Source organism: Podarcis pityusensis, assembly GCF_964106645.2.
Source record: "Podarcis pityusensis genome assembly, chromosome: 11".
NCBI lineage: Eukaryota > Metazoa > Chordata > Lepidosauria > Squamata > Lacertidae > Podarcis > Podarcis pityusensis.
The window spans coordinates 54,335,801-54,407,889 of NC_138036.1; the positions used below are offsets into that span (position 1 = coordinate 54,335,801).

Below are 72,089 nucleotides of genomic sequence, written 5' to 3' on the forward strand. Positions count from 1 at the left end.
TATAGTTAATAAATGTACTGTGTTGTACTGTTTCATTTATTCCAAGACATCAATAATTGGAAATAAACCCAGGAATGTTCCGCGAACCATAGGTTAAATGCCTACAGCAGCTCATTTTCAAAGTTAACATTTTCTTTCTGGGATTTGTGCCTTAATGGCTATCCTGGACCATTGGTGCTTCTGTTTCCCATCAGTGCACATGTATAATTTCCATTACTGTTAAAAGAATTTAGCATACCTTTAAATTATCAGGTAACATCTTTCAAAAATGCTTTTCTCAGCACTTTGTCACTCTTTGCTGCTTATCCGCTTACCATCTCTGACAGCACTAAAAATGATGTAAGGCAGAATGGAAAGAAAAATATTGGATTATCAGAAAGGAATTAATTACTGTGATGAAGACCAGAGCGTTTAAAATGGAAAGCTGAGTGATTTTATTGTGCCCATGTACAGATTGATTCTCAGAGCTCTATATAATTCACAGTACAATTCACTCTGTGATGCATGGGGTACATTTACAGTGGTACCTCGAGTTACAAACACTTCGGGTTACAAACTTCGCTAACCCAGAAGTAGTACCTCAGGTTGCGAACTTTGCCCCAGGATGAGAACGGAAATCACGTGCCAGCGGCATGGCGGCAGTGGGAGGCCCCATTAGCGAAAGCGTGCCTCAGGTTAAGAACGGTTTCAGGTTAAGAACGAACCTCCGGAATGATTTAGGTTCATAACCCGAGGTTACCACTGTATAGAACTTGCTTCAGTTTATGAGTTTAGCACAGCACCTTCTGTTGACTTGCTGTCTCTGCTTCCCATTGCCACAGAACCTTAAGAACAAAAGAATAGTCCTGCTGGTTCAGACCAGTAACCCATCTTGTCCAACATCCTGTTCTCAGAGTGCCCAGCTAGATCCCAATGAGAAGCCTGCAAGTGGGACTTGAGAGCAAAAGCACTCTTCCCTCCTCCTATGGTTACCAGTAATACGTAAAGTGGTACCTCGGGTTAAGAACTTAATTCGTTCTGGAGGTCCGTTTTTAACACGAAACTGTTCTTAACCTGAAGCACCACTTTAGCTAATGGGGCCTCCTGCTGCCGCCGTGCCACCGGAGCACAATTTCTGTTCTCATCCTGAAGCAAAGTTCTTAACCCAAGGTACTATTTCTGGGTTAGCTGAGTCTGTAACCTGAAGCATCTGTAACCTGAAGCGTATGTAACCCGAGGTACCACTGTATTCAGAAGTGGGAGAAGAACACAGCCATTGGACTTAGTAGCCACTGATGAACTTATTCTCCATGAATTTGTCTTAAATCTATTCAAGTTGGTGGCCATCATTGCCTCTTCTGAGAGCAAATTCCAGTTTAAGTGTGCACTTTGTGAAGTACTTTCTTTTATCTCTCCTGAATTTTCCAGCCTTGAGCTTCATTGGATGTCCACTAATTCTATGACAGGCTATAAAAATAACTTCATGCCGTGCATAATTTTGATACACGTCTTCTATGTTGCCTATTACGCACAAAACCCACTTCATGGAAAAGATTCTCCATGACCTTGATCATTTTCCTTAATCTTTTCTGCATTTTTCTGATCCCCCCCCCCCCAACTCCACAATATTGCTTTTCAGGTGAGACAACCAAAACTGTACACAGTATTCCAAATATGGTTGCACACTATATTTTTGTAGTATCATTATGGATGTTGCCAGTTTTGTTTCCAATTCCTTTTCCAACGATCCCTAGCATGGAATCTGCTTGTTCACAACTGCCACACCAGTGTCTCGCTCCTGGCCAAGACATGGCCAGTTCAGATCCCATATCATGAAATCAATATTCTTATGCCCCTGCGTGCATCATTTTACACTTGTTTACACTGAATTGTCCTGTAAATTTTGGTAGAGCATCTGCTTTGGTTACAGAAGCTTCCAGATTCAATCCCTGGCATCTCCTGGTAGGACTGGGAATGTCCCTTGTCTAAAACCCTGGGCAACTGCCGCCTATCAGTGTAGACGACACTGGTCTAGATGGACCGAGGCTCAGACTCTGTACAAGACAACTTCATATGTTGCCTATTGTTGTGGAAATCAGACCATGAGATAATCATTTAAATGAAAGCCAGTAGCTTCCCTTTATTTCCAGTGTGTGTACTGCCTCTACGATCACGAAATACAGCGCTTGCTACCTCATACTCTGAGATCTTGTTCTCTGGAGGCCTTATGTATCACAACACTCTACGGAACATGTGCCAAATATCTAAAGGATCTACTACTCCCCTCCCATCGAAGAGCTTTCCCTTCTGCAGTGACCAAAGGCAAATTCACACAAACTCCATATCAATCCGGTTTGTGTGCCTGTGACCAAGGAATACCTGATTCAATGGACCACATTCTCTTAGATGGATTGCTCTTTACACAGCAGACCTGACCAACTGATGCTGAGCAAAATTTGGACCTCCGGATTATAACTCCAAGAAGAAGCCAAACGAGGTTTCTCCTGGCAGATCGGGACAAAGATATCACTGCTCCAGTAGCTTCCTTTTTAGCCACAATTTTACCCAAAAGGGTTCCTAACAAACTATCCCTTCAGGGAAGAGACAGGGCAAAGCAGAATATATAAGTGCACATGATCACAGTTTGACCTTATGACCTTCAACAGCTTCACCCTTGTCCTTTTAATTATCCCAGGGATTTTAAATGTTTTATACTTTGATGCCAATGAAGGTACAGTGGAACCTCGGGTTGCGAACATGATCTGTGTGGGAGGCAAGTTTGCAACCCGCAGTGCCGCGTCTGCACATGCGCAGGTCACGTTTCGGAGCTTCTGCGCATGCGCGAGTGCCAAAACATGGAAGTAACCGTTCCGGAACTTCCTGGTTTGGCGCAGTGTGCAACCCGAAAACGCGCAACCTGAAGCGTCTGTAACCCAAGGTACCACTGTATTTGATATTTGATTTACTGGGAGACAAACCCTGAACACTTTAATGCTAAGGAGTTCTCTGAACATGGTACAAAATATTTATACAGTACTTCCTCAAATATAGTGGGAAATTGCAAAAGTTTACATAATGAATTTGGCCTTTTACTAAAATAATTGTTTGTCCTTTTAAATCAGCTTGTTTAGCGTCATACCACAGTTTGTGGTTACACATGTTAGAACATTTTTGTACAGCTTGGTTCTTGTGGTTTGAGCAGAGTATGAATCAGGCAAATGCCACCCTCACCCCTGTCCTTTGTCACACACTCAGTTCAGTGGTTGACTAGAGCAAAGTTTGTTTGTCAGTTATCCAGAAATCTCAGCTGTATTGATTTGTCAATCACTATATACTTGATCCATTCACTAGATTCGTTTGTCATCTGCCATTGTGGCATTGTTATTTAACTGCAGTCTCTCACACAGCCAATCCAGTAACGTTTTGTTGTTCTTTAGAAAGGGCATAAGACCATATCTGTGCATGCACAAGAAATGCTCAGCGGTGGAAAAATGAGAAAGGAAACAATTTTTATAATGGGTTGGATCCATGGAAGCAGGAGCAGGACTCTGCTCACCCAATGAGGCATTCCGGGCTTCTTCTCCCCACAGGAACCCTACGCACGACCAGTCAAAAGCGACAACAGAGGATTGAAGGAACTTGCAGAATGGTGTGGGATGGGCTACAGCGGGTTGCAGGAGGATAGGGAATCATCATAATTCAGAGGAGCTGCTTTGTTCAAGTGACAACACTTTCTGCTGCTGCAAGACTCCCTTTCAGCTCAGCCAATACCTTTTCTTCCCATTTTAAATCATTGCTTGAGCTCACCCATAGATTCTGGCCTGATTTGCAGCCGTTTCCATAGCGCAGATTAGGCAGCCTAGTTAGAAAAAGCTTTAGCATGTTACTGTGATCATTTTTTACCTCAAAGGACTGACCTTTGGCAGTTCCCATTTTTTAACAAAATCACTACTATTCAGACAAAGTGCAGGAGGGTTAAGTTTGGGAACAGTTGGTAGGAGCATGGCAGGGTTTTTTTAAATTTAAATATTTAATAATCATTAAGATTTTATTAGACTAAGGAAAACGTAAATCAAAAGTGTACTATTCCTTCAGATAAAACTTATGTTTTATCTTAACATAATTCATTTTAAGCTAGGGTTCTTTAGGGCACAGAGTACCTGTTCATTAAATGTTATTTTATCATTAATCAGTCATGGACCTTGTTATATTGAAATGTTCCCAGTGTAGTCTGATGCTACTGCAGACCCTCAGATATTTACAATTAATTTTTAAAATAGAATTTAATGTATGTTTGTTATTGACATGTTTATATATCATGACCAGGAAATCACTGAGCGGCACAGAATAGGGAACTAGGAAATGGAGTAAGATGGCATGAAGCCAAGAACTGTATTATAAAAGTGACCACAAATGTTGCTTAGATCAGTCTTTGCCTATCAGGCCTAGTCCCTAAAGTTACATTAAACTACAACTCCCATCAGCTCCTGTCAGTACAGTTGATGGGAGTTTGCAGCCCTAAACATCTGCAAGGTACCAGGTTGACAGAGGCTGGCTTAATTTATCACTGCAACAATGCAGGCAACCAGTAACCTCTTCAAGGTAAGAGATGTGCAGAAAATATCACTCTCATGGTTCAGTGGGCTGTGGAAACTTTCACTATGTTTCAGAAGCTGCTGGCACCACACTGATGTAAGCCACCATTTTTCTGCTCCTAGAGAAACAACAATGAAAGTGTATTGGTGCTGATGAGTGAAATTCAGAGTAAAATAATAAGCATAATTACAGTCACCTAATCAAGTAGCACAAGGGATGCGGGTGGCACTGTGGGTTAAACCACAGAGCCTAGGTCTTGCCGATCAGAAGGTCGGAGGTTTGAATCCCCGTGACAGGGTGAGCTCCCATTGCTCGGTCCCAGCTCCTGCCAACCTAGCAGTTCGAAAGCACATCAAAGGGCAAGTAGATAAATAGGTACCGCTCCTGTGGGAAGGTAAACGGTGTTTCCGTGCGCTGCTCTGGTTCTCCAGAAGCGGCTTAGTCATGCTGGCCACATGACCCAGAAGCTGTACGCTGGCTCCCTCGGCCAATGAAGTGAGATGAGCGCCGCAACCCCAGAGTCGGTCACGACTGGACCTAATGGTCAGGGGTCCCTTTACCTTTTAATCAAGTAGCACAATCTTCTGGCCTCCCGAAGCAGAGGCATCCCCAGGTTTGAGAAGGCCTTGGGCATATTGCTCTCTGGTGGGGACCCTCCAACAGCAGTGTTTACCCCTCCTATACCCAGTGGGCTTGCTGACAGTGGCTCTCCATTGACTGTTGCTGAGGGGCCACCACTATAATTTTGCATAATGCCCTGGAGTGATATTGGAAGCAATATAGAAAATCAAAATGGCAGTTGTAGACATGGGCAGACAATAATAATAATAATAATAATAATAATAATAATAATAATAATTTATACCCCACCCATCTGGCTGGGTTTCCCCAGCCACTCTGGGCAGCTCCCAACAGAATATTAATATTAATACATCAAACATTAAAAACTTCCTGATACAGGTCTGCCTTCAGATGTCTTCTAAAAGTCAGATAGTTGTTTATTTCCTTGCATCTGATGGGAAGGCATTCCACAGGGTGGGCGCCACTATCGAGAAGGCCTTCTGCCTGGCTCCCTGTAACCTGACTTTTTGCAGTGAAGGAACCGCCAGAAGGCCTTCGGAGCTGGACCTCAGTGTCTGGGCTGAACGATGGGGGTGGAGATGTTTCTTCAGGTAGTGACACAAACATGCTACCCAGTGACACCAGGCCCAAGTAGACAGCAGGTGTGTTTGTGTAAGGCCATGTGTTACACTTTGCATCTGTATTGCGAAATCATATTTGAAGTGGTCCCAAGGCAGCATCATGTTTCTCCTCTATGACTTGTGGGGTTTCTTGGTCTACAAATTTATCATTAATTCCTACCTCTATAGGTTTGGGTACAGTGGCATTAGCACAGCTGTACCTTCAGCATGATTGCTTCACCAAAAGCAAGCCAGCAGAGACATGTGAATCACATACCCCCTTTTCGATTAGATTCCTGTACAAAAGAAAGGACATAAATGTACACACCCATCACCTGATGGAGTAATTTGGCCCAATCTGGAAATAATGCACTGCAGCAGGTTGTAATGTATAGACAGGATCATTTCCTTCTGTCCTGTGTCATGACTGAAGTGATGAGGGATGCTCTCAAAGGATCACTAAGAGCAGTGGTGGCCAAACTTGGCCCTCCAGCTCTTTTGGGACTACAATTCCCATCATCCCCGGCCATCATCCTGTTAGCTAGGATGATGGGAGTTGTAGTCCAAAAACAGCTGGAGGGCCAAGTTTGGCCACCACTGACTAATAGAAACCAAGCTAAAATGCAAAGGACACCACTACCACTAAGTAGAACTGGCAAAAAGGCAAAGCTGATCAGTGGATGATCTAATTATCCAATTGATTACGGAAGGAAACGAGGAAGGAAGCAGCAAGTTGATCTGCCCTGATTGAATGCCTGCCTCTTTCTCCCCCAGATATGTTTACAATGCTTTCTTTATGACTTTGATCTTTCCTCCGGAATGTATCTAGGTAAAAATCATAATAGGATTTGGGAGAGTATAGAAGAACTTTTAAGACGTAAGATTTGCAGAGCTTCCCAATCTTTAAGGCTTAATGAATCAGGTGAACTGAAATTGTCCCATCTGTCCTGGTGACAGTATCTAATACTGGTTTGAAGCAGTGCTGAGAAATGCACTTTAAGCAATGCTTTCACATTTGCAGATAGTCTGTTACATTGAAACAAGCAAACCTAAGACTGCAACACTCAAATCTTTTCCTCTGAAGTTGTCCCATTAACTTCAATGGATCCATCTTGGAGGAAGTGGCTTGTGGCCTGCATCTCCTGCTATCATTTTCTTACTTCTCTGCTGGAAACTGCTCAGAATACACCTAGGATAAATATTCCGAAGTTAAAATGCTGACCTAGCATCTTATCAACCTGCTGTGTGTGTTGAACTAGGAATGCTTAACTGGCACTTCAGTCCAAGGGGAATAAAACCTGTGGCTTTATTATTTTGAAATCTATAACCAGGAAGGATTTTAGAAGAGGTCTAATTTTTAAGGGGAGAATGAAAAACTAAAGCAAACGAGAAAGGGATTTCTCTGTGCTATGAATTTAATGCAAAAACACTATGGCATAAAAGTTAGCTAACTGGAAATGCCAGCTTCCCTAAACAACAGTGAAATAATGTTGTGGTATAATGATTAGAATTCAACATGTCAACTCATCAAGGATTCCAATATGGAGGCATCCCTATACTTTGTGTGGCAGATAGGTGTCCTATGTGTGTACACTGTCGTTACACCATTTCCCCCCACAGTGAACACACAGATGTGTGCACAGAACTATGAACCTGTCTAATGTGTTTGGGGGTTGTGACTTAGATAGAATACCCAGATGAATGTAGAACCTTCAGTGCTGTCTTCCTGAGTATATGTTTGCTGACACTTTACACAGGTGCTGTACTACCAGTTTACATACTCCTTAATTCAACTATGCCACCATTTTTGGAGCTCTAGAGAGACTGTGAAGAAGAGTATCCCAAGAGCCTCTCTCTGTTGGAGAGTTCATATATTCTTCCAGAGCATTTGACCAGAAAATAGAGATTAGAGAAGTTGTTCCTGCTGGTTTGTCTTGCTGGGTATTGTATTATTTGTTGTATCGTTCCTTAAGACTCTTCATTTAGAATGGCTTTATTTTCCCCTATCTAATTGCATTATATCACAATTTGAATTCTGTGGAATTACAGTGGCTACAAAAGGCAGGAAAAAATAATTGCGTGCTGAGGTCCCCCAAAACACCCTTATCCCAAATAACTCACACTTCACACATAATTTTTGTTTAAGGTTTTTGGCATAATTTTTTGGCCACAACTTTATTATCATACAAAATTGTGAGTGGTTGCTTAGGCATTGGTTAAGACTAGCTGTCCCCCCGCCATGGGGACAGCACTGACTTCCGGATTCCAGCGAAAGCCAGTGTGGAGGAACAAGATCAGGGGATAACTGGAGCTGCGACACAGACCCTCAGCTTCTCCCCACATGCTCCTAGGGGCTTACACGGCCCAAACCCGATTCCAGGGGTTTGGACGAAAGGATGGTAAGCCCCTGAATTCCTTTAACGGAATTCCCGTGCAGCAGCATCACCTGAGGGGCAGGCACAGCCAATCCATACCCCTCCACCAACCAATTTAAACCAATGCCTAACCGCCAACCTTACAAGTTGTGACGATTTGCTACGCGGTAGGCAAAAACCAGATGGCACACACTAATCAGCCAAATGGCAAAATTCCTACCAGGCCCTCGCACCAATGCAAACGACCCCATGACAGGCATAGCAAGGTCAAGCGGAAGCCCAACAAGGGAGGGCGGGCGGGTGATCCGATGCCCACAGCGAAAGAGAAAGCAACTCTCTGTGGGCCTTCCTTAAATATCCTCTGATCTCCACCCCCAAAGTGGCAACATACAAATTGCCCCAGCAACACCATCACCAATCCTTGCCAGGCCCTTTCCTTCAATTTTGCCTGGCAACTACAGGGTGCTTTGCCTGGCCCCAGCCGCAACACGTGCTCTCCTTTAATGAGAACACGCTTTGCGTGCTGAGGTCCCCCAAAACACCCTTATCCCAAATAACTCACACTTCACACATAATTTTTGTTTAAGGTTTTTGGCATAATTTTTTGGCCACAACTTTATTATCATACAAAATTGTGAGTGGTTGCTTAGGCATTGGTTAAGACTAGCTGTCCCCCCGCCATGGGGACAGCACTGACTTCCGGATTCCAGCGAAAGCCAGTGTGGAGGAACAAGATCAGGGGATAACTGGAGCTGCGACACAGACCCTCAGCTTCTCCCCACATGCTCCTAGGGGCTTACACGGCCCAAACCCGATTCCAGGGGTTTGGACGAAAGGATGGTAAGCCCCTGAATTCCTTTAACGGAATTCCCGTGCAGCAGCATCACCTGAGGGGCAGGCACAGCCAATCCATACCCCTCCACCAACCAATTTAAACCAATGCCTAACCGCCACCTGAGCCCTTACGCTCACCGCCAACCACTCACAAACCTAAACACACTCTCAACTTAGCCACCACTGACCTCAACCATACATCATTCCCAACAGAGGTAAGATGAACCCCATCAAACCTGTAGCAATCAGTGGCTTTAACATTAATATCTGGGTGGGGAATCACAAGCCCACCCAGATCAGACACCAGCTTGCTCGCAGCTGAATTAATACGCTTTCGCACCCTTTCGGTGGCCGCAGGGCAGGGACTACCCCTCCAGATGCAACGCTGAAGCAACTGTGACCAAATTAGCTTAGTAGCGGGCACCAAGGCCGCCAGGTCCCTCAAATCCTGCAAAATAACAGCACGTAAAACATAACAGGAAAAGAAACCATATCATTTTCCCCAAGCTGCACCACAATCGCCGTAGGGGGGCCCTCCAGAAGAACACGCCTCTGCATTAGCGGTAAGAACTCCTTCCACCGCATCCCCCTTCTGGAGATCCAGGACACTCGCACGTGCTGCGGAAGGCCGAGGCCAACTCCCAGTTCAGATTGCCGAGCTCTGCAAGCGGCCCAATGCACAATACTGTGCCCCACTATCCAAACCCGGACAGTGGGTAGACCTAGGGTAAAACAAAAGATGTGAGTACACGAGATCAACATCATTTCCGCACATAACCCTTATATGCGTCCGACTTCCAGCGACCCAGGTCTTTAATCCTCCTTGCCGACAAGCCCCAATGGGCGGCTGTTGTTGCAGCCCCAATCCTGAAGGAATGCGGAGCAAACTCAGAGGCTGCATGGCCACAAGCAGCAACGACCTTGCGCAAAACACCAGTGAATTGATGGCGTGCCAATGGACGCCCATCTTCATGAATGAACAGGGCCCCTCCCCCAGGAGGCTGCAACGCCATATATTTCTGGAGATCCTTGACTGGGCAAGGGCCCCCTAGCCCAGTTGCTGGGAGCCGAATAACTGCCCCTCTACCCAGTTGATCAGTTTTGGAACTCCTGACAAGGATCTGCAATTCTGACTGAGACAAGCTCACGTCCTGCAGCAACAAACCTCTCGAACCTCCATCCTGCTTAGGTTCACACACCACCTCCCCAACCCTCAGGGCTCCAAAAAAGGCTAACGAATAGGCTGCGGAAAATAACCGCGCCTCAAACCTGGACCAACAGATGCCCTTTAGTTTACTTCGCATCCTGGTCAACAATCCAAACGTTATAGGCCTCCTTGTAGCTGGTCTGGAGGGGCAAAGCCTCCCCCACCCCTCCAAAGCCTTGCGCACCACGAACTTCCCACATGGATCATTATTATAATAAACTTTGCTAAAGAAGGAAATTGCAGCCGCATGCAATCTCAGCGTCCTGGCTGCCCTCCGCATCTGAAATAGATGCGCCAAATATTGGAGCACCTGTGCAGTAGAATGAGGTGTGCATGTTCCCCCTACCACGGATTGCCCAGTGAAATGCAAAAAATCGGTCCAAGCCTTCTTATAGGACCTCAATGTGGAGGGGGCAATAGATGCAGCTACTCCCTGTAAAACTAAGTGCTGCCAAGGTTCCAGAGATGATCCGGGAAAAATTCCGGACGGTCTCGAGCCACTGGCGCCAGGGACCTGAACCGCTGCATCTGAAAACGGGACAGAGCATCAGCAATCTCGTTAGACACTCCAGGAACAAAACGAGCAGAAAATACAATGTTAAAACGTAAGCAATGCAAAACAAAGACCCTCAGCAGGGCTGATACCCTAGGTGATCGTGAAGACTGCTTGGCTAGCACGTTCACCACCGCCAGGTTATCTGTCCAAAAACATACACGACGGTCCCTGAAATGCTCGACCCATAAATGGACTGCCACTACAATGGGAAAAAACTCAAGAAAAGTTAAGTCCCGAGTTATAGCTTCCCCACGCCAAGCTGAAGGCCAACGCTCGGCACACCACCTGCCATCCCAATACAAACCAAAACCCAACGACCCCGCAGCATCAGAGTGCACCTGAAAATCGGTATAAAGGTTCAAGGTGTCCTGCCAAAGAGACACCCCATTGAATTCCTCCAGGAATTCCAACCAAATACGAAGGTCAGCACGCACCTGAGCTGACAGGCGCACCCTATGCCTCGGGGACCTCAAACCTGACATAAGCCTGGCCAAGCGGGAACAGAAAGGTCGCCCTGGGGCGATCACCCTGCAAGCAAAGTTTAGGTGGCCCAGCAAGGACTGCAGCTGCCGCAGAGTAACTTTTTTCCTGGGAATGAGTTCAGCGATGACGCCCTTCAGCGTGAGTATCTTATCCGCCGGCAAACTGGAAGTTTGCGCCACCGTATCCAACGAAATACCCAGGTAAGTCAGCTGCGTAGAAGGACCTTCAGTTTTCTCCGCAGCTAACGGCACGCCCAGTTCCTCCGTTAAGGCAGCAAAGGCCTGCAGCAACACCACGCAATTCCCCGTATCGCTAGCTGAGGCCAATAAAACATCATCCAAATAATGAGTGACTCCGCCCAAACCAGTTCTTTTGCGCAGAGCCCAGTCCAGAAATGAACTAAAACACTCGAAGGCCGCACAGGCTACCGAGCAGCCCATGGGCATGGCCTTATCAAAGTAAAATTCCCCGTCGAACTGAAATCCCAGCAACCAGAAGTCATCAGGATGAATTGGAAGCAGCCGAAATGCAGACTCAATGTCACATTTGGCTAGCAGGGCACCCTGTCCAAATTTTCTTATCATTTTGATCGCTTGATCAAGCGAGGCATACTTCACCGAACAAAGCTCCGGGGGAATAACATCATTTACTGATGTGCCCCTAGGGTGTGAAAGGTTGTGTATCAGGCGAAATTCCCCCGGAACTTTTTTAGGAACCATACCTAAGGGTGAAATATGCAGATTAGGAAAGGGTGGAACGGCAAAAGGGCCTGCCATACGGCGTAGAGCCAGTTCTTTCCCAATTTTCTTACGCGCCACGTCAGGCATATCCTTCACAGACTTCTGGTTTGAAGGGTTTCTAGCTACAGGATTTGCCGCCACTGGGATTCGAAAACCCAGGGAAAAACCGTCACGCAAATAAGATGCTGCCTCCTGAAGAGGGTATAACTGTAACAATGACAACAACGGCTGTAGCCTAACCGGGGTATGAGCTAAGGAGGAAAGTACACTATTTTCCTGCACCGGCGGCTGCAGCCTGGGGCGCGGCTTTCGGGGGCTGCTGTGAGCCCCACCCCTTCCGAAAGGGCCGTCGAACCCCTGCACAGGCAGAAGCTGGATGGTTCCCTGAACACTTCTCACAACTATGAGAATATCTGCAGAATTGGCGCTGACAGGTTCCTTTGTTAAAATCCCAACAAAAGAACTTGCGACCCGTCTTAGCTGGCACAATCCTAGTTTTTTGCGATTCAGGGATCTTATTGTCAATACGTGGAGCCACATAAGTGGTCCATACATCTAAATCCTTTCGGTCCCAGCGGGCAGTGGGGATCTTGGCAGCCCTGCGTCTGAAATTCTCATCATAAGAAATCGCAGCAGACGCTCCAGCCATCGTAAATGCTGAGCGAACTATGGACAAATAAACCCATAAATGCATGGACCTCTGTGGGTAGGCCGCTGCCACCACTCCAGCGAACACCTGGAAACTATCCAGCCATCGCTCGAAGGTCCTTTCAACCTTTGGCAAAACCACCCTCTTTTTCGTGGCTGCCAAACCTCTATCCTGGGAGTCCTGACACTCCTGAGGGGGTGCCAAGCTAAATATATCAATGTAACGGCCATCCAGAATCCTAGATCGCAGCTTTGTAGTCAAGTGGGCACCTGGTATAATATCCCTAGCTGAGTTGGTGGAAACTTTCACATCAGGCATGAGGACCCCTTCCAGACAGTCCTGCACCGCCCCATACTTTGCCCTGTGAGAGTTTGCCCTCCGCTCCCAAGCCCATTTTGGAAGTCCCGATGTCTCCCCAAAGCCCCAGTATAGCGAAAGCGAAGCTTCCTCATCACTACTGGAGGTTTGAGACGAAGTACCTGCGGAAGAGGATGAGGTATCTCTCCGTCTCCTCTTAGCACGCTTCTTGGAACTCTTTTTCCGGCGACGAAGCCCACCAGAAGACGACTTTGGAGGGAGAGGAAGGCTGTCCTCCACCGAAGACTCAGATGCGTCGCCTTGCAGCACAACGCCTGGAACTGACTGAGAAGAGACTACAGGTGAATGACCAGGAACAGACCTCACCACTGATGAGGACTGTACAACTGAACCCCGTGCCGCCCGAATCCGGGCGGATGACCTCCGCCTGGTCGGACCCCTGGGGCCGCCCCGTACCCTTGGCGCTGCAGCCTGGGAGACAGGTGAGACCGACGACTGGGACAATTGATTAGTACGCGAAAGACCCCCAGCTAACAAATCCTCCCCCTCATCTTCAGCCGAAGATGACACCGAAGGAGGTGCGTCAACAGGCGGAGCTGGACTAGCAGAAGAAGTCGTCGGAGTCGAGCAGCGTTGAATCAAACCATCCATTTCAGCCTCAACACGTGCTAACACCACTGGGTCACTGGCCAAGCCAGTGACCATGGACTGAAGGCGTCTCAAAGATCGCTGTGGCACTGGAGAACGCAAAGCTTGGGACGGGCCTTTTATGGGCCGCTTCGCTGAGGAAGCGAGATCAAGCCTCCGTGACACCTTCTTCTTTGGAGCCATACCTGCTACTAGTAAAAAAGACAAATAATAGAATTAATGCAAGGCTACACCAGTGCTCTTTGTTATAATGAATAGTCAATCAGCCTGAAAAACAATCAATCCCGATAGGTGCAACTATATGGCTCACCAGCAGGTGGCGCAGCCAGTAATCAAGGCCAATGGTATAGCTGCGTTTCAATAAACGGCCTCTAGAGGCCAGCACGCAATGAGGAGGCAGTAGAAAATGGCGCTCCCGCCAAAATTCCCCAAAATGGAGGCCTCCCAACTGACTTCAGGCAGAAGGCCTCCCCCAATGCCCAAAGCAGGCCGCAAGCAGGCCTCCAACCACCAAAGCCGCTGTGCGCGCTAAGCGCCACCGGCTAAAGCTGGAACGTCCGAGGAGGGCCCCCCCGCAGCCTAAAACGGCCCAACTCCGCAGGCCGCAGGCGCCGAAGCGCGGCAAAAGCCGCTACCGCTCGGAGCCGGGTGGGGGGGGTGCCCAAATAGGCCCCGAGCCCAAGGCACGTCCCACGGCCTCCCCCAGCTCCCCCAGGCACTCCCCGCTATACCCGGGCCAAGAGGGGAAAGGCTTGACTAAGCCTCCCCAAGCCCGGCCCGAACAGGGCCGAATAAGCAAGCGCCGAGCGCCGCGTGCGAATCGGCGGCTCCAACGGCGCCTGCGCAGAGCCTCCGCGCCAGCCGGCCCGCCCCGGCTAGTAAGAGCGCGCCGAAGCGCGCGAAAAGGGGGCCGCCGCCGTGAGAGGCCAGGGGAGGACTACGGTAAGCACCCGCTTTTTTCTCTAGTAACCCTACGAAGTGGGGGGGGGGAATGGTAAAGCTCCGAGGGCCCGAAGGTCAACCAGCCCCGTCCCCGGCGCCTCGGCTACGAACCGGGCCGAAAGGCCTAGGGTCCGCCCCCCCCTCCCGGCCACCCCCAGCAGCCCCACGGGACCAAAAGCCCACGAGGAAAGTTGGGGGGGGAAGGCTAGTAAAATGGAAACAAGAGTCAGAACAAAAAACAAATAAAAATTGAAAACTAAAGACAAAGAACCTGGAAAATAAATTAAAGAAGGGGGGGGTAGACTTTGGGGAGATAAACACAAAAGGCCAAGATCAAATAAATAAATAAAATAAAATAGGAGAAAATGAGGAATGAGATATAGATTTATACAACCGGTCTTTAGCTGTGTTCGATCCGATGCCCACAGCGAAAGAGAAAGCAACTCTCTGTGGGCCTTCCTTAAATATCCTCTGATCTCCACCCCCAAAGTGGCAACATACAAATTGCCCCAGCAACACCATCACCAATCCTTGCCAGGCCCTTTCCTTCAATTTTGCCTGGCAACTACAGGGTGCTTTGCCTGGCCCCAGCCGCAACACGTGCTCTCCTTTAATGAGAACACGCTTTACGTGATATGTCAAGACACTCAGCAATTTTCAACTGTTCTGTAATGGAAAACATTTGGGAACCAATGTGTTAGTTATTGTGTGAATGTGCAAAAGGGGTGACTGCTCTTCATGAGTTGCTAAAACTGTGTAGACCTTTTAGACCATAGCTCAGAGAAAAGAGAGATTTCTGTCTGCAGCCCAGGCCAATCAGAGTAGACAATACTGAGTTAGCTGGACCAATGGTCCAATTCAATAAAAGGCTGCTTCCTCTGTTCTTATTTCATATAAGTCATTTTAAATGTGCGTTTGATTTGATTTGATTTGATTTCTATGACACTTTTCATTCAAATGAATCCCAATGCGGCTTACAAACAATAAATAACAACAACATGATAGAGCATAACAGAACATCACAAACACAGCATAAACTATAGAGAATAATTAACAAACCATCAGTAAAACAACTGTAATATATAAAACACTGTTAAGGAAAGATCTTGATGAATTCATTTGATAGACCTTCAACAACTACCAACTATCCCGTGTTAAAACACCAGCAACGTTTTCTGTAATGTCGCTTAAGGCAACAGTTTTTAAGGAAGAATCTAATAGATCGTGAATGTACCATTACGCTCGAGTGATTCCCTCCTAAAATGAAAGATAATGCAGCTTTTCTAATGGATTTGTTATGAAAGCAAAAACTTAATAATTGCATAGATATCCTCATTTATTCCTCTCTCCTCCAAAAGCCTCAAGGATGAATGGCCTCATGATTGTATAACAGATTGTATCAGCCTTGAAAATAGACATTATCTGCAAAACTAACAGAACCCAGAGGCCATCCAAATGTCCTGCGATGGTATATTAAAAGCCATGACATCAAAGAGAAAGAAATGTAGTCAAGGCATTAGTTACTCATACAAAGCCGGGAACGGGATATGTACGGGCATCTAAAGTGCAGTGGAACTATTCCACCAAACAAAAACAAAGGAGAATAAGAGAATCAAAGGGAACAAACAAAGGAAAGCTAAAAACAGGTCATGGTTACTTTTGAGACTAACTAATAGCATGACTGATAGCATCCACAGGACCCTAACAAGCAGAAAATCTCTTTCAAATCAATGACTAGTTTGAGAGCATGTCGAGGAAAGGCACAAAAGACATAAAGGCAGCAAATAGAGACTTCAATAATGCCAATAAAAAATGTTTAAAAGACCCAACTTCTTATTGGGATAGGCGTGGAAAAACCAAATCTTTAATAGGAATCAAGCTATGCTTTCCAGCTGTCAACAAATTTATTTGGGATTAAAGCCTTTCAAGGGATATTGCCCTTTATTGTATTGAATAACAACTTCAGTAGCCCTGCTCTGTTACAGTATTGAATTTCTTTCTACTTTGTCCCTTTCTCAGATCAATAGTGGTTTGGCTCTTGCTATCTGGCATGTACCCTGGCGATTTGGCATGTACTGCAGAGAGAGAATAGATCCTGTTCCTTTTATAGCTCTTTTTAAAACTTTGTTTGAAACTCTTCAAAAAAAATCATTTAGAAAAGAGACTCCTGTTATCACCTGCCACCTTGATCGAGTCTGCCAAAACAACAGACCTGCGATGATGCCTCTGTCCTTTCTCTTTCCTGTTCTCTCTCTCTCTTTCCCTTTACAGCTAACCAGTTTTATGAGTAGAGGAGAATCGCTACTTTTGCTGTTATTTATCTAGAAGGAAAGTGCGATTATTAGCTAACAATCATGCACTTGAAATATAATTCACATAGAGGATTGAAAGGCAAACTAATGGGAAAATCTGCAAAATGCATATGCATAACCATGCAATGTGCTTTTAGTAATCAGTCACAGATGAATGGGAAATAGGATATTAAACAACCTAGTCATTGTTAGTGATGTGCAATAATTTGTAAAACCATGAATAAAACAGCTTATGCAAAATAGCCTTCAATGTAATGAAAATAATTGAGGCTGCAATTATTGCAATATTGCAAATTTTTGTTCTGTGGGAAAGCTTTTTAATGAGATCAGCATTACAACTGCTCAGAGGGAGTCCAGACTTTCGTAGTATTGAATGACCCTTAAGCTTTCTTTCAAAACAGGGTTCTGATCATGACTGACTAATATTGGTTGTTGAATAACTATTTCTTAAGAGCTGAAGCATATAAAACTGATGCCCCAGATAAAACATGCATGTGTGTTGGAAGAAGAAGGGTATAATCATCACATGAAGTTTGTGTTGCTATTTTGGAATGCGGACAGAAATGCAGTCATTTGCCCCTGCCATTGTTAGGTAACTGGTAGAATTAAGTTTCCATGCAGTTAAGATGCAGGGTCTAGGAGCAATAAACAACTCAGAGGCTTGGCCACAATAAGAGAATTTTGCCCATGGTATAACTATTTTCCACCTTCCCATTTCAATTCTCTGGCTCCCTAGCTGCATAACCTGCTTTTACTCCCACAAGATTGAATGTATTGCCTTCGGCTATATTTGAGGTATACCTGAAGGAATGTCTCCACCCCCATTGTTCTGCCCGGACACTGAGGTCCAGCGCCGAGGGCCTTCTGGCGGTTCCCTCACTGCGATAAGTGAGGTTACAGGGAACCAGGCAGAGGGCCTTTTCGGTAGTGGTGCCCACCCTGTGGAACACCCTCCTATCAGATGTCAAAGAGATAAACAACCACGTGAAATTTAGTAGACATCTGAAGGCAGCCCTGTTTAGGGAAGTGTTTAATGTGTGATATTTTAATGTATTTTTAATCTTTGTTGGAAGCCGCCCAGAGTGGCTGGGGAAACCCAGCCAGATGGGCGGGGTAAAAATTATAAATTATTATTATAAATTATTATTATTGAGGGATGATTTCAACAGATTCCAGGCACAAAATGCTTATGTCCCTGTGGAGATGGCAGTACCGAATCAGTGGCACATGCCCTCCTGGCTTGCACTCTTTATAAAGACTTGAGGAATGAGATTATTGCCCCTCTTTTATTGTCCATTCCGGGTCACCCAATCACTGCCACAGTGTCCTTTCTCTTGGCAGACCAAGATGAGCAGGTGACAGCAAAGCTTGCAAGGTTTTTAGCTGGGACAATCGGAATAAGATCCACTATTTGACTATTGATTCAAAAGCCTAAAATATATTTTATATAATGGACTCTTTATTTCTGTTCTTTGTATGTCGTATTGTTGTTTTATTGCTATGGCCGATGGCTGATGCAAATAAAGATTCATTCATTCATTCAACTCAGAGGCTTGTGTGAGTTTAGCAAAAAGCCACAACTTTGTTTCATTAGAAAGCACTCAGTCTGGTGTGGCATAGGGTAAGGGTCCCATCAACAAACAGACTGTCTGCTGGCCAATATCCCCATCCTAGCTGAGTTGCTGGACCCTCCAATGAGAAGTTTTTTCATCTTAAGTTTTGTGCCCACCTTAGCATGAATCAATCTAGAGCAGGCATAGGCAAACTCGGCCCTCCAGATGTTTTAAGACTACAATTCCCATCATCCCTGACCACTGGTCCTGTTAGCTAGGGATGATGGGAGTTGTAGTCCCAAAACATCTAGAGGGCTGAGTTTGCCTATGCCTGGTCTAGAGAATCCCCTCCCACAGCCAGGAGGTGCTATGACTTCTCAGCACCCCAAGACCCAGTGAGAGGCAGGATACCCACCCAGCTATGGATCCTACACGATGCGTCTCAGAAATAGCTCCCAATAAATTACTTTTAAAAAGCACACACAGGATTGCAATCTGAGCCTTATAGCATTTACACCTGTTTGAGCAATCAAGTGCAAAGTTTATCAGTTTGGGCTTAGCTTAAGATACCTCATAATTCAACAATTGACCAATGGGACAAACTTCACAGCAGAATAAGACACGGTCCGTTTCATGTGAGGTACAAATATTAATTCCCTTACATACCCTATATGTTGTGGTTTTGCCAGCCACTCTCTTAGACTCTATGTTGACACTTTCACAGTTTTTAGAACTTAAAAAGTATTTTTTATTGCAGTTGTAAATGCCTTTTGTGAGCTTCCATTGCAGTATACAAAATAACTTTATGATGTAGAAAGAACTGATTTTACAGCTCTTGCACTGACCATCATGTTGTAAATACCATCAGAAAGAACTGCTAGCTGGCTTATGGTTTTTAGTACTTATAATTTTTGTGGGTGGTCTTCTCAGCAGATTGTAAAACAGAGGAAAGCAAGTTTCTAACGTCTGCAGAGCATCATTATATATTAGCTGCTGCTTCATCGGTTCCTTTCAAAAAAACAACCCTTGAACCTACCTATTTTTTCTTCACATTTAAACCTTGACTCAAAGAACCAAAAGTTTATATCAGCTCTATGGGAGAAAGCTGAAAATAGAGGACTACTCAAAATAATTAAAAAATGCTCATAGCAAATGGCTAAAATGATGCAACTGAAGTCTTATTCAAATCAATAAGGCTTAGGTTGTGTAAGCGCAGCCAGTTCTGTTCAAAACTGTAGCCTCCACGATGTGTGTATGCATATATGTTATTATTCAAATATAATTGTGTGTGCATGCTTTCACATATATGTAAAGGTAAAGGTAAAGGGACCCCTGACCATTAAGTCCAGTCGTGACCGACTCTGGGGTTGCGGTGCTCATCTCACTTTATTGGCCAAGGGAGCTGGCATACAGCTTCCGGGTCATGTGGCCAGCATGACTAAGCTGCTTCTGGCGAACCAGAGCAGCGCACGGAAACGCTGTTTACCTTCCCGCCAGAGCGGTACCTATTTATCTACTTGCACTTTGATGTGCTTTCGAACTGCTAGGTTGGCAGGAGCAGGGACTGAGCAACGGGAGCTCACCCCGTTGTGGGGATTCGAACCGCCGACCTTCTGATCGGCAAGTCCTAGGCTCTGTGGTTTAACCCACAGCGCCACCCGTGTCCTACATATATAATTTCTTCTTGCAATCACTGGGTATAAGTTTTTCCCCCAGTTGCAACTAGATGCCCTCCACTACCTGATAGATCCCTACACCCAGCTTCTGCTTCTTTTAAAGAAAGCTGAAACCATACTTCCCACCACACAAGATAACTCTGTAGTATTTAGACCCAGTCCAGCCTAGCCTGATGTAGCGAGCACAGCTGATAATGGAATAAAATAGTTTCACAGTGCAACCTTATGCATGTTTACTCAGAAGGAAGTCCTCCTGTGTTCAATGGAGCCTACTTCTCGGAAAATACGCATTGCACTGGCGTCTTTGCTAGGCAGACTTGTATCATCTAGAGATAAATAACTTTGCTGTGCAGTGATGTGCTTACAATTTATATGTCCGGATCGGCCTCTAGCTGTGCTGGGGACAATAAACAGCCAGCTCAAACAAAGGCACTGCAAACAGAGTTAGGTCCCATTACAGAAAAATAAAGATTTTGTTATGGCATACACCACAATGTGGAATTCATAATCTCTGGATCTCAGTTTCTATTCCCCATTTTCCCCCTCTTTTTTATTTTCCAGGTGCTGCTTGTTCACTAAGAACATTTCCCCATTTTAAATCACAGGTTTTAATATTGTATTTCAATGGTATTCATTGTACAGTTTGGTTTGGCTGTTGTTGTTTACAGAGCTGATGCCAGAATTCCTTGTGGACTTTGCCTGGAATCTCATTCGCTTGTTGGTTTGTTTTATGTAAAGAATCCAAGCACCACAGAAATAAAATTAGTTTTGATCACTATGATCATAAAGTGGCGAAAGGTTGCTTAAATACACGGGCGTAGCCAGGATTTTTTGGGGGAGGGGTTTTCAGGCTTTATTTTAGGTGGGCAGAACCAAGTTATCTGTGACACAATTGGTCAGTTAGTTAGTTTTCATTCAGTTAATTGATTTGGGGGAAGCTGCCCCCCTCCCCCAGCTATGACCATGCTTAAATATATTTAAAAGCTCACTGGTCCTTCCTCATAGCAAGGCCAGCTAAACCAGGTGAGGGCAGCTGATGGATCCCAAACCCTCAGTGAGATAGGAACTTCCACCTCATGTAAAGATATGATCTAAGTGCATGGGTAGGCAAACTAAGGCCTGTGGGCCGGATGCGGCCCAATCACCTACTAAATCTGGCCCACGGACGGTCCAGGAATCAGTGTTTTTTTACATGAGTAGAATGTGTCCTTTTATTTGAAATGCATCTCTGGGTTATTTGTGGGCCATAGGAATTCGTTCATTCCCCCCCCCCAAAAAAAATATAGTCCGGCCCCCTGCTGAAAAAGTTTGCTGACCCCTGAACTAGTGGATTGAGCAGATTAGACCAATAGTGGCTTCAATTATCAAGAAGGTGCTTACTGCACATGCTGTAGAGGGAAGTGAGTGTCATGATCTGGGTTATGGGCAGTCAGAGTCCCGGCTTGGTATGTTGGGACTGGGGTAGAGGGTCGGGAAGCAGGAATCTGCAGTACAGGGGTCAGGAAGCCAAGAGTCCATGAATCAGGAAACCAGGAGTCAGGAAGCCAAGAGTCCAAGGGTCAGGAAACCAGGAGTCAGGAAGCCGAAGCACAGCTAGGTGGGTAGTGTGTTGCTGTGGCAAAGAGCCAGAGGGAAATGCTGGCCTTATATACCCCTCCCAGCCCTTGCCACCAGATGCTCCGAGTCTTCTGTTAAGCTTCACCTGTGCGGCCGTTCCTTGCCCTTCCAGACCAAACTCAGGAAGGCCCCAGTCCTGCGAGGTCCTACCAGTCACAGGGCATGGATCCTGGCATCCAGTGCAGTCGAGCCCAGGATCTGTAGAAAACAGAATGCTGGGCTTGCTCAGACTAAGAAACTCTATAGAACTTTATAGGTTCCTTTGGAAATAGTAGCAATGAGTATTCACTTGCGGTGGTACTATAGCCTAGATTAGTCCGTAAAGATTGCTGTGTAAACAAAGCGTTGGTAGTATTGAAGATAAGCTGGCAGAGCATGACAGCTGGGAGTCACAGTTTGAAATGCATATCCCTTACCCAGCACCTTACAGAAGGAATATTTGTCCTTATGCATTACTATTTATGGAACAGCTTAACATTTCTGACACGCAGTTGAAACAGGCTCTATTTGTTCTTTTGCTTCCCGTAGTTATAGTATTTCTGAAACTCCCCAATTTTTAAAAAATATTTTAATACTAATGAGCTTTCTCCTCTTTATAATCATACTTAATAATGTCTCACTCTTTCCTCTCACAACTCTCACAACGCAACTCCATTAGATAGGGTTGCCATATTTCTAGAAGTAAAATTGAGGACACAAACGTTGATGAGCTTTCTTGTTTTAAGAAACCAAAAGTTGTTTGCTGGATTTTCCAAAATTCCCCCTGACTCTATTTTCACCTGCTAAATCCTGGACATGTCCAGACGTATGATAAGGCCTCTCCTCCTTCTGGAGGGGAGGTGTTGTGAGCGGGAGACGATTCTGCCCCCTGCCCCATCCTCATGGCTGGCGTGCCACGCCCCCCGGTTGGGCACCCAATCGGGAGGCGCAGAGGGGGCATGGTTTGCCGCTCAAATGCGGCCGCGCCAGCCATTTCACACCATTGCGCTCACATTTTCTTGGGCTCGGGTGGCAGTTAGGCATTGGAATGTGATGTTGGTGTGTGGAAGGGCAAGGTGTGGCCATCGCCTACCCCTTCAATTTTGGAAATTCCGTTAAAGGAATCCCGGGTTGTGAATCCTGTCCGATGCCTGTGTGGCAGGGGGCCATGGCACGACCCTCGGTGACATCAGGGGAGAGCTTATAGTTGTATTAGCATCAACAGGCTCCCCCAACTGGTGGTTAACCCCTCTTCACTCACCCCTCTCCGAGTGGGTGGAGTCTTTGTCCGTGGTCCAAAGCCTAAGCCAATACTTTCTCACATGCTGTAATCAATAAAGTTGTGGCCTTTTCTTGCCCATTAACCTAATATACCGTGTCCACGTGTCTTTATTCCCCAAGCGGGGATCGGGTCCTCGAATCACAACCTTACATTAGAAGACATTTGCCTCACTTTCTTGGACAAATTTAAGCTGATTGAAAAACTTATCTTGGCCAACAAACAGAAGGGAGGAAGTCTTTTAAGCCTTTGTAATATTGTTCTTCTTAATATCTTACTGCATTGATGCGCCTGTCAGTGATAGTGTTAGCTACCTGCTCCCCATTTGACTGCTAACTAAAAATCTATTACATTGCAGAGACATAATTGCAGGCCAATGTATTTGCAATGCTTCATGTAAATAAGCCATAGACAAAGAGGAACAGTGTTTCAGAAGCATAAATTGTGCTAACAGTATACCACTGTTTACTGGAAAGTAAAACCTGTGAGATCAATTGTAGTAATTAATTCTGTGATACAATTTTAGTTAGCCATTCTTCTTAGATGAGCAACAAACCTATTAATGACAATAAATATGTCATACTGTTGTAATTGATGAGCACTGCAAGCTAAACCTGCAACTCGCTCCTCAAAAGATACCTATGCTTCCTCTGACCAATTTTCAGATCAGTTTGCTATTGTGCCATTGACAACCCTGAAATTATGAAATATTTGTCATTTGTAGTGATTATGGGCAGTGAGAAGAACGAAAGGGCAGGTGTGTTTACTGGCCACTTCAGAGATAAGCTGGAACTTCCTTCCTCCATAGGTCCAACAGAGTGCTTGAACACAACAGATTGTTCTGATGGTGTGACATAGGTCAGTCCTTCAGAAGCAAAATCTCAAAAAGAAAACACACAAGCAATATTCAATAAAAACAATGCTTGTAATATGTTAGCAATTTTTCATACCGGCCAAAAATACCTTGTGTCATTATGTAAGCAGAGCAAATCAGCCATTTTGCAAAACCAGTGTAAGGCTATAAAGGTAAAGGTAAAGGGACACCTGACCGTTAGGTCCAGTCGTGGCCGACTCTGGGGTTGCGGCACTCATCTCACGTTACTGGCCGAGGGAGCCGGCGTACTGCTTCCGGGTCATGTGGCCAGCATAACTAAGCCACTTCTGGCAAACCAGAGCAGCGCATGGAAATGCCGTGTACCTTCCCGCCAGAGCGGTACCTATTTATCTACTTGCACTTTGATGTGATTTTGAACTGCTAGGTTGGCAGGAGCTGGGACCGAGCAACGGGAGCTCACCCCATCACGGGGATTTGAACCGCCGACCTTCCGATTGGCAAGTCCTAGGCTCTGTGGTCTAGACCACAGCACCACCCACGTCCCTAGTGTAAGACTATAGCTTTAATTAATTAAACGTCCCTCATACATGGACCAGATCACTATGATCATCTGGAGAAGCTCTTCGGACAGTCATCTCATATTTGCTTCTTTTCAGTGTGAACCAAGGCTTCTAGTGTAGTGAGACTAGCGCTGCTACTATGGAAATTGGACAGGTGTCTTACAATCCTGATATTTCATTGCCTTTTGAAAATGTATTTGTTTCACTAAGCAATTTCGGAGAATTAATTTGTGTTTGTCACTTGGCTGCATTTCATAATTTCTATTTTTATGACTTTATCATGTTATGATGTTTTCATGATTTTTATTGTGATTTTTTATGAGTTGGAAGTTTATATATATTTATAAAATATTAGTATCAATGAGAAATAAAATAAATGCTGTTAATCAGTTCTCCTAAGTCAAATAATACCCACACACACACCACACACTGCCAGTTAGGGAGGGATCCCGTTTCCCTTTGAATCTAACATTTGAGAATAAGTGGATGAACTCACAAAGACTTGGAAGGCTTTGCAAGACCTCCAGTACAGAACTCCCTGCCCCCAAGATCATGCAGCCCCTTTGCAGAGTGTGTAATGCATGGGTAGGTAAACTAAGGCCCAGGGGCTGGATCTGGCCCAATCACCTTCTAAATCTGGCCCGCGGGTGGTCTGGGAATCAGTGTGTTTTTACATGAATAGAATGTGTGCTTTTATTGAAAATGCATCTCTGGGTTATTTGTGGGGCATAGGAATTCGTTCATTATTTTTTTCAAAATATAGTCCGGCCCCTCATAAGGTCTGAGGGACAGTGGACCGGCCCCCTGCTGAAAAAAATTGCTGACCCCTGGTGTAATGTCTCGTGGAATATGCTGATTTGCTCTGCTACATAATGACTCAAGGTACTTTGGGCCAGTATGAAAAACTGTATTGATTGCAGCTCCTTGAAAGCAAACCCTTCCACCTTCTGTAGGTGTGTTTGTGCACGTCACATTATCTGGGGACATGATCCCTCTTATCGAGACAGCCATCTGAACTGTGTGACTTACGGATTGGAAGCATGCCTGCAATTCTGAAATGCAGTACTGAGAAGGCAAACAGAAGCAGCTGCGTGATAGTCACTTTTCTTAGAAGTGTCAGGTGGCTGAATTAAGCTTTCTTCTTCTTCTCCTTCCAGCTTAAGCCACACACAAAGCACAAGCTCTTCCAGATGGTCTCTGTTCATTTAACTGAGAACGGTTGCTTTCAGCAGCTTACCTTCCCTTGATAGTTCATTCTGAATACTTCCTCCACCCGCATTTGATTATTTTAAAACAGCGTCGTCGTAACTGGGTAAGTATGATCGGAATACAGTTTGGCCTGAAAGTGCAGCTCGTCAGGCACATGGAGAATAGTACAGTTTGTTTGAGGGGGGTGGGAACAGAAGGAAAAGAAAAGAAAGAGCAACTAAGGTGTTTGGGAGGGAGTATGGACAACACATATGTTTAAAGGAGCAATTATTTTCCTTGCAGATATACTGTATTTTCCTGAGTATAAGATGATTTTTTATTATTATAAATAAATGTTAAAATTTGGGGGCCATCTTATATGGGGATAGTTCAGAAGGAGGGTGGGTGATTTTTGTCAGCTGCGAGCAGGAGATTGTCAGCGGCGATTGGGCGGGTGATCGGTGGCTGCGGCAAGGCCTGATGTCGATTGGCTGCTGCTGCGTGAATTGGGTGGTTGATTGGTGGCAATCCCCCCCCCAAAAAAAACAAAAGCTCAACAACTCTATGCAATCCCCCTAAAAAAAACTCAACAACTCTGGACAATCTCCCCACATTTCCTTAATTTGGAGTCCCCTAAGATAGGGGTCACTAGGGATGCGGGTGGCACTGTGGGTTAAACCACAGAGCCTAGGACTTGCTCATCAGAAGGTCGGCGGTTCGAATCCCCGCAACGGGGTGAGCTCCCATTGCTTGGTCCCTGCTCCTGCCAACCTAGCAGTTCAAAAGCACGTCAAAGTGCAAGTAGATAAATAGGTACTGCTCCGGCGGGAAGGTAAAGGGCGTTTTCGTGTGCTGCTCTGGTTCGCCAGAAGCAGCTTAGTCATGCTGGCCACATGACCCGGAAGCTGTACGCCGGCTCCCTCGGCCAATAAAGCGAGATGAGCTCCGCAACCCCAGAGTCGGCCACTGACCCCTAATGGTCAGGGGTCCCTTTACCTTTAAAATAGAGGTCATCTTATACACTGGGGGGTGTTATACATGGAAAAATATAGTAACATGACAACATGATTCAAGGAATACCGTATTGGCCAGAATATAAGACACACCTGCAAATAAGCTGCACCTTTACCATTCAAAATCCTGGCACTACTGTCTCTCAGCACTACCTCCCCAAACCGGCGCTGGCGGAGGCTTGGGAGTAGCAGGCAGGCTGCATGCCGTTGCCCCACACTCCCAGGTTGCTTTGTCGTAGTCTCCTCCCCTTTCTTACGGCAGCTTGGGGGAGGCTTGGAAGCAGCGGGTGGGCTGCACGCCACTGCCCTGTGCTCCCGGATTGCTCTCGGGGGGTGTGGGGAGCAACGCCACTTTGCCAGCAGTGTAAGGTCGCGAATATAAGCCACACTTTAATCTGTCCCACCATGCTGTCCACGACTGAACATGGGTACTGAAACTTTGGTTGAATAGTCTAGAGGAAGCCCAGGCTTCAATCCTTGTCTTATTCAGAAACATAGAAAGTTTGAGAAATGTCTATTGTACATTGGATCTATCATTTACGATAAGCATTGCTCTCATACACACACCAGGCAGTGCAATAAGATTAGAGGCTATGCTTTGTCGTGAGTTTTATTACATTAAGACTCGAGAAATCTAATTTCAGGTGTCATGTCGTCCTAGAAGGGCTCGAACATTAAGAAAATTGCCAGAAAAATACAGGGTGAAGAAAGTAAGAAACAAATAACCTTTGCGTTGCTTCTTTATAAAAGTCAAAAAAATAAGGCTTATTGGCCATTAGCTGGGTAACAAGATACCGGTTGATTGTTTCAGGCTGCCCTTTTCTTGGACATGTATTGATGCCGTGCCTATAAATGGAAGGGACATTCTCTAAGCAAAGAGAAAACTTTGCTCCAGTAAGAAAGAAATCAAAAGAAATCAAAAGCCTGCAGGATTCTGCATTGCCTCACTTACATATTCATGTTGCAATTTGGATTCTGTAACCAAGTTTTTCTCTGTGTTTATTCAGGACAGATATGCTATTTTCACTAATACGTGTGATATTTTAAATGCACACTTTTACCTAATATATACGGTACATTTTTGTACACTTTACGTGGCTGGAGAACTGCACTACAAAATTCAGAGGTGGGCGAATTTAAGAGAAAGGCTGTGTTTGCTTCACATATTGTTTCAGAATGTGTGAATACACTCTGTTCACTGTAAAAGGTGGATTTAACTCAATCTAGTGGGGGAACTCAGCAGAGAGGTGCACACATTGAAAAGTGGTCTGGAGGGGGAAGCGAAGCACATCTCCCACCATTAATGCTTCTCTATACCCAACTGCACTCTCCCAAAATTGTATGTTTGACGTGCAGTTGCATAAAAATGTGTGCTTTGTTGTTTACGAGAAGCTTTTGGTGGTTCTTATTTGGGGTGCTCTCATATTTAAGGGACCACCTCTCCTGGTATGCCCCACAGAGGACCTTAAGGTCCATGAATAATCATAGTTTAGAGGTCCTGGTCCCTAAGTGTCAGGGAACTGCCATCTGTGTCCGAGGGAGAGAGCAAGCTCCAAAGGGATCCCAGCGAGCGTCCCGGGAGTGGGAGAGGCAGCCCGTCTTCTGGGGAGGAGAATCAACGTAGCTCCAGTGGTGAAGGGGGGCAGATGGGGGAATCGGCGAGGCGGTCCCATGACTCCTTGCCGGGGACCAGTGGGGAGAGGAAGGGTCCTCCGCTGCCTACACCCTCCTTGCGCCGAAGGCTTCCGTGCAGGGAGAGTAGGAGGAGACTTGGCATCAAGGAGCTTCTTTGCTGGAAGAAGTTTAAGAAACGCCCACTGACGGATTCTGCCAGCGATTGAGACAGTCACGGGCGAGTGGCTGCCCGGACAGGAAAGGTTCACTCAGGCAACCCAGCCAGAGGTTGGGACAAGCTTACGCACGAGCAACCCCTAGAACCATTACACTAAGGAAGTCAGATTATCCTCCACCAGGGCCAGGGCCTTCTAAGTGATGGCTCCGACCTGGTGGAATGCTCTGTCCCATGAGACCAGGGCCCTGCAGGATTTAACTTCCTTCCGCAGGGCCTGTAAGATAGAGCTATTCCACCTGGCTTTCAATTTGAACTTAGCCTGATCTTTTATTCCCCTTCCTTCCCTCTCCCTCCCTTTTTTATGAAGATTAGTGGTTAATGGTGGTAGTCTCGTAATCTGGGGAACCAGGTTCGCATCTCCGCTCCTCCACATGCAGCTGCTGGGTGACCTTGGGCCAGTCACACTTCTCTGAAGTCTCTCAGCCTCACTCATCTCACAGAGTGTTTGTTGTGGGGGAGGAAGGGAAAGGAGATTGTTAGCCACTTTCAGACTCCTTTGGATAGTGATAAAGTGGGATATCAAATCCAAACTCTTCTCTCTGGGATCCCACAGCTAATTCTCCCTGGTCTCCTCGCTGGCCCAAATAGAACTAATTTAGCCAGCTAGCCCTGGTGATCATCTAATGTTTATTGGATGGATTTCCCCCTAAATTGATTTTTGAATTCTGAATTTATTGTTATTCACATTTTATACTGCATTTTATGCTGTTTTTTGTTGCATCAATTAAGCGCTTTAAATATGTTGTTAGCCGCCCTGAGCCCGGTTTTCTGAATCAGGAAGGCCGGGGTATAAATAAAAAATTATCATTATTATTTATTATTGTCTCTTCTCCCCAACTTTACCATGCAGATACATCTTGGACTTCCTAGCATGCTATAAAGCAGAGGTGGGAAACTTTAGCCTTTGTGCCAATCTTGGCTGGCCAGGCCATTTCTGCCAAACCATGCAAACTTGTCAATCAAGGTGAAAATCAAGATCTGTCCTCCCTGAGCTCGCTTTAGGATACCTGCAGATCACTTGCAGCCAGAAGCGAGAGCCCCTGGGGGCTCTGCCCCCCCCCCCCGCCTCACCGGATAAGTGAAGAAATCATCAGAGTAGTGGTATGTTTCACCGGCGACCCGGACAGGCCTCCCACCTAGATAGATAGATAATTTATTACGGTCGGAGACCAGCTTATAAAACACACTTTGGGGTACAATCCCAGAAGGAAAGCAACCATTTAAAACAATGTACAACAATAAATTTAAAATTTATAAATGCAATAAGTGTATAGACCCTTAAAACTTTAAGATGAGCTGCCGCAGAGAGATGACCCAGAGTCACCCATGGAACCGAGTTTGGGGATTTTCTTAACAAACTAGTTTGGGTCGGGGGATGGTCTATGCCTACAGATCTGTACACAGAATCTGGCAACCATCCGGGTCGTCTTATGATCTTTGCCTAACAGGAAAAGGTCAATTTTTTGCTTTTCCAATAGGTCGGCGAGCCTCACCAGTAGGGGATCAATGGTTTTACTACGTGCCACTTCATAAAAGGGACATCTAAAGAACAAGTGCTCTGGGCTTCCTATCTCCCCCAATGAACAGGCAAAAAGTCTCTGAGCATATGTGACTTTTTAAAAGGATCCTTCCAGGACCGATGAGGGCAAAGCCGAGCTTCTGACGAGTGTAAAAGCCCTTCTTGCCTTTTTCGATACGAGAAAGAAGAGATATGCTGCCGGTGCGGCTATATCTCTCTCGGTTTTTCCAATTTTATAGTCTGGGCACCTTGAGCAGTCCTGTTGTCTCTCGGTGTCTATGATTCTTTGCCTGACCGTAGCTTTTGCCTGTTCCAACCCCGGACTTAGAAGGGCTTGCGGGGTAAAACCCAGTTTCTGAAGAGTGTTCAGGACTGCTGTCTGCCAGCCTGACTGGAACTGGTCGCAGAGGATCATTGAGGCCTCCCACTTATTCTACACCTCTTATGTCTCTTCACAGGGCCAAACTCGGGGACAGCGTCAGGTGGGGAGTTTGGCTGGCGCGGTACACCTGTCAAACCGCAACACAGGTGTCCTAAGGCGAGCTCAAAGAGGACAGAAACCTCCCGCGGAGCAGAAGGGCAAAAGCTCACTTGATCTTGATTTTCAGTACGAATACAGACCATGAAAGCGGGGCCTCATGCTCCTTCTGGCTTTTTGGGTTTTAAGCAGGAGGTGTCAGAAAAGTTGTCAATCAAGGGGCATCTTTCGGTGTCACCTGCTTAAGCGATTGTTTGTGTTTTGCTGCAGCAAAGCTTGATGTTGATTATCCCCTCTGTGGCTAAAGAATGGGTTTAATAGCTCAGCCAGGCACTTCTCATTTTCCCTCCACAACTCCCCACCACGGTCGATTACTCCTCCCTCCCTCAAGAGCATCCATAGTTAAGGGCTTAATGGTGTTACTTCGGACACCCTGGGTGTACTAAAGCATCATTGACAGCTCTTTACTCATTTCCCCCTCCATTCTCTGAAGAAGCATGATTTGAAATGGGCTTAATTGGACAGCTATTACTGTTAATTTGGCAAGGACCCTTATTCACTCATATTTTGAAACAGTGACCTTTGCATTTCTCTGTGTATGCATAAATATTTGTTTCTTTACAGTGGCAATGGATAATTTGTTGGAGGTCTTATTCAAATCTCTCCCCACCCACCCCCACCCCCCATTTCATATATGTGATTTCTGCATGTGTGATTTCTGCATTGGAAAATGCGGGTAACTTTGATTTGTATTTAATGCACCATCCTTTGGACTCACCCACTTGACCCACAGTGGATTAAGCAGATAAGAATTGGGCACTCAGGCAAAAACGGTTTCTCACTCCTCTGTGAAGCTTGAGCTGAAGATGGGATTTATCCAGCCACGTAATGTTCAGAAAAATGCATATACTAGGGTAAAAATGAGCATAAGTCAACAAGGCTTCTCAGTTGGATGAACAGGTCTTTGTCATGGGTGTTCATTTTGTATTTTTCAAAACATATCCTGGTTTTTTGGGTGTTGTTTTAACTGGTTTTTTTAAAGTTGCTTTTATTATATTTCACCCATTCCCTTGCGATCTATCTATAGATTGATAATAATAATCTAATAAAAATTAATTGCATATATCAGTGAAAACAACATACAAAAATGCTTTATATTAGGGGACGGTTGTTTTGCAAAAGTGTGTATATTAGGAGACATTGCAGAGAAACATGCTTGTTAGAAGAAAATTCACATTAAAATGCTGTTGAATTTCCATGCAGATTTGTTTCTTTCAAAATCACAAATGCATGTCGAAATGTGAAGAAATGAACTCAGCATTGGAAAGATGAGAAGCTGAAAGAAAATAAAATTGACAAACCTGTCTATCCTTACATACTGCTAATTTTAGTCCCTCCCCAAAGTCTGTATGTGGCCCTCAACTGATTGCCTTTGAGGCAATGCGGTTCTCAAAAACGCAGCACAGGTTGCCTATCCTTGTCCAATGTGATAAATTATCAAATCGTATGTGATATATATGTTTGTGATGGCAGTCGATAAAGATGTATTTTATTGTTATTGTTCAGATCATGAGCATTCAGAATGACCTTTTCCAGGCAGATGTGAAAATTATTTGATACTTGTCCAGAATTGCAAAGCAGCTCATACATTTTAAACAGCACTCCATAATCAATTAATAACTAGCTGTGAGGGGCTTTCGCAATAGGCTTATTATTCTGCCATTAGATTTGCTTGAAACATGATTAATAGCCTCCTGAACTCTGGTGCAGGGTGTGTACTAATAACTTTAAGAGTTAAGTAAACAGCAATTACGGTAGAAACAAAGAATGATTTACTAATTAGAGAAGTCTGAAACCACCGTATTTTTAGTCTTGCATGAATATGATGCGGTTTCAAATCCACAGGCCAAGCGTAATTTCACCTTGGGTGAATCCATTCACACATTAAGGCTGTAGACCTGCAGGCATTCACCTGAGAGTCAGTCCCATTGAACTTGCCAGGATTTTCTTCCGAGTAGACATACATAGGACTACATAGTTAATTCAGTTACGGCTGGCTGGTGCATGCCCTGACAACATCAAAGGTTTGCCAATGCTTTTTTCGGGTCCGATTGGTAATCCTAGCCCTTTCCCCATCAAACAAAATTACAACTAAGACCTATCCTAAGTGACACAAGCACAAACCAAGTCCTATTTATTATTATTATTCAGTAGTCATACAAATCAAAGATCAACATACCCATGTCTAAACAAATAACGCCTCAGTCTCCCTCCCCTGGGGTTTTGTCTGTATGAATCTGTATTTTCTTCTGAACCCATGTTATCGGTCGTTGGACTGCAATAAAGATTAATAATAATAATAATAATAATAATAATAATAATAATAATATATTATACACAAATTGGAAGTAATCAGAGATATAGATTTTATTGACATGCGTGAATGGAAATATTATAAAGGAACCAAGGGAGAGGGTGGAGGGAAGTCAGGGGGTTCAAGGAATCCCATACTGTGGATTCAATATGGGTTGTATATACAGTCGTACCTTGGTTCTCAAACGCCTTGGTACTCAAACAACTTGCAACCCAAACACTGCAAACCCAGAAGTAAGTGTTCCAGTTTGCGAACTTTTTTCAGAAGCTGAACGTGCTCTGTTTGAGTGTTACGCTTCCGTTTTGAGTGCCACACTTCCGTTTTGAGGTCTGTTTTTGCTATTTAAGGTATTTTGCATTTCTGTTTTTGCGGCTCTTTTTGTTTTGTTTTTGTGACTATGTGGAACCCAGTTCAGCTACTGATTGATTGATTGATTGTGTGACTGCAGTACATTGTTCATCGCTTTCATTTTATAGATCAATGGTGTCGTTAGATAGCAAAATTCATGTTAAACTGCTGTTTTAGGTGTTGCTTTTAAAAGTCTGGAACGGATTAATCCATTTTGCATTACTTTCTATGGGAAAGTGTGCCTTGCTTTCAGAACGGACTTCCGGGACGGATTAAGTTTGAGAACCAAGGTACCACTGTAATAATAATAATAATAATAATAGTTTGTAGTACAAAAATTGGAAGTAATCAGAGATAAAGATTTTATTGACATGCGTGAATGAAAATATTATAAAGGAACCAAGGGGGGGGGGGGAGTCAGGGGATTCAAAGAATCCCATACTGTGGATTCAATATGGACTGTATATATAGTTGTTTTAAATGTTTTATTTTATGCTTCCCCCATTAAAAGTAATGTTTTTGTGAAAATTAATACAAATATTATACAAAAATAAAAGATTCTGGAAGGGGAAAATAATAATAATAATAATAATAATAATAATAATAGTAATAGTAATAATAATAATTTTATTTATACCCTGCCCATCTGATTGGGTTGCCCCAGCCACTCTGAATGGCTTCCAACATATATAAACTCATAATAAAACTCTAAACATTAAAAAACTTCCCTACGCAGTGCTGCCTTCAGATGTCTTCTAAATGCCTTCAGATGTCTTCTAGAGTTACTTATCTCCTTGGCTTGGGGGATAACTTCATACCCTCCAACATTTCTCCGATGAAAGTAGGGATGTCCTATGGAAAAGCGGGACATTTCAGCATCTGTAAATCTGGGGTCGCCGAAGAATTGATGCTTTTGAATTATGGTGCTGGAGGAGACTCTTGAGAGTCCCATGGACTGCAAGAAGATCAAATGTATCCATTCTTAAGGAAATCAGCCCTGAGTGCTCACTGGAAGGACAGATCCTGAAGCTGAGGCTCCAGTACTTTGGCCACCTCATGAGAAGAGAAGACTCCCTGGAAAAGACCCTGATGTTGGGAAAGATTGAGGGCACAAAGAGAAGGGGACGACAGAGGACGAGATGGTTGGACAGTGTTCTCGAAGCTACCAACATGAGTTTGACCAAATTGCGGGAGGCAGTGGAAGACAGGAGTGCCTGGCGTGCTCTGGTCCATGGGGTCACAAAGAGTCAGACACGACTAAATGACTAAACAACAACAAAATTTGGGACTGTCCCTGGCATATAGGGGGCTCTTGGAGGGTCTGTACATGTTTTGAGGGAAGGTGCTTGAACAAAGAACAACCACAACAATTTCTCTGCTTCTCCTTTCACTGAATATTTTTACTCAGTCCCTTTTGTGCCAAAGGAGTGTGGCTGGAGGATTACCTGGATGAAACCAACAGAAGATTAAAGGTCACTGCCCGGTTTCCCTTCCACCATTGTGGCCTCAGGTTTCCTTCATCACAGGCAACACCACAGTGCGAATTTACCCTATCTATGAAAGCTGACTCGAAGCAAACAATCAGGATAGCTTGTGATTGAAATACAGGTTGTGCGGATCCACCTTGAAACCCTATTGGATAAAATAATTGGGGGATATTGTCAAATGACTTTCCACATTTCTCCTCAGAGGCTAAACAAAGTTGCTGGAAACTCAATAGAACATAAGAGAGGCATTAAAACGAATGACAGACGTTTGTGACACTGCGTTGAACTTACTAAATGTATTTAGCTTGAAAAGCATTATTATGATTTAAAGAAACCAACAGCTATAGACTCTTAAAATGTTATCAAGCTGCTAAGCTACTCCCAAAGGGGATTTGCATGGTGAACTGTAAGTAGTAGCCTTCAGCTACTATTTCCCTTGGTACTGAAGCCTGCTGCTGCAATCTATTAGACTTCAGAAACTGCTCTCACTTCTTAATCTCATCTTCTTCAAAGGTAACTTTTACTTTTTGAAACTGTAATTGGATCCTGAAAATATGCTTTTGGGGTACAATAAAGGAAAATGAAAAATTCCACAAATATGTGGAAGATGTCTTAAAACGTGAAACAGAACGGTACAAATTTCCAAGTTTGCAGTTTACAAAACATCAATCAGAGACCTTCTATCCCGCTCAGTGGGACTTCCTTAAAGTAAGTGGTTTGCGAGAGCAATGAGTTCTGAATTATTGCTCAAACAGCAAACAACTCTTAAAGGTTTAGGGAAAGAGACATAGTTACTGACATATGGTTAAAGCATTTCAGCTGTCTTCTCAATTGTCCCTTGATAGGTTGCAGTGTTCATTACTCATGATCCCTTGCAGTTTATTTGTTGAAACTGAAGATTTTATGTTTCTGGCTTTGCTTTTGTACAATATTAAGTATGGCAGGACTGGGAGGATCTGTCAGAGAAGGATCCATGGTAGGAGGTGGGGGAGATCTGACCTACCCACTTGGGGCACCCTCATTCTTCGAAAGGAAAGTAGGAGAGGGGCATGTTGGGTGATAGAACAACATCTTAGCTCATGGTAAGTCATATGTCTTAAGAGACCTACTTGTAGACATGAATCTTATAACCTGTACCTAAATGCTGAGCCCATCTGTTGACTTATTGAATAAAGCTTTCTAGTTTCCTCCAGCAGAACAAGATACAGTGGTACCTCTGGTTACAGACCCTTCAGGTTACAGACGCTTCAGGTTACAGACTCTGCTAACCCAGAAATAGTACCTCAGCAGCGCGAGGCCCCATTAGCTAAAGTGGTACCTCAGGTTAATAACAGTTTCAGGTTAAGAACGGACCTCCAGAATGAATTAAGTTCTTAACCCGAGGTACCACTGTAAAGGTAAAAAGGTAAAGGACCCCTGGATGGTTAAGTCCAGTCAAAGGCAACTATGGGGTTGCGGTGCTCATCTTGCTTTCAGGCCAAGGGAGCTGGCGTTTGTCCACAGACAGGTTTCCGGGTCATGTGGCCAGCATGACTAAACCACTTCTGGCGCAATGGGACACTGTGATGGAAACCAGAGCACACAGAAACACTATTTCCCTTCCCACCGTAGCGTTACCTATTTATCAACTTGCACTGGTGTGCTTTCGAACTGCTAGGTTGGCAGGAGCTGAGATAGAGCAACGGGAGCTCACTCCGTCGAGCGGATTCGAACCGCTGACCTTCTGATCGTCAAGCCCAAGAGGCTCAGTGGTTTATACCACAGCTCCACCTGCATCCCTTAGAATGAAATAAACCAATGGTTTGAGTCAGTAGAAGGCAGCTTCCTGTATTCCTATAGAGTCCAAGTACTGTGTCTGGGAGTGGGAGCCAGGACACATCACCCCTCCTGGTAACCAACAGTGACTCACCTGCTGGGAAGCAAGCAAAGCTGCTCTATTCTACTCAGTGAGCTGCTTCTGGCTCTCATTTTGTTGGGGAATGACTGGGAATATCACTAGCTCTGAGTCATTGTGCATGTGAGTCAGGTGCTTCTATCTGAACAGAATAGGTCTGGATCTATTCTCTGTATGCAGAGTCATTTACTAAAGGGAAAAGATCATGCTTCAAATTGTCATGAAAATAAAGAAAGTGGGTTGTTTTTTAAATGCATTGCCAGGAAAGAAGAGATATATCACCAAAAGACGCCAGTGATTTGCATAAAATTTGCATGCGCTAATTTGTATGGAGAGCTGCAAATTTAGAAACACTTATTGCAAGCAGAAATACAATATAGCTCATCCTAGTAGGGCAAATGTGATCTGCTCACCAGGGTTCCAGCTCCATCCTCTGCTGATGCACAGCTTCAAGGCCCTTGATCTCCCTTCTTATGGTTCTTTATCTTTAAACTGGACTTGGAGTAGAGAGCCCTCCAAACAGAGGATTCATTTTTTTTTTTTTTAAATAATATTTATTAAAATTTTCAAAAAAAAAGAAAATACAGAAAGCAATAAGTAAAATACGTTCATAGCCTTATTTTCATAAAACCACTTTCTGGGACTCCCCCCTTCCCCCACCCCTACCATATTCCTTTTTCATATTGTTGGCTCCACAAGCTCTCAGTTCTGAATAAAAACTTAATTTGTTTAAACCATTATTCGAATTTAAAATTTCTACGCTCCACATCAATACCCTTAATAAAACACAAAAAATTTCTTTCCCAGGGCCCACCCCATTTTCATTCCACAATTTCCCTTTTTTTTAATAATAGAAACACCCCACATAATAAAAATATCAGAAATAAGAAATAAAGAATATAAAAGATGAGACAAAGCCAGTTCAAAATAAAGAAGTTGACAAGCCTTTGGATTTTAGTTCTCCCCCCCTGTCCCCGGTTTAATTTCCCCCTGACCACCAAACCATATTATCCGCCTGGAATTCTTACAATCCATGAATCACCTATTTCCCCCAACGCCTTGCTGGTTTTTTTTCCCTTTTTTTTCCCTTTCATAATTATTTTTAGAACACTTAACTTCAAATCTTTAATAAAGCTCCCCCCATTGTTCTTTCCAAATTATAGTCCAGTTTCCTCTTGTTCCGCTGCTGAAACGTTCTAATTCAGAAGCTTAGTAAGTCTGCAGGGATTATTGTTATTCAGGAACAAAAACTTGCGTTCAGTCCCTTCCTTTCTTCAATAGAAAATTCTATTGTCTCCTTTAGCTAAACACCCTGTAGACAAAATATTATTTCCGTTTTGCAGCTTTCCCAGAAGATAACCAGTCCTGTAAAATTCCGATGGTATTTTTTTCCACTTACGACCATCTTTGTAATGTCCCGAAACTCCTCTAGGGGGATTGTTATAACTTTGTCTTCTCTAGTCCAAAAGTCCGATTGTTATCCATATTTTCGCCATTTTGTATCCAAGTTTTAACGAGTTGTAGCAAATTGTAACAAATTTAGCCAGCAAAGTTCTCATAATAAAATCCTCTCTGCTTTCCGACTTTGACAGCTACTTTGACAGCTGTCAAAATCTCCGACTCTTTTCGCCAGGCTCTCTCTTCAATCACCCCGGTTCCCAGGGGGGGGGGGTTACGTTTCTTCTCCCTCATTTCATCCTCCAGCACAGTTCTTATGATTCCCCATCGTGGAATTCTTAGTGATTATCAGCAATACGAATCTTTTTGGACCTTGGTTTCCCCGTCCTTGTCTTGAAAGGTTTACAGTAGGGGGGGGGGACTGACTTCCTTTTTGGATCCCCCCCCGCTCGTATCCAATTCAAAAAGAAATTCTTTTTTTCCTCCTTTTAAACCCAGTTTCCAAATTACTCACGGGTTGTTGTCTAAAAGTCCGAATTTTCAATAGAAGAAGTCAGCGCTCTCCGCCGAATGGCATGCGGCTGCGCTCGGCAGGGATAGCAGAGGACTCAAAGCACCACGCTTCTCCCCGGCACCCGATCCGTAGCCTTTAAAAAGGCTCCTTCACGAGTCGGGAGGGCGCTAGCGGTGCCAGCCGAGTCTCCATGTCCACGACCCTCGTGGCCGTGGTTTTTAAGGGTCCCCGCATCGCCGGTGCGGTAGGACCCAGCCCCTGCCGAGCAGACTCCCTCCGGAGCTCGGAGGGAGTCCGCCATTCGGCGATGGCGCCAACCCGGAAGTCCCCAAACAGAGGATTCAGTCAAATAGAGTACTGTCTTCTGTAAAGTAGGACACAGGGCATCCGAGCGATTGCATAAAAGATTGCAAGGATACTTTCACCCTGAAGCTGTTTGGGACCAATGAAGTACAATTTCAGGACCACACAGAATGAAATTGCCATTCTGTCACAGAAGCCTAGCATCTTGGATTCACGAAGTGCAGTGAAAAGTCCCATCTCCCACTGTGCATTCTAGTAATGAGCACTTCACCATTCTGCTGCCCCCATCCTACGGATCACTTTTTCACCCTGTATGTCCTACTGTACTCTACTTCCCCTTTGTTAGCATATTTCCATTTGCTTCTTCCTGCCTAACCTTTTTAACAGTTCTTTCCTGGGCATTTTGAGTCTCTCCACGTATTTAATAACATCCTCAGTTCATCTTAGCATCCCCCCATATTCAACAGAGATATATACTGTATTTTTTGCTCTATAAGACTCAGTTTTTCCCTCCTAAAAAGTAAGGGGAAATGTGTGTGCGTCTTATGGAGCAAATGCAGGCTGCACAGCTATCCCAGAAGCCAGAACAACAAGAGGGATTGCTGCTTTCACTGCACAGCGATCCCTCTTGCTGTTCTGGCTTATGAGATTCAGAATATTTTTTTTCTTGTATTCCTCCTCCAAAAACTAGGTGCGTCTTGTGGTCTGGTGCATCTTATAGAGCAAAAAATACGGTACACATATATAGAGCTCTTTCAGATGGTCTTGTTACAGCAGTGGAAAATCAATACAATGATGATATCACATGGCTCCTCAAAAGACAAAAACACTGCCCCCTCCAAACAAAGATTGCACCATAAAAGGTACCACAAACACAGTTACGCCTCTGCAATCATAAGTAAGATTTTTGTTCAATGGGACTTGCTCCCCTTTTAAGTGTGCACGGAATTTCAGCCTGTAAAACGAAGTGGTTTATGAGGGGACTCATAAAGTTGTTGCATATGGATTTGCTAAAACATGCAAGCAATATGGTTTTAAAGTGGTCCACATATCAAACAGTTCAAGGGATTTGTGATTAAGTTAATTCTGTCTAATGTGGAACTAATTTAAACTGCAAGCTTTAATATACCTCAGCAGTACCTTTCTTACATCTGTGGCAACATTTCAGATATTTTAAGATGTGCTGGAAAACTGTCTTCATATGAGGAACTCTGGAACATGAACATTCTCTAAAGCAGTTGGGGATTAGTGGATCATTGAGCACATTTTCACCCAACAGCAGTTGTTTAATAAAGCCATTTGGTTAATCTTCTGGAGTTATTTTACTGCCATCAGATTATTAAAAGGAATTTCAGTTCACTTTCAGGGGTGTGACTGATGTCTGTTTGAGGAGATGGAACTGTAGCAACCAGGGAATTATCTGTAATGTTAGGGAGGGGAAAATAGGTTAACTAAAGTTGTGTTCCAATGGAATGGACAAACAGAATATTTTGCCAACGTGCCTTATAAGATGTTGTCATTATAAAGCAAACCGAGCCTTGGGTATTAACTAAGCTATTGCATTTGTCCTACATCACACTAAATCCAAACCATTTAGAGCTTGCCCGGATGACAGTCCCCACCCCCCCATGGCTAGTTTATGCAATGCTAAAGCCTGAAATTGAAGGAAATGAAAGATAGGCCAGTTAGCTTGATGGTTTTGCACCAAAGTTAGGTAATGAAGGTCCTGTGTGAGTATCTGGAGGCAGCTGGAGGATGGATGGCAGCTAACAAATTGAGGCTGAATCCTGACAAGACAGAAGTACTGTTTTGGGGGGACAGGAGGCAGGCGGATATGGAGGATTCCCTGGTCCTGAATGGGGTAACTGTGCCCCTGAAGGGCCAGGTGCGCAGGCTGGGAGTCATTTTGGACTCGCAGCTGTCCATGGAGGTGCAGGTCAATTCTGTGTCCAGGGCAGCTGTTTACCAGCTCCATCTGGTATGTAGGCTGAGACCCTATCTGCCCATGGACTGCCTCACCAGAGTGGTGCATGCTCTGGTTATCTCTCACTTGGACTACTGCAATGCGGTCTATGTGGGGCTACCTTTGAAGGTGACCCAGAAACTACAACTAATCCAGAATGCAGCAGCTAGACTGGTGACTGGGAGCGGCTGCCGAGACCACATACCGGTAACACTGGTCTTGAAAGACCTACATTGGCTCCCAGTACGTTTCCAAGCACAATTCAAAGTGTTGGTGCTGACCTTTAAAGCCCTAAATGGCCTTGGTCCAGTATATCTGAAGGAGCATCTCCACCCCCATCGTTCTGCCTGGACACTGAGGTCCAGTGCCGAGGGCCTTCTGGCGGTTCCCTCACTGGGAGAAGCCAAGTTACAGGGAATCAGGCAAATGGCCTTCTTGGTAGTGGCACCTGCCCTGTGGAACACCCTCCCACCAGATGTCAAAGAGAACAACAACTATCTGACTTTTAGAAGACATCTGAAGGCAGCTCTGTTTAGGGAAGCTTTTAGTGTTTGATGCATTACTGTATTTTAATATTTTGTCGGAAGCTGCCCAGAGTGGCTGGGGAAGCCCAGCCAGATGGGCGGGGTATAAATAATAAATTATTATTGTTATTATTATTATTATTATTATTATTATTATTAGTCATAATCAGCATGGGAATTAAAACTATTCCCTATAGGGCTGGCAGATGTCAAATTTGATTGATCTTGCATGCCAAGAAAGTTACTATCCGGAAGCCACAACATACTGCAAGAAGACTAGAATCTATTGTATATATGGCTATTTTACACATTATGCATCAAAAGTGCATATGTGTGTATTTGTTCGCTATTATATCGGAAGCACCTACATAGAATCATAGAATTGTAGAGTCGGAAGAGCCATCTAGTCCAACTCCCTGCAATGCGGGAATGTAGCAGGGAGTATATGCAAGGTACCCTCCAGATGTTGCTGGACTACAGCTTACCTCAGCTAAATACCGTATTTTTCGCTCTATAAGACTCACCAGACCACAAGACGCACTTAGTTTTTGGAGGAGGAAAACAAGAAAAAAAATATTCTGAATCTCAGAAGCCAGAACAGCAAGAGGGATTGCTGCGCAGTGAAAGCAGCAATCCCTCTTGCTGTTCTGGCTTCTGGGATAGCTGCGCAGCCTGCATTCGCTCCATAAGACGCACACACATTTCCCCTTACTTTTTAGGAGGGAAAAAGTGAGTCTTATAGAGCAAAAAATACGGTAATTTAAATAAGTTGATTGATGCCAGGGTCACACATCTGGATTCTATGAACCCATGAAATCCCATGGTTACTGGTGACCCACTAACTAACTACCGTAACTAACTAACTAACTAACTCAGAAGCAGGTAAGGGACAGAACTGTGAAATAGCTTATTGTGACAATTTTGCAGCAGGAACCAAGGCAAACAAACACTGTCAGATACCTAGACATTGTCTCTTGCAGTTGGCTGGCTTTGCTTGCCTGCAATGTCTGAAAGGGGAATTTGCATAGGCAAACGCAGCCTGCAAACCCTTCCTGTGCATGTTCCCCTTCGCACCAGCTGGCAGCACTTGTTCTAGTAGCCGGAAGCTGTTCAATACCTCTCAGATGGCTTCATTAGCCAATGGCAAATAACTGAGTGGCTCTGCCCCACTTGTCATGCTTAGGCTGCAGCCTTCGCAGCAGCCTTGCTAATCTCTGTTTGTGCTGCTTCTGCTGCTAAATAGTCCCTTAGGATTCAGCTATGACTCTTAGTGGACCTCATCGGGGTTGTTTCTGCCTGTATGACCATCCCTCAATAAGTGAAGAATCAAATGGTGACTTGCATATGCGATGTAGCCAGCACAGATCCAATTCCACTGGCACAGGTTTCTTCCCCACCTTCTCCAAACACAATTGTTTTAAACAGGTACAGATCACCAGCTGAGCGCCTAAGATATCATCAGAGCAACTAGTTGGATGTGCCCCACATTGCTGCAGAATGAAGAGGGAAGAGACATAGTGGAGACATAGCCAAAAGTGGGATCAGAGGAAGGTTGGAACACATATCATTGTGTTTGCTGAGATGGATCACTTCCTGCAGGGAACGTGGAGGGATGGAGACAAAAGAAGGTGGAAATGGGAGCACACCAGCAACTTGGCCATCACTGCAGGAAGCGGGATGGAGTAGGAATTTATTTCATCATCATTATTATTATCATTATTATCATTAGTTGTTGCTGCTGCTGCTGGCGTTGTGGAGCAGTCTTCTCTGGTATTCCTCAACTTCCTTGCTTGCAGATTGAAATGTAATTCCTAGTTTTATTGTGCATTTCTCTGGATTTTGTAATGCATCTTCATTGAACAAAACGTTCACACACAAAATGCGTATTTTACTGGTAAATTCATTAAAAAGTGTATTTTAAGTTATAATTGCACAGCTTATGTAAAAAGTGAGAACTAAATGCATACAAAATGCATAGAATTGGATACTGACCTCCTTCGAGATATGCCGTTCTGTTTCCCATGTGATACAGTTTTCCAATCCCCCTCCCTAGCAGTCAGTCAACATTTCATGGACACTGAGTGTGCTCAGACCTAATAGCAGTGCTTTAGGACTACACCTAGCCCCCCCATCTTTTCTTTTTTTTAAAAAAATGTACTTCTGTATACCTTGGGATTCTCCCATGCCTCATTCTTGGGCCTGAACATCAAAAATAGAGGAAATGGTGAATGCTGGACCATGTTATATCCTTTAAGTGCTGGTGGGCATATGTGCTCCTAGGGCCCGGGTTTGTGTTCCAACACGTTTAACTTATTGTTGGGAATTTCAGCATCTGCTATTGTGGCCAGGTGCCAATGCCATTTTCTACACAACTAGTCAAGGTCCTTGAACCCTGTCCCTTTTGGAATCTGCCAAGAGAAAAGAGCACACCAAGAACTCTGGCCAATATACGTTTCAAAAGTGTGAGTGGTCCCTATTCGCAAATCAATAGTCAATTGTAACAAAAACTGATCCATCCAAAAGTATATATTCTGACAAGGATTACAAACTCAAATAGAGATTACAAACTCAAACTCATAAGGATATGTATAATACAATAATTCATTACAGTATTAAAAATAAGAGTTTATGAGTAGAGATGTTCATGTTAGTCCATAGTAAGATCTTAGTTTCAATCATTGAGCAGAAGTCAGAAGTCAATTATGGATCAGAAACCAGGACAGGGCCTTGTTTCGATGTATTCACCTTCATCAGCTAATTTTTAAGGGGTCGTGTAAGTTTGAAGAATTCGTATAAATATATTCTGTTATTTTCAACGTTTCTCAGAGATAACGACAAAGTGTGGGTAGATCAACATGTATCTTGAGCTTTTCTGTGTGTTTTTGAATCTGGACATCCTATAGAGACCCCATATGAACATAAGGAAAGCCTGCTGAATAAGGCCAGTGGACATCTTGTCTAGCCTACTGTTCTCACAGTGGCCAACTGGATGTCCATGGCATCTGCAATCATACCTTGATAAGAATCATGGCCTGATTATTGTGTGAGTCATCTCCCTTAGCTATCTTTCCAGCACTGAAATTCTCTTGCCTAGAAAGCATACCTGGACTACTACCTGGTGTGCAATTATACATAAACAAGTACCACAGGTTTCAGGGATCTATATGCCCATTAGAATCAGGGCTGACCTGGCCTGCTTCACAGCCTGAGCTGATGCAGAAAGTACCCCCCAAAGCCTCACTTATTGGGGTTGTGGCATGGTTTCCAGTGAGATCTCTCTGCTCCAAAGGATTCTGCTGCCCAAAGCAGCTGCTTCAACCTACCTCATGTGTGGGCTGGCCCTGATTTATATACACAGGATTGAAATCAGTGCAATTTACAACTGTGCCTGTACAATCCAATCTCACAGGTCTTCTTCCCCCCTTAAGGCAAGTGGCATCATCGTGCAGTTCAACAGACCTTTGACTCAAGTGATTATTTTTTTATTTTCACCAAGCATTGATCAATAACAGTCAAAACAAGCTTTCCCTGTACATCCTTCCAGAATAGCGATTACCAGCAGTTGTGAATCCTTGCTTCAAGCCACGAGAAATTAACTGCTCCTGCAGTTCTAAGAAACACAAAAGAGAAGCTTTCATACTAACAAATGAGAAACTTTTAAGTACATTCCATTTGAAAACTCATCACCTTTGCAGAGCATCCTAGCAACAAGTTGGGGTAAAGGCTTCTGAAGCAACAGAGGCAAATTGTTGAAATGTTCACATCTCAAAACGATACCAATTTGCACCTCTTCCCTTGGCATCTGCCATTATGATAAGATCAAAGAGAGGCGCTGACTCAGCACGCTGCAGGCTCCTTACGGATAATTGGTTCCCCTTCTTTTTCGGATTACATCATAGCAACTTGTGGAAGCAAGTACAGTATAACAAGGTAAATATGAAAATGTGCCTCTTCTCTTTGACTTATTTCATTTTCTCGTCCCTGTAGGCAGATTTTATTTAGAGGATTCCAGCATCAAAGGGATCTTTACAATTCAGAAAGGCATATGTGAAAGAACATGTAAAAGCCTGGGGAAGGCAGCCCAAAGCAGAGGTCTCCAGCTGCATGCACAATGATTCTATTTTGACCTTCAAATGAAAATACAGGGGCTGCAGCTTCTATCATGCGCCTTCTTATATGCACCGTTAAATTCTGCATGGCTGTTGTGTCCAGAGCTTCAAACCATGATTCCACACTGATATATTAGGTGGCTGCATGGTAGAAGCAGCTTCTGATAGGCTCAAGCTCCTTGCAGTTTGTATTCCTGTCAATGGGCACTGAAGAAAGATGAAGGCATGTAACCAAAACCCACCAAAATACATATAAACCAGGGCTGTGGAAAGTCTTGTGATCCACCCTGTGGCCCCAACCTGTGGCCTCTGAATTGGGCAAATTCACCTGTGCCACCATGGGAACAACCTGCCCCACCCAGTTCCAAGCAATTTGGGGGCAGGAGTATTTTAACATATGGTCAGGAGGAGGTGAGGGAAAGGGGAGAGGCTGTTTCTCTTCCACCTCTTCTAACCTACAGTAGGCAGGTTCGATCCTGTAGGGTACTGCTCCTTCACAAGTGTCTTCTCGGTATGCATGGAAACTATTCATGAAGGATCAGATCTTCCTGCTTTCCAGTTGGTAAGCAGAGGGTGGGGTGGGATTTCCTCCTGCAGGGTACCCAAAAGCTTCTCATAAAGGAGTGGTGACTGGCACTAGGTGTGATAAAGGTTAAGGACCCTTGGACGTTAAAGTCCAGGCAAAGGCAACTATGGGGTTGCAGCGCTCAAATCGCTTTCAGGCCAAGGGAGCCAGCGTTTGTCCACAGACAGCTTTTCCAGGTCATGTGGCCAACATAACTAAACTGTTTCTGGTGCAACAGAACACTATGACGGAAACACCATTTACCTTCCTGCTGCAGCCATACCTATTTAACTACTTGCACTGGTGTGCTTTCGAACTGCTAGGTTGGCAGGAACTGGAAGCTCACCCCGTTGCAGGGATTTGAACTGCTGACCTTCTGATTGAAAAGCACAAGAGCTTCAGTGGTTTGAACCACAACGCCACCCACATGCTATGCAGAATTGCATCTTCCCACTTATGATTGGATAGCCTTAACCAAACAGATAACTAAGAGATGGACAGGAAAGGACCCACTACATTTGGAGGCATCCTAAGATGCCTCCATCCACATGATCTCCCCCTCCTCTCAATAGGAAGAGATCCTGAGACCAGGGAGGGACTGGAAAGGAAGGTTTTCCTGCCTTGCCTGCCTCTCCTTCCTGCCTGATGCTTCACCCCAACAGCCGCAAATGGCTCTGGGCAATCCAACCCAATCCATAGCGATCTGTGTCTGTCTGAACCCAACTCATCCAATGCTCAAGTCCCTATTTGGTTCAGGCTTCAACTCAATCCAGTCCACAGCCCTTGTTTTCAATCAGCCTGTCTGCAACCTTATTTGAATGTAGACAGTTATCAGCACACACCTATTTCTTTTTTTAATCATCCATCATCCCACCACATGACATATACACAGTAGGCAATATCAGAAGAAACTCATTAGCAGAATATTGCTTCTTCATTGAAAATGGAGTTTCGTTGAAAGCCCTTGACAGCAGGGGTAGAAAAGGGGTTTTATGGAACGAGGGCAGCTGGGCCATAATCTGCCAGACACAAGATTGCCATTTTAAAAGGCACTTCAGAGCTCTTCTGTAACCACACTCTTCAGATAATTAACTTTCAGAACGTTTCATGGCTTCTCCTAAGCCATTAATGTCTGCTCGTTATATATGTATTTATATGAACAATTAAAACATTTCCTCTCCATCCATTTGACCACGCAAAGCTCTTTTGGGACTCGCACTGATACATTTTCCAGTGCATTTCACAAGTCTTTTAAAGATATTGTTTTCATTGTGGATGGTAATGGCTTGTCTCTTAGACTAGGAAAATGTTCGGTTTTAGAAAGCCATCAGGTTTCCATGCCAGGTTGCTAAACAGTTTGCAATTTGTTCAGTAGTGCTGCTACATTCCTTCCATCTTGAATGAATGCCTGCAGACTCTGCGATGTAGCCAATTCTCCCAGGTAGTTGCTCAGAGTATGAGAAACAAGGCTTGTTTGGGTGAAGTAATGCAGCCAACTGGGAACACTGATTAAAGTTTCACTTTGTAATTTTGTTGAGCCAACTCCCTGGAGTTATGTAACTATCGTCCAGTTGGTACCAGAGGACAATATTTCTGCGTAGCTAACCATGTAACGCCAGCTCCTCATTGGAACACACTGATGAATATGGACATTCCAGGCTCCGAGGGGCACAGAGAAGGCAGAACCTATATGAGAAATATCACATTAGCAACACAGCTGCAGGACTTCTGTAGCAAGGACTTTGACACGGTGGCGAAAGCAAGTCTTACACAGCAATGAGAGGAAAAGGTCAGTCAGATAATCCAGATAAATCCTCCGAATTATTGTTATCTACTCTGGAGTTAAGACCATTAAATGCAATTTGGAAGATAAACTGTTCCCATTTGAAAACATAGGCATCCATGCATTGAGTGAAAGGCAGTATCTGTGTATCTTTGACAACGGCTCTCAGGGCCTCGGATGATGCTCCCACCTCAATGAATCCACTGACCTTTTAGAAATGCCTGGCTGTTTCTTATACTGTGTTAGGTGACTGAGGAGGCCCCTCTGGAGAATGATAGGAAGTGAATAGGTTGGTCATGGATATTTTGTGAAATCTTATACATGTATTTTATCTATAATGCTTAAATGCTGTTCAGTCAGAGGGTGTCTCCATTGATCTGAGATGAGGAAACCACTGAGGTGAATAATAACTTCAGCGGAAGCTAGGTTTTCCTAACATCTTCATTTATTGCATGAATGCATATTTCCATTAAACTCTCCTATCTTCACTTTTCACAAAACTCTGACTATCATACACCACCTTTAAGGTAGCGTGGTTGAGGTTAACACCAGCTAATTCTTATCAACCAATATTGATTGATTAGAGTCCCATATAGGTTTGCGAAGGAAGAGCCATCACTTATGCAGATATTCAAAGTAATTTTTCTAAAAACGTATCACTGAGGATTTACATCTCCCAGTCAATGCAATTATGTCAATGACAAAATAGCCATTTAAGGAAGTAGTCTTATGTAGTCCTACAAAGCACTAAGAGCAGCTGCTAATGCTGAATATGCTACAGTCAGCCCCAAACCCAAACATTTTCTACTCAATAAAAAATGGCATGCTTGAATTCTGCTGTCCATCAGTCTTCATAGAGTTATTCAAATGGCAGGGAATGTGTAGGCCTGTCCCTACTGCTAAAGCCTACAAGTGCAGAGTACAGATTTGCTTCTGTACATACAAATCGTATTTCTAGAGGTTCGAATGAATATTGGATGGCTGAGAACAACGATAAAGGATGGGATCCCTTCTCCCAACCCTCCTAATGTTCACTGTTCAGCCTCTTAAAATTGTTGATGTCTAGCCTTTAAAGCATGATTCTAAAGGCCAATCTACATGTTCTGTCACTCCTGGTTTGTTGTTTTGTTTTTATGTGTGCTTAGACAGACCATCAATACTTTGATGAAAAAGCAGCCCCAGGTTTGGAGGATGCTCCCAATCCAGATCAAGGTCCAGTGCCAGTTTCCTGCTTAAAATCCACCATTGTGATTTGCCCCCAAATACTTCATTTATTGCAAATAGCATCCTTTGGGGAAGGGTGGAATCATCTGGAAGTGATTGTGTGCAGGGGGTTGAAATCAGATTGGTAGCAGGTTCCAGATCAGGCATAGGCAAACTCGGACCTCCAGATGTTTTGGGACTACAACTCCCATCATCCCTAGCTAGCAGGACCAGTGCTCAGGGATGATGGGAGTTGTAGTCCTAAAACATCTGGAGGGCTGAGTTTGCCTATGCCTGTTCCAGATTATAGCTGCATGGGTGACTCCCCCCCCAATAACCCCTCTATATCATCATTATTATCATTATCATTATTGATGATGATGATAATAATACATACTACACATTTAAGATAATGTGATGTGAAGCCCTTGGGAACCTGGTAGAGGTTTTCGGGTCGCGTGGAGCTTGTGTATATGAGAAGCTGCTAGCACACAAAGGGTTCATTTTTTCGGATATCTGTACTCAACATGCAAAGGTTGGAGGTAGTATGGTGATGGAGGCACCATATCAAGGCTTCACTTCTGCTGCTACAAGTCTGTGCCTTGCATGTGTGAACATTGTTTTAGAGGACATTTTCAATGGGAAGATTCACTGGGCTACTTTGAACAACTTTGAGATGCTTAGGGTCAATAGCAGAATTGCTTGGCTTCTGAAATCAGGCAGACTAGCCCGGATCCATCTAGTGCAATAATCCCCCCACTTTTTAGCAATGCAAAGAAAATCCAAAAACATCTTTAAGTCCAGGGTACCTGCAATTCCAAAGTTCTCCTGTTTCTCTCGTTGCCTTTTTCCAGATCTTCTCCCCTCTAACTAGCCTTGGGGCTGAATGCCAAAGTTCATGCTCCAGCTGAGAAACAGCTGTGTTTTGGAGGGCAATATTCCCTCTAACATCAATTTTCTTTCCCAGTTTGGATACCTGGCTGATATTAGTTCTGCTGTGATGAATTACTATGACTTCAAGAGTACGTATGGGAACTCTGGTGTTGTGCCACCATATTAACAATGGATTCCAAGCAGCACGTTGCCTCTTACCAAATAATTCAGGGCACCAGCAACGTGCCCAGAAGTCCATTAAGTTTTGTTTGTTTGTCATCTTTTATAGTCCATCAAAATTGTCTTAAAATATAATGGTTTTGCATCTAGGCAATTTGGATCTACATTATGTAGAATCCTTGGACAATCTAGCCAATAAAGATTCACTTTTTTGCTCGGCCGTGGGCATTAATAGTTGTTGACTTTGGGCAAGTCACTTCAGCAAACAGGAAGAAAAGTTGACCTACTTATTCACAGGTTTGCTGTAAGGACAATGAGATGAACTATAAAGGACATTGTACAGTGGTACCTCGGGTTACATATGCTTCAGGTTACAGACTCTGCTAACCCAGAAATAGTACCTCGGGTTAAGAACTTTGCTTCAGGATGAGAACAGAAATTGTGCTCTGGCGGTGTGGCAGAAGCAGGAGGCCCCATTAGCTAAAGTGGTGCTTCAGGTTAACAACAGTTTCAGGTTAAGTACGGACCTCTGGAACAAATTAACCCGAGGTACCACTGTTTTGGCCATGGACTGCAGAACTGTTTAAAATATTGGAGAACATATTGCACATATTATTCATTTCATTTATTTATTTAACAATATTTGTGTTAAGTTTTGGGGAGCATCTGTTGCGGGCACCTACATATTTGGGAACGTCTCCTTATTTTGAACTGCCTGGTTACTTTGACATGGCCCATCGGGGCAAAGCAGATACTTTAGATTCCTTCACTCTGTTTCCATCCTGTTTATTTGCATTTCTGAGTTATTTCCAGGCAAAAATATGAGAAGAGACCCTGCCTTCAATCATAAAGTTTCCAACCTCATTCTGCTGGGCATTCAGAGAATGATTACTTTGGCAACGAGGATACGATTATGTTGAATCTGGCAATGTATAATACAGTGCTGGATTTTGACAGAGTTGTTTGAACATGTGCTGCTGTTCTGTGGTTTTATTTTATGAATCCAGGAGTCACAGACGAATAAGGAGGAAGATATGGCAAGACTTCATTGACCGGCAGCAGAGAGGTTATGGTTGCATAGGATGTGTGATCCAACAGTGTGTGGCCCAGGGACAGTGGCTTGGGAGGCACTTCAGCCTCTGGGCCTGCTGTTCCTCTCCCCAATACAGTGGTACCTCAGTTTTCAAACAGCTTAGTTCACGGACAACTTGGAACCCGAACACTGCAAAACCAGAAGTAGGTGTTCCGGTTTTTGAACTTTATTTTGGAAGCCAAACGTGCTCCGTTTTGCATCCCCCTGTGTTCCCTGTTGCGCTGCTAATTTGCGTCCCCCTGTGTTTTCTGTTGTGCTGCTAATTTGCGTCCCACCCCCACCCCCTGATTGTAATTCAAGCCTTCCGCTTCCGATTGCAGTGTTCTGAGGTGATATTTGGAGCTTATATTTGGTGCTTTTGTTTTTGCTATTTATTTTGCGCTTTTTGTTTTGAGACTTTTTCAGTTAATTTGTTTTTGTGACTGTGTGGATCCCAGTTCAGCTATTGATTGATTGATTGATTGATTGATTGTGTGACTGCAGAAATGGATAAAAGCCCCCCCATCCAAACAATGACTATCATCAGTACAGGTGAGAATTTTTTTTAATTTTAATTTTTATCATCTACAATACTGTTTTATTTATTTTATAGTAAAGTACGTTGATTATTGCTTTCATTTTATGGATCAGTGGTCTTGCTAGATAGTAAAATTCATGTTAAATTACTGTTTTAGGGGTTGTTTTTAAAAGTCTAGAACGGATTAATCTGTTTTGCATTACTTTCTATGGGAAAGTGTGCCTTGGTTTTGGAATGCTTTGGTTTTGGAACAGACTTCCGGAATAGATTAAGTTTGAGAACCAAGGTACCACTGTATACTCCTTTGCCAACAATGGAGATCTCCAACTAGATACATGTGCCCTACAAGATGTCAGCAGCACAATTAGGAGCATGGTCTCACTGCCCCCCACCCCCACCCCCACCCCCCGCTTTCTACATGTAGCTTCTGTGCATGGCAGACAATTGAATAGGGCTAGTGTTTCAAATACAAGAATGCAATATCAGAGCAACTCAGTATGCATTATAGAGTGCATTGTATGATTAACATCTCTTTCTAAAACTAATCACACCAAATAAGACCAGCAGCACTTCTTTGGCTCGTTTGCTTCTTCAGCCTCCGGGTTACAACCAGAAAGCAAACAGGCTTTTACAATGCCTGGCATCACAAGGCAACACATCTGAGTTCAAGTACAAAACAATGTTGCTTGAAGTTAATCAGGAGCACAGCAAAATAATGAGAGGCACCCGTTCCAGGCTTCTGCAGCTAACTCATTTGCTTCCAATATTGTTATGACTGCAGGTCATTGGATGTTGTCTCAGACAGACACAGTATGCTAAAATCTAGCAGTGATGAGAATGGATATGGATAGACAAACACGCATGGAAAACTGAAAATTAAAAACAAATAACTACCCTGCTGCCACATGGCTGCCCTCGCACCACAAAATGATTCCAATAGCTGTAAGCTTAGATACTTCACAAGTTTCCAAGGTTGTTTCCTATCCATTGTGCATGTGTGTTGAAATCTGCTTCCTGCAGGAACATTTCTCCTAATACCAAGAGGAAGAATTATAAAATGATGGAGCTGTCAGCCCTTATTACTCACAGTGCTGATTAACTTCTGGCAACTTTCTTTTAAAAATGTAAGGTTTCTGGTTTCACTGCAAGGGGGGGACCCAAATGTTTCTAGCGTCTGCTGTCTTTCTCGTTCAATATTTATCAAGAGCCTAACTTGTATTTTCCCACTACACTTTTTAAAAATGAGTATGTTGGGATTGCTTTTCAATTGTGCTCAACATGATGCTTTTGAATAATGTGCTATTTGGATAGGGAAGAAGTGACCAAATGCATGTTGGATACAGAATGTAGGGCCACATCCATCTTTAATTTGTCTAGGTATTATTAGCTGAACTCTCTCTGTTCAAATTTGACTCTTTGGTGTCACCTCGGATAAAGGACTACATTAAACAGCTTGGGAGGGAAGCTAAGCTATTCCTCCAAGGGACCACTTGGATGTGCAGAGGAGCCTGCCTGCTGTTCCCTTTGAAAATGTGTGCCAGAATGCTGCATGCGAGCTATGGACCCTCTTTGTTGTTGTCATCCATATGTCTCAAGAGAAAACTGAGTAGGCCTCAAGGGGTGAAGTGTAACCATGTAACCATGTCTTAGTAGCACCTAAGTGACCTTGGCAGTGTATATGGGGGTCCTGGGCTGCCCAGATGACAAGACCCCCATCTCAACCTTACTAATGTGGTCCAAAGCTAAGCAGAGCAATACATTTGGCACCTGCTTACCTGGAAGGAGGTGTGCAAGGCACCATCTAACCCAGGGGTCAGCAAACATTTTCAGCAGGGGGCTGGTCCACTGTCCCTCAGACCTGGGGGGCGGACTATTTTTTTGGGGGGGGATGAATGAATTCCTATGCCGCACAAATAACCCAGAGATGCATTTTAAATAAAAGGACACATTCTACTCATGTAAAAACACGCTGATTCCCGGACCGTCCGTGGGCCGGATTGAGAAGGCAATTGGGCTGGATCCGGCCCCTGGGCCTTAGTTTGCCTACCCATGATCTAACCATCTTAGGGATGTGGGTGGGGCTGTGGTTTAAACCACTGAGCCTTGCTGATTGGCTTGCTGATTGGAAGGTCGGCAGTTCGAATCCCCGCGACGGGGTGAGGTCCCGTTGTTCTGTCCCAGCTCCTGCCAACCTGGCAGTTCAAAAGCACGCCAGTGCAAGTAGATAAATAGGTACCACTATGGCAGGAAGGTAAACGGTGTTTCCGTGCCCTCTGGTTTCCATCACGGTGTCCCATTGTGCCAGAAGTGGTTTAGTCCTGCTGGCCACATGACCTGGAAAGCTGTCTGTAAACAAACGCCGGCTCCCTTGGCCTGAAAGCGAGATGAGTGCCGCAACCCCATAGTCGCCTTTGACTGGACGTAACCGTCCAGGGGTCCTTTCCTTTCCCCCCTATGTCATCAAACCATTTCTTAACCCTTTCTTAAGTTTAAAAACCATGAGTGTAGATCCGCCCACAGTAAACATTTGAGATTATTATTACCCTATCCTGTGCTATTTTTCTAGAAAAAGGGGTGCCTTTACTGGACCTAACCATCCAGGGGTCCTTTACCTTTTACCTTTACCTAACCATGTTAACGACGCCACTCTGGATTTGTGTAGGGTTTACTTAGCCTTTTCTTGTCTCGAAGGTATCCCACAAGGCAGTGGAAGTTTAGAATCAGAGTTTTCCTTCTTTTAGATGGACTACCTCCCCAGGTTGATGAGTCCCATCTGCCCATCATTTCCCTCTACAGCACATGCAGAAACCGCCTTCTTGATGTTTGGAAACACTATTGGTCTCATCTCCTGAAGCCTGCCTTCGCATGCAGGGGAAGTCTCTAACTCAACAAGGGTTTGTCATGTAAGTCATTTTGTGACCATCTGTGGTGAAAACTGGTCTATAAATATTGGAAATAAATAAAAATGAATTCCATGGGTCGTGTGTGTGTGTGTGTGTGTGCATACATAGACAGTCTTAGTTTAATCGCAGGGAACATTTTGGTAGGGAACATTTCTTGAATCCTCAGATAATGGTGAATTTGCCATTCTTTAATGGGCTTCAAAGCTAATATGTAATACCTGAGTAATTTTGAAAATATAATTTATGGCACATGTTAAATACAAAAGGAACACAGGTGGTGCTGTGGGTTAAACCACAGAGCCTAGGACTTGCCAATCAGAAGGTCGGCGGTTCAAATCCCTGCAACCGGGTGAGCTCCCGTTGCTCGGTCCCTGCTCCTGCCAACCTAGCAGTTCAAAAGCACATCAAAGCGCAAGTAGATAAATAGGTACCGCTCCGGTGGGAAGGTAAACGGCGTTTCCGTGCCCTGCTCTGGTTCGCCAGAAGCGGTTTAGTCATGCTGGCCACATGACCCAGAAGCTGTATGCCGGCTCTCTCAGCCAATAAAGCGAGATGAGCGCCACAACCCCAGAGTCGGTCACGACTGGACCTAATGGTCAGGGGTCCCTTTACCTTTATGTTAAATGCATCCAAACAAACAACAGAATTCAGAAAATGCTGTTCCTCACTTTCCCCCCTCAGAAGTGGGTGTTTTTGTCAGCTTGATGGAGAAATAATATTTTGAGCAATTATATCAAATGCTGGTTAACAGATTTTTTAAGCCAAATGGGAAAGTCCTCTGTGTGTCAGGACTATATAATGGATCCTTTAGGACATGCTTTGAAAGTTTCAGTCACATTTGTATGGGAGACAAAAATCAGGGATGGGGAACCTGTGGCCCCCTAGATGTTGTTCAACTCCAACTTCTACCAGTGCTAGCCAACATGACAAATGGTCAGCGACGATGAGATGTATAGTCAAAGAGCATCTGAAGGTCCACAAATTCCTAATCCCTAAATCTTTGCATGCTTAAATACAAAGAACTTTAGGAAGTACCATCTCAACCTTAAAAAAAGAATGCAACATCTGTATAAATCCCTAGATTTTTATTTTTTCATAACTTGTCACATGAAGAACAAAAAAGTGGAAGTAGTATTAAAAGATATAGTTATTTGTTTGTTTGTTTGTTAATCAATGAATGTACAAGTTGGTACTTCAGTCAGCGGCTGACTGAAGTCATCTGTGTTACCCCAAGGCAAGAACCATTTTGAGCAGCAGGATAATCCCCAAAGCAGAGTTAATCAACTGGAAACCAGTCATGTTTGTGTCTATCGAATGGTAATGTGGGTTTAATTAAGACAAATATCTCGTTCTGCCTAAGGGTGGGGAAACGTTATGAAGAACTTTGCTAGAGGAACAAAATATTGGCAGTTGACTATGCATGCTGCCTGAAATATTGGTTTTATATACATCCTTCAAATGGCTTAGCTCTTTATGAAGGGGGAAACCCCAGAAATTTATGCTGCCTTCCATAATGATATATTAAACATTACAACCGAGGGTATTTTTAAGATTATTTTTAGTGGTTTTCAAATTATTATAGAACCATGAAGACATATAAATAATAACCTAAACATATTAAATAATAACACCCAGTTCTAAGATCATGGCAAATCTAAATCTAAAACTGAATCTAAACTACAGTCGTACCTCAGGTTGTGATTGCTGCGGGTGGTGTGTTTTCAGGTTACGGATGCGCCGAACCCGGAAGTACCGAATCACGTCACGCGCTTGCGCAGACGCAGCGCTGCGGGTTGCGAACGTGCCTCCCGCACGGATCACATTCGCAACCCGAGGTTCCACTGTACATGAAATGAAAACTCACCCTACTGTGTAGAAATGATCAGAATCTTCCTGTCTCTTGGAAACCTGTAACTTAAGTGTTTTCCACCCCCCCGCAGTAACTAAATTCCAGAGGTTTTTAGAACATAAGGATGTAGTCAGATCTTTAAACTATTTCCCTTGTTGTGCTATAGAGATCCTGGCAGCTTCCAGCATCCATGTCAAAAGTTCCTTTTGGTGAACGGTCTTCGTGGTATCCGTCCACTTATCTAGTTTTTAAAAAGAATTATGTAGAATTAATAGGCTTGACTGGAATTCTTCCCAGAACTGAGAACTTCTCATTTATTTCAGCTAAACATAGTATAAGCCCAAATGTCATCAAGTCCACCTGACATTCACGCATCTGCGGCTTTGCCAATTATTTAGTGTCCTGTATGTATTTAATTCACAGGTTAAAATGCATGGAAAAAAACTGCACTTTAATCAGTGCCAATAAAAAAAAGGAAAATCCTACATGAATCAAATGTGGGAAACACAGAAGAAATACAGGAATCCAGTCTTTCCAGAATGTGTCAGCTACGGCGGTGGCCATAGAATGCAGTGAATTTTTTCATAGGGGAACAGTTAGGGCCAGAGGCGACAGTTGCGAGGGGGGTGATGTCATGCATGTGACATTGTGACGTCCTGATGTTGTGCACGTGAGCATCACGCTTCCCTCCCTAAGCCGGTCAGGAGCTTCCTGGGCTCTGACAAGGGCTGGAGCCCTCTTGCCTTCTTCCAAAAGCTGGATGGGTTTTGGGAAGATGGTAGGACAGATCTTGGACCCATCAGAGCATCATACCTCCCTCCCTAAGCCAGGCAGAAGCTTTCTGGGCTTTGGGGAGACATCACCAGGGGAAAATTTAGGAGACTAGCCTAGTCCCCTTAGTCTAATGACCTCACACCACTGGGGGATAAATGTCCTTCCTTTCTTATTATAGCTACCATGGAGAAAAGGTCTATCAATGTTTATGAGTGGTTATGGTTAATGGGACTGCCAGATAAGAGACCCAGCTTGTCACATCTCCAACACCATGCCTTTTCTTGTCCGTGGCCAGTTGTATGTTGCATTCACTCGTTCATTTAACTGCAGCTGTGCCTGGTCCCAATGGGACAGTTAGAGATGGAGGCAGGGAGCCCAGCAGCAGGTGGAGCCAGAGCCAATGGCAGCTGAAGCCATTCCACCAGAGTTCCCAGCTTCCTGTTTGTTTCCTCCTTATTTTCACTGGCTTTTAAAAGTGCTTCCTGAATATATACTTGCCTGTCAAGGCCCCGAGCCCTCCCCATTTGATGGATAATAAGACACATCATCATCAAACCTTTTATTGGCATCACATACAAACATTCAAAACAAATCAGTTCAGAATTACCACTTCCCCAGTGGCATTTGCTACATTTGCTAAAAGAAAGGAGGCAAAGCAGTCTATCGTCACATCTCTAGGTCTCCAGGGAGATCAGACGTCTGCAGTGTATTTCGACGACAAAGAACCAAATAGAGATATTTTACCACTAACTTGGTGAGCTCCTGATCATTCCCCAGTAATAGAAAATGTATGACCTCCAACTCTGGTTTCCATTTGGTGATACAGAGTTGATCTAGAAATTGCTGATGGACTATAGTCTGATTCCCACTAAAATGATGCCCTATGTGGTTGAATAAGACACATGGACACCAGTATTTTGGGTTAATCTGCTAATTAAGGCCACAACTTTATTGGTTACAAAATGTGAGTGGTATTGGCTTAGGCACTGGAACTGAACTGACTATATCGGGACTCCTGCCCACCATGCAGGTAGTCCAGTAAGGGTCAACTACCAGTAGGGGGAGACCTGTTGATGTACCTCAACTGAGAGCTCCCCCAGGGTCCCCGATGGCCCTAGCCCCTACCCGGGCTTTGGATGAGATCCACACCCCCAGATCCATTTAACGGAATACCCTTAAAGCGGAGGGACAGGTGATGGCCACAATCTCCCCTCCCATGAACCAGGTTTTACCAATGATTAACCGCCAAACCTTACAAAGTTGTGAGGATTGCTACAAGGTAGGCGAAAATCAAATCGCATTCCTACCAGGCCCCCTCAACAGGTGACCAACCAAGGTCCATAGCAAGGCCAAGATGTTGAACACATGAAAAGAGGATGGGAGGGCAGGAGATCTGCAGACGCAGGAACAAGAGGGTGATTCCCCAGCCGTGCAGCTGCTTAAATGCTGTAAACCACACACACACCCGCCAATCGGATTGGTCGGCTGGAGGTGTGACGTGGCCGGGGCTCCCCTCTGCTGCGAGGACACTGCCACTCCCCTGCTGTGCACAGGGAGGGTGTGTGGCCTGACTGCAACACCATCCCACAGGGAAGGTGAGCAGCCATCTCAGCCAGGATAAAGAAGTGCATCTTCAGCATTTGCCAACAGCTGTATATGCCTTTTAGTCCAACCAAATAAACACTATACAGTGGTACCTCAGGTTACATACGCTTCAGGTTACATACGCTTAAGGTTACAGACTCCGCTAACCCAAAAATAGTGCTTCAGGTTAAGAAATTTGCTTCAGGATGAGAACAAAAATTGTGCGGTGGCAGCGGGAGGCCCCATTAGTTAAAGTGGTGCTTCAGGTTAAGAACAGTTTCAGGTTAAGAATGGAGCTCCGGAATGAATTACTGTAATTTTTGCTCTATAAGACTCACTTTTTCCCTCCTAAAAAGTAAGGGGAAATGTGTGTGCGTCTTATGGAGTGAATGCAGACTGCACAGCTATCCCAGAAGCCAGAACAGCAAGAGGGATTGCTGCTTTCACTGCGTAGCGATCCCTCTTGCTGTTCTGGCTTCTGAGATTCAGAATATTTTTTTTCTTGTTTTCCTCCTCCAAAAACTAGGTGCGTCTTGTGGTCATCTTATAGAGTGAAAAATACAGTAAGTACTTAACCCAAGGTACCACTGTGTGTGTGTGTGTGTGTGTGTGTGTGTATCTTCATATATATATATATATATATATATATATATATATATCTCCATATCTCTCTCTCTCTCTCTCTCTCTCTCTATATATATATATATATATATATATCTCCATATATATATGGTTGATGAATTTCCACACGGATTTCATAAATAGCTGCAGAAGTGAATTTAAGAGTGGGGAAATGAGGAATGCCGAGAACCGAAATTGGTAGATTTCTCTATCGCGACTGTCCGCTGATCCTAATAAACTGAGCATCCCACAATGTTCTGTTGCTGCTTGGTATGTGCAGAGATATAGGTTTCTAAGCCTAAATGGACCAACACAATGCGCTGCATGGGGCAGTGGCTATAGTGACTGTCACTATATAGTGTGCCTTTCAGAATGTACCACCAAACCACACTAAGCCCTATCAGTGCTAAAGTGAAAACACATTTTGAAACCTTATGGTTACATTTGCCATACTGATTCCATAGGGTAGTAATTTTAACATCCCAATGCTACCTTTAAAAAAAGTAAGCAAATTAGCTGTACAAAGATACTGTGTCTGATTTGATTAAAAGGAACAACAGCATTCCTCATTCTGTTAGCTCTCAGAGGTTGCCTTGAGATTTCCACAGTGCTAGTTACATTCTCTAATATCTTGAACTTACCTTCTTTTTGGGAGCTACAGAATAATGAGATTACTGAATCTCATTGGTTTTTGCTCAGCAGGCTGCCTCTGCAGCAGTGAATCAGCTTCTCATGACGGGGGTGACACTGATCACAAGCAGTCCTCATGAGAATAAACAGAAAAAGTTGACTGAAGTCTGTTGTCGCAGAGGCCAATCGTATTGGCCTCTTCACACTCAGAAAGAGCTAAGCCTTATTCAAACTCCTGCTGCTGTAAAAAGAGGGGGTGTCACGAGGTCTAGTTATCTGCCTGGTTTCCGAATTACTACACAAATCCCAAAGCATTTGAGCACTTTATCTCAAAGGACAGCTTTCTGGCATACGCTGCAAAGAGTAAATTGAAGGGGTCTCTCAGGTCACAGCAGAAAAACGAATGGGTGTTTTAATATTCATAAACAAAAGTTAAGCTGAAAAGAGAATAAACTGTGTGCTATAATATGATATGCATTATTAAAGAGCACAAAATCAGAATAAAGTATTCTGATTTCTAGGGCTGAAGCAAGCCAGCATAAATAAAATCAGAGCACATTTAAGCTGGCAAAACTTAGAAAGCAGTCCCTATTTTCCAACTAAGAAATGTTTGCTAGTTTTGCTCAACTGGATTTTCATACATTGACATGTTCAAGAGTTATCAGTGAATGCTGCCCTAAGATCTGTTGCATACTTCACCCCATTATGTAGGCAGGATCCAGCAGGAACCATGACATATGCAAGCAGGTAAATACTCACATAATAATAATAATAATAATAATAATAATAATAATAATAATAATTTATTATTTATAGCCTGCCCATCTGACTGGGTTTCCCCAGCCACTCTGTGCGGCTGCCAACAGAATATTAAAAACACGATAGGACATCAAACATTTAAAAATTACCTAAGCAGGGTTGCCTTCAGATGTCTTCTAAAAGTCAGATAGTTGTTTATTTCCTTGACATTTGACGGGAGGGCATTCCACGGGGTGGGCGCCACTACCAAGAAGGCCTTGTGCCTGGTTCCCTGTAACCTCACTTCTCGCAGTGAGGGAACCGCCAGAAGGTCTACAAAGCTGGACATCAGTGTCCGGGCTGAACGATGGGAGTGGAGACGCTTCTTCAGGTATACTGGGCCGAGGCTGTTTAGGGCTTTAAAGATCAGCACCAACACTTCACACTTCACTTCACAAAGGTCAGCACCAATCACAGTATTGATTCATCCCCTTTCAAGAGTGGACCGCTCCTCTGACTTGGGTCTACTAAATGTCACTGTGGCCTACTGGAAGGAAGAGGCGAGGCAGTGAGGTGGTCACTGCTGTGTGACTGCAGTGGCAGAGGTGCTGAATTACCTCCACTAGCAAGGTTAAAGCATTTCTACTTACTCAGTGCTTTCAGACATTTTAGCTCTTTGGTCTTTTTCTTCTTTAAAAGAGCTTAGCTTTGAAATATACACACACAAATCTTGGCTTCATTCATTTTTAAATATGCACGCAATTTTACTTTTCCATATTGTTGACGGTTGATTGGAAGGCTGTGTGTTTTGTCATAACGAGAACATAAACCACCTTGAGTTGTTTTATAGAAAGGCCGTATAGAAATGTTAATAATAATAAACATTGAATACCATTCCAATTAGATATATGTAAGACACCATCTAGAAGCCACCTTTAGAGATTTCATTACAAGCGGAACATAAGGAAAACGACTAATGTGAATGTTAACATTGTATAGCCAGCAAAGCTGCCGGCGAATACTTGAAGGGAAACTGAAAATGTGTTGATGTCTTTTTGGCTAAGGATCTTTCCGCAGTTAATGTGCCAAATTTAGGAATGTTGGGCTGAAGTGTCTGATCAATAATTAAAACTACGATTTCAAAAGCAATAAACAGACTCCTGCCTAATGTAAGGTCCTCCCTCCCATTCAATGAAGGTTGTTTTTTTCCCCTCAGTTACTGAGCAACAGCCGCATAAAGCAAATAATTCACTTCTGGCCACCTCTATTTCTTCCTTGCTCTGCAGTTTTTCAGATGAAGATTGGATGTTGAGTTTATTTACGCACTTCATTAGTCTCTCTCTACTGTAAGATGGTTTTGTTTGTTTTTTTACAACTGAGAAAAAAGCGAAGAATTATTTAGACATTTTAGAAGGAAATTTAGGAATCTGGGGAATAGGCATTCAGAGCTTTCAGCAGAAGTAATGGAGGCAAAGTGTGAGTGAATGGATAAGTTTTAAGAGAGTTCAGTAAAAACTTGCAGGAAAAGGAAAAGAAAGAAGTCTGCAGAACCAAATGATTCAACAGATTCAATCAGTATAATTGATTTGACATTTTCCATATCTTTGCCAGCTTTGAGTAGAATGCTCCAGATTCAGGCAACATTGATCAGCTGCTCTGTTGGGCCTTAAGGGATTTAAGGTCCTCCTTCAAGTAGCAGCCTACAACCACAACAAATAACCTAACCTCTAGCTTAAGGTGAAAGATTTATAGGATCTTAAGAGAAACCAGAAGGCGTCCTGGTTTCTGATTTGATCACAGAATGTCCCGCTTTTCCTTAAGGTAAAGGTAAAGGGACCCCTGACCATTAGGTCCAGTTGTGCCTGACTCTGGGGTTGCGGCGCTCATCTCGCTTTATTGGCCGAGGGAGCCGGCGTACAGCTTCCGGGTCATGTGGCCAGCATGACTAAGCTGCTTCTGGCGAACCAAAGCAGTGCACGGAAATGCCGTTTACCTTCCCACCATAGTGGTACCTATTTATCTACTTGCACTTTGACGTGCTTTTGAACTGCTAGGTTGGCAGGAGCAGGGACCGAGCAACGGGAGCTCACCCCGTCGCGGGGATTCGAACCGCCGACCTTCTGATCAGAAAGCCCTAGGCCCTGTGGTTTAACCCACGTCCCTATTTTCATCAGAGAAATGTTGGAGGGTATGGAGTTAAGTGATCCCCAAGCCAATGAGATGAGTAACTTTACAACCTTGAGAAGACATCTGAAGGCAGCCCTGTATAGGGAAGTTTTGCAATGTTTAATGTTTTGTTCTGTTTTTATATGTTGGAAGCTGCCCAGAATAGCTGCGGCAACCCAGTGAGATGGGCAGGAAATAATAATAATAATAATAATAATAATAATAATAATAGGTCCATATTTTCACTGGAGAAATGTTGAGAGTATGCTGGAGAGGCACAGATTTCTCACCAAGATTGTAGGCAGTGCAACCACCCTTCTCCCTGCTCAGCCATTCTTCTGAAAACTCGAGTCTTATTACAAGTAATTCCAACAAGTTGAGATGAAATCAGAAAGAAACTCAGGAGCAAAAGCATTTGCCATAATGCAGAACCATAAAAATAATGTCAGATAAACACCTTCAGTCCATCTGTATACTCTGTAGACAAGACCATGCACACATGCCATTAAGATAATGTAAGTAGTCCCCTCCCATTCCTTTTGCTTTTTCAAATTCTATATTAATCTTATTTCATTGCTATTTCGTCTAGTAGCTCTGTTTCTTTGAAATTATCCTTCCCACCATAAAGCATTGATTGGAATGGAACAACTTGGTGCTCTTAGGTTTATTATATAATTTCTCATCATTATGAAAATGCTTCTAATGTAAACGAGGGGGACAAAAACCACCCACAAAATGCATTTATGTCTTCCTTCATGGCCTGTCATAACTGTATAAACTGTGCAGCATATTGGAAAAGTACATATTTATATAGATTGCTAAATAAACATTCTTACTACAACCTTGGCACTATGTGCTAAAGAATGGCGATAATAAACAGACCACTGAGGTTTATTTTAAATGCAGCCCCCTGTACCTATTTATTCATGGATAGTTGTAGCCCTACCTTCTTTCCACAATGGACCTCAATACAGCTGTGAATACCAATATTCTACGAATCAGTTTTTACCATAGGACATTTGCAGTTTATTCCTTTTCAGAGATGTTATCCTTTCACAAATCAATACACTTAGATAACTATAAATCGCATTCCATTGTCTAATCATAATGCCGATGAAGAAATGGTTCCCTGCTCTAGGGTTGCCATATTTCAAATACTAAAAACTAAGACACCCTGAAACTTGTTGAGTGATTTTTCAATTGACTTGCCTACGATCCAGGACAAAGCGCCATTTTTTGGAAATTACCCCCCGGACATCAATTCCACCTTTGAAATCCTGGTAATGTCCGGGGGAATCCAGACGTATGGCAGCCCTACTGCTACACGCGAGAGATTTTGTTGTTGTTGTTTAGTCGTTTAGTCATGTCCAGCTCTTCGTGACCCCATGGACCAGAGCACACCAGGCACTTCTGTCTTCCACTGCCTCCCGCAGTTTGGCCAAACTCATGCTGGTAGCTTCGAGAACACTGTCCAACCATCTCATCCTCTGTCGTCCCCTTCTCCTTGTGCCCTCCATCTTTCCCAACATCAAGGTCTTTTCCAGGGAGTCTTCTCATGAGGTGGCCAAAGTATCGGAGCCTCAGCTTCAGGATCTGTCCTTCCAGTGAGCACTCAGGGCTGATTTCCTTCAGAATGGCTAGGTTTGATCTTCTTGCAGTCCATGGGACTCTCAAGAGTCTCCTCCAGCAGCATAATTCAAAAGCATCAATTCTTCGGCGATCAGCCTTCTTTATGGTCCAGCTTTCACTTCCATACATTACTACTGGGAAAACCGATCGGCTGATTCGGCTGATCGCCGAAGAATTGATGCTTTTGAATTGGGCTGCTGGAGGAGACTCTTGAGAGTCCCATGGACTGCAAGAAGATCAAACGCATCCATTCTGAAGGAAATCAGCCCTGAGTGCTCACTGGAAGGACAGATCCTGAAGCTGAGGCTCCAATACTTTGGCTACCCCATGAGAAGAGAAGACTCCCTGGAAAAGACCCTGATGTTGGGAAAGATCGAGGGCACAAGGTGAAGGAGACGATAGAGGACGAAATGGCTGGACAGTGTTCTCAAAGCTACCAGCATGAGTTTGACCAAACTGCGGGAGGCAGTGGAAGATAGGAGTGCCTGGCGTGCTCTGATCCATGGGGTCACGAAGAGTCGGACATGACTAAATGACTAAACAACAACATAGATTCAAAATGTGGCATTAACCAACAATTAAGTCTGAAGATTTCTAAATAACACCCATACTGAATGTATCTCAGTATTTATATACTGCCCTGTCATAAAATATCAGGATAGAGTACAGCAATATAAAAACATAAAAACAAGACAGAACAATCTTTACTTTAAAATGACAATCTTTTCATCACAAACAAGACTTCAACAGGCAAGAAAATGTGAAAAGCAAGGAAGCACTGTTGAGGCCAGTTGGGCCTCTGCATTGTGGTCCTCTGATCTTGTAGGGGTTCCTCAAGGCAGACAAAAGGTAACTTGCATTGATTCTCCAATGCTATTAACTTTTTTGTTGCTAGCAAAACTTGCAAAGATAAGGGCACAAGGCAGCAGCTTGAGCCTGTAATTAAGTCAATATATAGAATAGTTTGCACACAGCAGCTGATACTATTACAACTAAGAGTCTTTGGGGGCTGTAAAGACCAACAAATGTTATTATGGCATATGCTTCTATTACAATGTCTGCTATTTCTTAGTCCTTCATCAGGAAGAAGTGAAGAACTTTTATAAGGTAATTAGATGAAGTAGTTATCCATATCAATGACATGTGAGATTATTACATTTATGGAAACTATATCTGTCCCATTTAATTCTGTTTCCACGTTTCTATTCCGTATACCTTGTTTTGCATTTAAGAAAGAACCACAGTAAAAAGCTTGTTGATCTTTTGTATTATTGTGTGGATTTTACTTTTCTGTTGGTATCCCCCCCCCCCCAGGTTTTTATAATCATAGCCACAAAACAAATAAAACTAAAATTAGAATGAAAACTATTGAAAAGCAGGTGCAGCATGTGGGTAAAATCTGTCTGCAACAAAAGATACCTCTAATAACTACATTATGTATCTGCACTTACAGACTGCAGTTTCTGTAGAATTATGGAAATCCTGCGTTTGTTTTCAGCGAAATGTTGCCTGGTAATAGTTAAGAAAGACAAGGATAAAAAGAAGCAAGAGATGAGAAAAATGGGATGGGGAGGTATGGCTTTTGTGTGTGTCAGTTGAGCAAGACAGATGATCAGAGTGTAATTTGTTGGTTTGAGGCAATATTTTGAAAGTCAAAACACTCCAGAATGACATTGAATGCTGTATTGTAGTCCTTAGCAGGGCCAGATTTAGGTTTGATGAGGCCCTATGCTACTGAAGGTAATGGGGCCCTTTATGTGTCCAGCTGTCCTTTGTCAGCAACAAATTGTCGCTGTTTTTTGTGTACCGCTGTATACAGAAATGAGCAAACCAGTGATATTTTAGGGAGCAGGCTAGCAGGCGGGGCCCAATACTTATATCAAAGGAGCCTACACAACACAAAACACTGTTGCTGTATGTAGGTTTTATTTTATTTGTTTTTTATCTTATATTTTGAAAATGTACATCCAGGGTTTTTTTTCCTTTAAATTTTTTGGGGGGCCCCAAGCGAGTGGGGCCCTAATCTATAGCTTGTTTAGCTTATACGTAAATCCGTTCTTAGCATGCATACATGATTCCTAAGTATAGTAAGTTAGAGGAACTTAGGTTGACTTAAATTAAGCCTGTGTAAGTCATCCCTTACACAGTGCTCACTGGAACTCTTGTAAAGCAACCAGTTTCAAAGGCTTCCACTAGGGGGAAACAGTTTCTGTTTGTAATAGTCAATAGTATCCTCTTTTAAACAATCCAAAGTTAGTTTCAAATTAGTTTCAATTTTCAGTTACTTTTACTCCTTTTTAAAGCAGCCGGAGACAGTAGAAACAATGTATTTCTCTTGTTTAACTAGCTGTCAGTGAACGTTCTAAGCGCTGTCAATGAACATTCCAAAAGACGTCAGTCCTACTAGCAGCCCGTTTCCAGGGTCAGAGCGGCAGTGTTTTAAGTCTCTTCGCTCTCTCCCGCAGGCATACTCTATCCGCAACTTCCCCCTCTCTTCTCCTGCCTCCAAGAGGGGGTTTAATGTTCTTTACCGTTGGAAATTTGATCTTTTACAAAAGATCTTCCAGGACTCCAGCTTACAACTTCATTGCCTCAGTCTATTTACAAAAGGGGAAGGCGGACTTCCTGTTTTGACCTCCCCGTTACGGTGCCAAATTAAACATTTAGAAATCCAATTCTTCCGCTTCAGCTCTACTCACGGGTAATTACTTTAAAGTCAAATTGTCCACAGGAAAAGGTCAGTGCTCTCCGGCAACAGCTATGCGGCTTCGCTCCGTGGAAGAAGCAGACGATTCGATGCACTGCGCCGCTCACCCCACGTCGCTCCAGAGCCCCAAAAACCGGGGTTCCCCGTGAGTGGGGGAGGCGCAAAAGGTGCCCGCTGAATCCCACATTCACAGGCTTCTCCCGCCTGTGATTTTAACGGGTCTCTGCCTTCGCCATGGCGGCCAGACCCAGATTCCCACGGAGCGGATTCCTCCCGGTCAAAGGAATTCCACCATTACCGGAGGCGCCTCCCCTGAAGTCTCCAAAATGCCCTCTCCTTCCCCTCTGCCTCTTTCAGAGGAGGCAGAGGAATGGGAAGAGTGCCCCCCTCATTCTCCAGTAGCTACAAGAAGCGATGGAGACAGGACTGATTTACGACAGGACAGAGAACTGCCAAGTTTTGAGGTATTGAGAGAAGGAGGGGGAGTTGGAGAACAGATAGCAGACACATCCGAAATAGAAGAGGAGGAGGAGGAGTTTGAATTTGATATCCTGCTTTATCACTACCTGAAGGAGTCTCAAAGCAGCTAACCTTCTCCTTTCCCTTCCTCCCCCACAACAAACACTCTGTGAGGTGAGTGAGGCTGAGAGATTTCAGAGAAGTGTGACTAGCCCAAGGTCACCCAGCAGCTGCATGTGGAGGAGCAGGGAATCGAACTCAGTTCACCAGATTACGAGTCTACCGCTCTTACCCACTACACCACACGGGCTCTAGAGAGCCTGGGAACCTGCTCCCACTTCTCCAAGGACACGCCGGTCAATCAGGATTCATGAGCAAAGAATGCAGAGATGTGTGAGTTCTGAGACTTTTTGTAAGGACACCAGATGTTGTCAGGGAAGGAAAAGTAGGGGCTCAGAGTAAGCAATGTCATAATGGCGTCCAAGTCTAGATTCGTTGTTCTGCTCCATGATTACTGAATAAAACCATAAAAACAAACTTCCTTGTTTATTCTTTGATCCTGGAGGCTACCAGGGGAGGAGAGAATCCCTTGAGTCTGACAAGGGGCAAGAGGCAGGGGGCGCCCAATTTTGGCCTTGCACAGGGCACCACTGAAATCAAAAGACCCAAGTCCACCCTTGGCAGAATACGTGTAGGTAAGAATTAAATAGGACAGATATACCGTTTCCACAAATGTAATAATTTCGCTGACTTGGATAACTAAGATAACTAATTGATCTAGTTCAACAGATACACTGATTGGGAAAACAGGTACCCATCACTCACTTCCGAGTCTCTGTTACCAGATACAACATTAGGTGGAACCCACTCAATGGAATTCCACTTTTACTGGATTGATTGAGAAAGCAGGTTTTGCCTTGCAGCCCTCAGTGCCTCTGGAGAAGGTGCTCTAGAGGGTTGGGTAGTCCTCTAGACCAGCATGAGAGGAACTGCAGGGAGGAGAATATATTAAACATTGTCCCCTACCTCCAACAGGGAGCCTGGGCTGGATCTTGTTGCCTTCTGTGAATGGAAGGGTCCATTTGCTTGCAGAACGGTCAATTCAGATTCAACTAGAGCTGTGCACAAACAACCCTGAGTACTTTCCCTCTATTTGGGGACACAGAAATCAGGGAAACCATTTCTCCGGATTTATCCAGGGGGAGGAGGAATTCTTCAATGATTTCTGAGTAGCGAGGCTCCCCATTTGCAGTAACACAACTCTCTTTTTACTTCCTAACTATTGTTTTCATTCTTGCTGCTGCAATGCTTCCGCAACTGCAGCAAGTGTTTTGGTGGCATGACGCCATTTTGTATCCCTCCAGGACGGTGGCCACCACAAAAGGGGGTGGGATAATAATTGGAGAAAATTCTGCAAAGTGGTATCTGTATCTAGGAGGGCGAGAAAAAGGAAAATCTAAGAAATTTTGTTCTGAGAAATTTTGGCTCAACTCTTAGATCCAGCCAGATTTATTTTGTTTGCTGCCGCCTCTGCTTTATGGATGTGGATGCCTCAACTGTTTGGGGATGATTTATTTCACTGATGAATTGCTGAAGCTGTTATGTTTCCACTGCTTTCCATCTTTCAAAAGGTTCCAGAGAGACCCACATACATCATTAACCTGAGAAGCATGGATATTAAATTATATACATTGAGCTGAAGGAAAAAATTGAACATTCTGTTAGCTTCCAAAAGTACTTAGCAGACAAATTTTTGTATGTGTACATCTGTGCATGCTTGTATATTGGTTTTTGAAGAAGTTCTGACAAATGTAACCACGTTGTCTTTTTAATAATGAAAATAACCAATCAGTGCCCTGCTAACACTTGCTTGGGAGTATCTGTATTGCAACCGTTACATGTACAACTATTCCTAATAATCTCATTGTTTAGTAGCGGTTATTTATTGCACTGCATGTAGCAACTTGAGTTTCTTACCTTAGACCTGAATTGCAATCCTGAAACTTTTTATTTACCATTGCCCTACTTTCAAATAAGAGGTCCTATTGTGGAATTCCTTAGTATGCAGGGATGAATCCTTTTCTTCTTATTATTTGGTATAGGGCACAAGTAATGTGACTCAGGTGGCACTGTGGGTTAAACCACAGAGCCTAGGACTTGCCGATCAGAACGTCGGAGGTTCAAATCCCCGTGACGAGGTGAGCTCCCGTTGCTCGGTCCCTGCTCCTGCCAACCTAGCAGTTCGAAAGCACGTCAAAGTGCAAGTAGATAAATAGGTACCGCTCCGGCGGGAAGGTAAATGGCATTTCCGTGCGCTGCTCTGGTTTGCCAGAAGTGGCTTAGTCATGCTGGCCACATGACCCAGAAGCTGTACACCGGCTCCCTCGGCCAATAAAGCGAGATGAGCACCGCAACCCCAGAGTCGGCCACGACTGGACCTAATGGTCAGGGGTCCCTTTACCTTTACCTAATGTGACTGTAGCATCATCAAGATTATGCTTGTTAAAACATAAGAAGAGCTCTGTAGGATTTAGTCCAGCCATTCTATTCCAGCATTCTGCTTCCCATAGTGGGGATGAAGGCACTATTCTCAGACACCACAGTGGTACCTTGGGTTACAGACACTTCAGGTTACAGACTCCGCTAACCCAGAAACATTACCTCGGGTTAAGAACTTTGCTTCAGGATGAGAACAGAAATCATGCGGTGGTGGCGCAGCGACAGTGGGAGGCCCCATTAGCTAAAGTGGTACCTCAGGTTAAGAACAGTTTCAGGTTAAGAACGAATCTCCAGAATGAATTAAGTTCTTAACCCGAGGTACCACTGTATTTGAAACTGCTTCTGTGCTTCTGCTTGCCTTCAATAAACCTCAACAGAATTGTACCACACATGGCACAGAACAACCTCAACCCATGGCACGTAACCAATCAACACTGCTTACAGACATGCACAAAATCACCACCACCACCATGATAGCCCCAAAGGTTACCACAAACTCAGTCCTTGCAGCAATCCCACCCTGCCCCTCTGCAGTGGATATGTACACTATTTTTTTCCACCTATGTACGCTCAGGAAACCTTTTTGATCATTTGTCAATTTTCTACCAACATCTTAAAATCTTCAGCTGAAAAGAATTTTGTGTTCTGGGAGATACTGAGAATGAATTGATCAATCAAAGTATCAAATAAATGAGAGTCATTTCCTATGATTTACTGGTGACCAACGTGCAACAACAACAACAACAATTTATTATTCATATGACACCCATCTGATTGGGTTGCCCCAGCCACTCTGGCGGCTTCTAACAAATTAAAACATTAAGCACATAAAACAACAACAACAACAACAACAACAACAACAATTATTATTATTATTATTAGTATTATTATTATTTTTATACCCCGCCCATCTGGCTGGGTTTACCCAGCAACTCTGGGCTGCTGACAACACATTCAAAAATGTAAAACATTAGACATTAAAAATTTCCTGATACAGGGTTGCCTTTGAGTGAAAAAGTGGGGATTCTTCCATATGGGGAGTTTGAAAATGTGGTCAAGGTTCTTGTGCCATGGTTAGTTTTTGCAATATACAAGTGTCATGTTTACATGAAAAATCATCATCTATAATCTTTAAACATTCTCTGTAGGATCAGCCGTGTGATTGTTTGTTCTGTCTTCATTAATTTAGAAACCTTCATCCTTGGCAGAGGCTGCCAGTGAACAATAACCCAGCAGTCTTATCTAAATTGAGTGTGAGCTGATTTTCATGAAGTCAGTTTGTTGCTTTCACAAGCAGAGCATGAAGAATAGTGTTAATCTTTTTAGCACTCTTATCAGATAGCTGCAGGACAATATCATCAGCATACATGTAAATAGAAGATTTATCACACAAATGTATGTGTGTATATGCATAGAGACAGAGAAAGAGAGAAATCTCTTAGCTTTGGGTACTAATGATAGTATCTAGAAAAACAAGCCCATCCAGATTTAAATATCCTTGCCTTTCCTCTCCCGACAAGATGGCAATCATTGGAATTTTAAGGTTAGAATACCTAATCCAGAAAATGGGTTGTGATGAGCGCACGTACATGCAAAATATTCTTGAGTGGTGTGTCAAGGTCTTATATTTGAGTCTCTTATCTGAGAAGAGAAATATTTAATTTGCAAAGCGAAAGTCCTATAATTTCACTTGAGCGATGAACAGGAGTCATTAAAGGAATGTGACTAAGTACATGGATGATGCTGTTCCCTGGTGGGATAAAAAGGTAGAAATTCATTGATTGATTGATTGATTGATTGATAACAATTTAGAGGTTGGGGTGGGAATGAGTGATTTCACCAGCCAGCACTGCAGCAGGAGAACAGCCTTTTCCCAGCTAAGGTTTTTCACCTCTTAAAGTCATTGGTAACACAGAAAGTAAAATTTACTGCCATTTCCACACAGTGCAATGTCTCCGAATGGGAATGAAAAAGACTGATCACTACTAATTACATTTATGGGTATGATGCAGTGGGCTTCACGGAACAGGTTA

General features: G+C 43.8%; 1 protein-coding gene and 1 long non-coding RNA gene across 2 annotated transcripts; one reads left to right on the forward strand and one right to left on the reverse strand.

Annotated features, from left to right (window-relative positions):
* Positions 1-7,939: 7,939 nt before the first annotated feature.
* LOC308458951 (uncharacterized protein) lies at positions 7,940-13,764 on the reverse strand. The gene is made up of 2 exons (XM_080973832.1): positions 13,080-13,764; positions 7,940-9,687 (listed from the first exon to the last, which is right to left on the reverse strand). The coding sequence occupies exons 1-2, from the start codon at positions 13,747-13,749 to the stop codon at positions 9,407-9,409; spliced, it is 951 nt and encodes a 316-aa protein (XP_080829958.1). The 5' UTR covers positions 13,750-13,764; the 3' UTR covers positions 7,940-9,406.
* Positions 13,765-25,487: 11,723 nt separating this feature from the next.
* Positions 25,488-54,408, forward strand: LOC308458514. The gene is made up of 3 exons (XR_013977508.1): positions 25,488-25,631; positions 44,603-45,104; positions 54,239-54,408. It is a non-coding gene; the product is annotated as an uncharacterized lncRNA (long non-coding RNA).
* Positions 54,409-72,089: the final 17,681 nt, after the last annotated feature.

Excerpts from the sequence above, each read along its gene's own strand:
- LOC308458951 (XM_080973832.1), bottom strand. The coding sequence starts at position 13,749 with ATGGCTCCAAAGAAGAAGGTGTCACGGAGGCTTGATCTCGCTTCCTCA. Across the intron at positions 9,688-13,079 it reads TACCTCATCCTCTTCCGCAG|GTCTACCCACTGTCCGGGTT; the intron begins GTACTTCGTCTC and ends GTTTTACCCTAG.